We start from the raw sequence: 71,619 nt of genomic DNA on the forward strand, positions 1-71,619 counted from the left end.
AAAGCCCCTATTTCCAAGTAAGGCCACGTTCACAGGTACCCAGAACCAGGACTTCAATACAGCTTTTGGGAGGATACAGTTCAACCTACAGCTGCCTCCGGGTCCCAGGCAAAGCGGGAGGTAGGTCACCCCCCTACACTGTGAGATCCTGCAGGCGTGGGACTCCGGCCTGTGCCCCCCTTCTTTGCGGGTATCATGGCCTGAGTCCGTGGTTCTCAAACTGTGGCCCCTGGCCCAGCAGCAACAGCGGCAGCCACGGCTCTGGACACTTGTCAGACGCGAGGATGTCTGGGGTTCCACCCTGGACCCCCAGAATCGGAAGTTCTAGGGTGAGGCCCCTGCGCGTCTTACCTTCAGGTGCCTCTGAGGCCCATGTTCGAGAACCGCCGACCCGAGGTGGGGCGGCGGCCCCTGGGCCTCAGTGGCGGACGTCAAGCTGTTCCCAACATTGTACAGCTTCACGCGACGCTCCGGTTATAGGCACAGAAGAGGTCGTGCCTCGGAGTGGTTCCTGTTACGGGACAATACAAAGTCCCCGCGTCAGAGCCGAGGAGTGGAACCTTCCCAGCTGTTCCAGCTGTCCACACCGGGCTGGCCCTCCGCGTAAGGCCTTTTAGGGTAAAGTTCCGGACGTAACAACCCCACATCCCTGCCCCATACAAAAGCCAGAGATTCCGGTGTTGACTGACCCGGATTCTTTGCTCATCTACCGAGACGGGGGCTGGAAGAGGGAACACAAAGGTAAAACAGAACACTCGGAAGCCAGCTCCTCCTGCGTGGCCTCTCCCTGCGGGAGCTCTTTTGTTTCTGTAAAGTCAGATATCAAGAGGTGCAGGCCCCCACCGGGGCCCGGGGCCGTTCTCGGGTGGCAGGAAGAACTGGGTGAAAGGTCCCGATTGCTGAGGCCGTAATATTTCCAGAATCCTTTGCTATTTCCTGAGAAACTTCCTATCTCAGAAACCGAAGCCAAGGCCATTTCCTAGGCTGTACCAGAACATGGGGGCCGGAGGGGCCTTGGGAGCCCGGCTGACTCCCGTGCGCACCATCGTTCTCCTTGGAGGATGGAAACTGGGGTCCCCGCTGGGAATCTGAGGGAGCAGGCGGCCTCTCCTCAGAGCAGGACACTCTCTGCTGCAGGTGTGATGGAGACCGAGCTCTGTGGGTCCAGACAGGGACCCGCGTTTCCTTTATTAGCGCGGCGGGAGATCGAGGTGTCCTTGACACCTGGGGCCAGAGCCCGACGCGGGGCTCGAACTCACAAACCGCGAGATCGTGACCTGAGCGGAAGTCGGACGCTTAACCGAATGAGCCACCCAGGCACTCCGGCTTTTTTTTTTTTTTTTTTTAAGTTTACATATTTTGAGAGAGAGACACAGTGTGAGTGGGGGAGAGGCGGTGAGAGAGGGAGAGAAAGCATCTCGAGCAGGCTCCGCACTGTGAGTGCAGAGCCCCGTGCAGGGCTCGAACTCCTGAACTGTGAGATCATGACCTGGGCCGAAACCAAGAGTTGGATGCCTAACCAACTGAGCCACCCAGGCACCCCTAATTTTGTTTAACGTTTATTTATTTGAGAGAGAGAGAGAGGAAGAGAGAGAATCCCAAGCAGGCTCCACGCTGTCAGCACAGAGCCCGGATGCGGGGCTCGATCTCACAAACCGTGAGACGAGGACCTGAGCAGAAATCTTAACCGCCCGAGCCCCCCGGGCACCCCTCTGTCTTGCCTCTCTAGTTGTGTGACGTTGCAGGAATCCCGGAGTCATACCCACTGTGGCTGGCGACACGGGGTGGACGCTCGGGGAGCTCCAGAAACAGCGGGACCCTGGCAACAGGTAAAAGGGGGGCAGCTGACAACACTCAGGACTGTGACTTTGCCCTTGGTTGGGCTTTGGGGACAGCCGAGGTTCTCATACTTGTGGCGTGACAAGGGCCGAGGGAAGTTTTATGGATCAAGGACTCAAGACCAGGGAGTGTGGGGGCGGGGGGGGGGGCCCAGAGACACACGTTTGGAGACTCGGGACCAGGGCTGCCTCGTTCTGAGTCTTAGTCCCATCTATGCTCCACTTACTTGGGGTTCCAGTGCGAATCAGGGTGTGGTGCAAACTAATGGGCTGATTGTTGGGAGCTGTCTCTGGGCCTCGGGTCCCTCCTGTGGAAACCGATTCCCCGGGCTCAGCTTTCCGGTTGGAACTCTGGAACAGACCCTCCCCGCCCCCCTCCACACTAGGAGGTTATCAAAGGGACAGAAAGATGTAAAGATGGGGAACACAAAAGTTCTGCTTAATGCAAACCTTTCTTGCTTAACGTAAACCTTTGCCCTCTTGGGGGAGGGGGAGGAGACTTGGAACGGTTCTGGAATCTCCTGAGGAATGCTTTGGAAGGCATCCTGGTTTCCCGCTGGTACGGGGCCTTCCAGGCAGCCCCTATTAATTAATATGCACAACAGTCTTGGTCGACTGGAGTCACCCAGGCAGCCCGAGGTCCCGGGCAAGCACGCACTCCCTCCCGGAGATGCTGGGACGGGCAGTACCCGTGAGGCTGGGTCAGGGGGGCACACGGCAGTGTGCCCACTTCTCGGGCGAGGCCGCAGCCCACGGGAGCCGGAGACATTTCCCTGAGTCCAGAACTCTCCAGGAATTGTCTCTTTGCCTCCATTTACGCGATAACCTAAAAGGCCTCGGCGTATGTTCTGGGCCGTCCGACTGGCTTCTCGGTGACAGGGTACCGCCGCCATCTGCTGTGCGCACGAGCCACGGCAGAGGACACCCTCCTTCCTCGTTACGAGCCCTTAATGGGGTAGGCTCAAGAAGCGAGTAAAAGCTGTCCCAGTCCCAGTGCCCTGTGTGAATGGTGGGGGAATTCAGCCACACCGCAGCAGACGTGGGCCGAATTCAAAGGGAACTTTCTGGAAGGCAGCCCTACAGAGAGGCTCACTTACTCTTCTGTTTCCCTGCCGAGGCTCCTCGCGACGGCACAGGCCCCGCGGTAAAGGGCCTCTGAGAACCCGGTGAGGACACTGGCAAAAACCGTCCCCCCCAAATCGACTTCTCCAGAACTCTGGAAATCAACTAAAGGCTCGCAGCAACCAGGGAGTGTTTATTTAAGAAAAGCGATGGATTCTCAGCCGAGGTGAGCTCTGTGGCATTGTCACTCGCCCTCCGGCCAGCCCCGGACCCCACCTCCAAGGTGCCCTGAAAATCAGCAGCCGCAATTGGGTAAAAGCCAGCGACCTAGCGGCCCCCGGAAGGATCACGCTGGGGTTGCTGCTCTTTGGAAGCCCCACGCTCAGAAAACTCCTGGTTTGCCCATCAAGCAGTTCCCTGGAAAACTCCACCTTGCAAAGCTTGTCTTTATACTTGACCTGCCCGCTTTTCCCCACGGTATCTATCAAAAACAATCAGCGGGCATTTCGCTGACACGGGAGCAAACAGCAAGATAACAAAAAAGCTGAAAAAAGTAGAGAAAAGAAAAGAAACTGTTGGAAAATGAGATGTCCGAGGGGGACCTGAAAAGGCTCTCCTGGGAGCCCAGGGGAGCACTGTGTGTCGAGCAGCGCCGCTCACGACAGACCTCACCAAGACGGGTCGGGAAGGGCTGAGGCAGAGACTCTCCAGCTAGAACTCGACATCCTGCAAGGTCTTCCTGGAAAAATGAAGGCGATAAACAAAAACTCCCGAGAACTCGCAGCTGGCTGACGTGCCCGCAGAAAGTGCCGGAGGGAGTCTCGGGCCGGAGTGAGGTCACCAGGTAATCACAGAGCGCCAGCAAGGGGAACCGGCGGGTAATTACACAAGACAGGATAAGTGAATGTAGTTTTTGTAACTTTTTTCTTCTGTTTGATTTCAAAGATGACTTCACAGGGGCGCCCGGGGTGGCTCAGTCGGTTGAGCGTCCGACTTCGGCTCAGGTCATGATCTCGTGGTCTGTGAGTTTAAGCCCCGCGTCGGGCCCTGTGCTGACCGCTCAGAGCCTGGAGCCTGCTTCGGATTCTGCATTTCCCTCTCTCTCTGCCCCTCCCCTGCTCAAGCTCTGTCTCGCTCTGTCTCTCAAAAATAAACGTTAAAAAATTTTTTCTTAAATGTAAAAATAAAAAAATTTTTTTAAAAAAAGTTAAACTTTTTTAAAAAGAGGACCTCACAAACCAGTAACAAGTCTTGTTACTTTTAAAAACTGGTGCACCGGAACCTCTCTCTCGGCCGGCCCCGAGCTCGGAGAGGCTGGTGGGGGCGTCAAGGTCCCGGGGACAGACCTCTCACGGCCTTCGCCGCAGGCAGATTTAGTCCGCGAACATGCAGTGTGTACAAGGACCCACAATGACGGATGGTGACGGGTGCCATGCTGTTCGATAAGCCATGTGGAGGCCTGGAAGGGAAGTCTGGGGAAGGGCGTTGTCCAGGGAGGAGAGTCTGGGAACCACCGAGGCCAGAGTGACCAGAGAACAGCCTCGGTGGCCGGTGACGTTAAGCGCCAGCAGGATCGTGCTAGGCTTCAAGCGTCGGGAGTTTCGATTTTGGCACGATTGTTATTAGAGAATTGTAAGGAGGGAGTGACATGAGGCAATTAGTTTTCAACAAGCTGACTTGGTGGGAAGCGGGAAGGGTTTGGAGGGCGTGCCACCCGCCGCAGAAAGCCAGTGTGCAGCGGGGACAGACTGCCTGGGAGATGGGAGGGGAGAGGGAGAGGAGGCCCCCCCCCCCCCCCCCCACTTTCCAGCTTTAGCATCCAGCGGCCAGTGGTGTCATTTCCTGAAAAGGTCTAGGGGGAGGCCCAGGTGGAGGCTTGATCAAGTATTCAATTTGCACATAATAAATCTGAGATGCCTAGGAGGCACGGAAGCAAAGCCCAGAGGTCAGGGCAGGAGGTGTGAGCTTTGGAGCCTTCGGGAAACACGCTAGTGAAATCCGTGCCTGCAGAAACCCCACAGAAACCCGGGTAGAGGGTGCAGGCAGGGCAAGGGCCCACTGAGGTTTGGCAGAGAAGGAAATAGCAGACCCGCGCCCGCGGCGCGATGGAGGAAAACCGGGGGAACGTGGTTTTGCAGAAGCAGGGGGAGGGCTTGCAAAGTCACCGGCCGTGTACCATGCTGCTGAAAGGTCGAGAAAGAAACCAGGAACACCACTGGGTGTGGTGACAAGGGGGTGACGTGCGTGAGGTGTGGGGGAGATGTGGCTGGCGGTCTAGACAGGGTCAAGTGGCCGGGCAACCTAGGTTCAGCAAAATTCCATCACGTTCATATAAATTTGTAATGTGATTTTAGAACTGTATTTATTGTGAGCTGGAGAGTTTTGAATACTTTTATATCTGCACGTCCTGTACTTCAGTGAATCTAAAACCACATTTATGCACCAAGAAATAGGTGATCTTTCACAACGCAACGCTTGTTCACTGATCGCAAGGCTCATTTTGATTTCAGAATGTTAAAACGTGTTAAAAAAATAAAAAAGAAAAAAAAAGGCCCACAAGTGGCTGAACACGGTATTAAGTGACAAAAAATATAAGTCAAATCTGGCAGTTGCCAGAGTTTCTTCAGAAGCCCAGCTACCACATTCGCACAGAGGACACAAAACGGATTTGGTTACTGACGTTAACCAGTCGCGAACCCCTTTAAGACGGCTTCCTCCCCTAGAAGTGGGGCGGCACCCTCTTCACGCAGTGGAGCCAACCCGAACATCCGCGCAAACAGGTAACAGCAACCAACCACCCCTGCCGTCACCTGCGGGTAACCAGCTGGTGGAGCCGACGCCCCGCCTCGGGGACACATGAGGGACACGCGAGACGCTCTCTGTCCTCTGTCCAACCAGTAAGGCAATCGGCCGTCTGCGGACAGGCTCAGCGCCCTGGGGGGCGGGACCGGCCGGCCCTGTGCGAGGTCAGATGCGAGCTCTACAAGGGTGCAGATTTCCCCGCGGTGTTCGCGACACTCAGAACCGCCTCACTGTACGCGAGCTGACATTTAAACAAAACGTCGGAAAAATCAAGAACGGTAAACACCTAGCGACCAGGCGAACCGGGCCACAGAGAGGAGCACCACGCCACCTCCAGGCCCCCTGTGACAGCTGAACCTGCGTCCGGCACGAACGTGCTGCTCGAGGTTCCCGTCGTACACAGAAAGCTTGGGACGCACTGCGTCCGGATCTCGCGCTGTCCCCCACACCGAATGCCCATGTAGAACCTGAGGCCTAAGGATCAACCCTGTTAGTAACAAGCGACGATACCGTGTGGTCAAAAAAACCCCACTGCTGTGTTTCAACATTTGAGGAATCGCGCCACTCAACCCCGGCTGGACCTAGTCGACGGGGCGGCCGCTGTGCACACCGAACGCTCCTTCCTCCTCCTTGCGGCTCCCGGTGGAGCTGAAGGCGGTTCTCGAAGTCTCTCACGCGACACTCAACCGGCCGTGTTCTCCGACCCCCGCAACGACTCGGTGTGGTGGGGTCTGAATCGGATCCTGTCTGCGGGGGACGCCCAGCTTGGCATAAGGAGAAAGAGGAAGTGGTCCCAACTCCTCCTTTCCCTCAAGCAGCCCACGGGCAAGCGCGAGGGAAGTGCGGGGAAGGCTGGGCCAGGCGCACCCCCGCGTGCACCCCGCTCAAGGGGGGCGCTCTGAGGGGGGAGGGGAGGGCGGTCACTCCTGGGGACTAACTCCCTCGGACGTCGTCGGTGGAGTGCCACCCCAGCTCTTGCCAGCTGCCCGCCGGGTGGGCCCCACCAGCCACCAGTCCCCCCCCCCAACCCCTGGGTCACGGGCCCCCAGGCTCCACTCACCTCTGCCTGCGGCCACCCCCTCCACCACTTCCTGCACTCCAACCTGAGCCTTCCCCAAGGCCAAGGTTGGGAGACAAACCCCCAGGAGGCCAGGGACTCTCCTTTAGAAGCCACGCTAAGTAGCACGAGGGACTAAGGTTTGCAGCTATTTTATTTACAAGTATACATTTAACACAATGAAATAAACACTGATATATCGAAGCCTAGTTAATAGTAGTGTAACAATATGTATCATTTTGATGATTACATTATTTTAAACAACAAACTACACTGAAAAATTAATGCCGATAAAATTCTTGGTCATAATATTATTAAGAAATACAATATATAAATTGAAAATATGATTGCTTAAAATTTGAAAATGGAAGTGAACTCATTTGGACAGAGTCAGAGTTTAACATAATCTGAAAGGGGGGTGGGTGGGGCCAGAAAAAGCTCTGACCCAAACGAAATCTTTCAGGTTAACAGAAGGAAAAAGCAGCGGAGTTTCTCTCGAAGGATAACGGGCAGTCTGCTTCTGCACGCAGGACCGGCTCCCGGGGTCCTCGGGCTCCGCGGCGGGATCACATCACCGAGCAGGAAGACTTTCCTTGTGACGCGGCCCCATCGATTTTTTCTGCCTCCAAAATTATCCTTCTAAAAACGTCAACAGCGGTCTGAAATCAAAGACACAGCCAGACAGCGTTAGGTTTCACGTGGAGCCCTGGTGCCTGCCCTCACCGCAGGCAGGACTGAAGAAGGCCCGCTGCCGCCCGCCGTCCCCCACCCCTGCAGGTGGGGGTGCAGCTGCGGAGAGACCCCAGAACCGCCCAGCCCCCGACACCACCTGACCGGAGAACTGACCTCTCATCCCGCTTCTGTTCCCGTCATCAACGGTCACCGCAGGCTGCCCCTGGGTCTCCCCCGACCCCACGGCGCCCCTGGAGTTTCTGGGTCCGGTATGAGGACCCCTCACCCGTCGGCTCCTGTTCCCATCAGAACACCCCTCTCCCCTGCAGCGCGTGTACCCTTCGCGGCCCGGCTCCCACGGGCCCTAAACCAGGGCGGGGCTTTTCCTGCTCCTCGCGAACCCTCCAGACCTCTGCCTCCCACTTCCTTAAAATGCTCAGCTTCAACTCGTAGGCAGCCGTGCAATCATATAAGCCACCTTCGAGCCACGTGCAAACCCTGAGTCACCTCCCCCCTTCCTTCTGGGGCAGTGTCACTGTGTCCAACACCGCTGTCCGCCCCCGGGACCTCCTCGCCTCCCGTGACCGGGGGACCGGTCTTTCTCAGTGGTAGCCTCTCAGCCTGGTGGGCAGCGCAAGGGCCCTTCACAAGGAGTCACTGTTATCTGGAGCCGGGAATCCCCTCTCAGACGGGACACCAGCCCCCGACGATCACAAGATGCCCCTGTTCTCAAAGGCCTCGAGGGGCAGCGCCTAGACCTTGTCGATACCAACGGTCACCCCTCCAACACCCAGGGCCAAGAACCCACCGTGCCCACCTTCCTTCTCTCTCTCTCCCTCTCACTTTTCTTCAATATCCCAAACTCCACAATTCTCGGCCCCACAGGGACCAGCTTCCTCGATCCGAGGACACGTCCCTGTCCCTTACCCACTCGTCCCCCTCACTCTGTTCCCAGCACCACCGCCACCGGCTTCACCTTCTCTGCCCGCAGCCACAGCCAGCACCCACCCGGTCACTGTCTCCCTGGGACCCCGACTCCAAAGGGGGCCCTCGGCGCGCCCCTCCCGCCACGCCGATGGAGGTTCGTGCCTTGCCTTTCTCCTGGAATTTCTAGCGCCTCTCCCCGTTCTCACGCTCGGCTGCTGTGTCTTACAGTTCGCCGGGAAAACGCGCAGCGTCCAGGAGAGAACTCTGCATCCCCGTCCGCCAAGCTGACTGCCCCTCGAGCCTGGGCGCACCTGCTCTCGCTCCTTCCCTGCTGCCGCGGACGAGGTGGCCCTAACTGGGCGAGAGCTGCCCCGCCCCCACCCTCTTCTCTAAACAAGGTCGCTGGCTGCAGCAAGCTTTCCTCCTTTCCCAGGACTGTACAAACACGTCGTTTATTTCACCCTACAAAAATGCACAGAAAAAGGCCTGGAAAAACCCGTGCCAGACTCTCCCCGATTCGGTGTGCCTGGAATCTGGCGTTCTAGATAAACCTCAGAATTCTTGCTTATCTGTGTGATCTGACTCTGTCCAAGTGTGCTCTCTTTCATCACATCGCTGAAGTAGAGCCGTGGGTCGCCACAACAAACACGCCAGGACCGCCAACTCACCCCCCAGTTGAGCAAGAGAGGGTAGCGTTCTCACGGACTCCCATCGCTCTTACCATCGAGGCTTTGTTAACAAAACCCACTGAACTCTGCTTACGAGGTACGTGAGACAAGTTACAAAGAAGCTATGCTTGAAAATTTGAAAATCAATAAAACTGACTTGACTGAATTGATTTGAAAATCAATAAAACCTCTGAGCGGTTCACACAGGCTGATCTCTGATCACATGACTAACTGGTATGCACGCGTGTGTGCGTGTGTCTTTACTACACGACTTCTCTCCCCTGTTCTATTTGAATAGCAGTGAGCATCCTGGCAGGAATCTGGGTTACAATCACTCACACCTCTCATGTAAGGGATTAGAGTCCCTTTGGGCGGCGAGAGACTCACCAGGCTTCGGCTCTCCTCATCTCTTTAGCACATTGCAAGACGCTGTGGGCAGGAGTACGAGAGACGTGACAGGGAGCGGACACATCTAGACAGGCCTTTACGATAACTGACCAGGACACGGGTTTCCCAAGGACCGCGGGTCACTGTTGTATTTACCTGACTTGGGTACAAAGATCTTCTGGCCTTAAAGGACTCGCTTCCTGTCGGAGAAGGCACCTGCTGATCGGACGGCAGGGCCAGCACGGAACAGACCACAGTGAGCGGATCACTCGATCCCTGATCTTCTCTGGCTTAAGACGTTTGAGGCTGCCATGCAGGACCCTTGCCTTCTTTTACGTTTTTGGCTACTATCCGATAACTTCGCTAAATGTATCAAAGCCGCAGAGAAGGACAGTGGTGGGAATCTTTTCTTTTAAAGCCTTCGGCACAATTCCTCTTTTCTCTGGTGTTCAAAAAGCACCAGGCTACCCTCTACAGGAAACACAAAGACGAAAGAGCACACCCGTCCAGAATCACATTACGATCCTTAAGCTCCAGGGACGTACGGCGTAAACCAGAGAGGAGGCCTGCACCCCGACACCAAAGGGCCTAAGAACGCACCTCAAGCAAACCACTCGACGTCGTTCTCAAGAGGAGACGTGACCCCGAGGCAGCGGCCCTTCCTAGGCACTGCCTCTTCGTCACACTGGAGCGCAGGGCCCGCTCGGGACGGACGTGCTCGAGGGGGCCGGCAGGAAGGACACACGCGGAACGCGGCGCACGCTCCGCGCGGGGGTTACGCAAACAGTTGAACGACACTGCTGCCGATGCCAGTTTAATTATCGTGTCCGATGGGACAAGTGCTCGAGGACCCTCCGATTTGCACCCGAGAGGAAGAGTGAAGTCAGCGAACAGAACCAAGGTGGCTGGGGCCATTCGGCTGCCCTCCCCAGCTTGACGAACGTTTTTTACATGAGGTGTAACCGACACGTGACGTGGTGTTAGTTTAAGGAGCACAACTAACGATCTGACAGTCGTGGGCACTGAGAAACGATCACCCCAGTAAGTCGACGGCCACCGCCGCAAGGTTACAACCGTTGTTCTTGTGAGAACTTTTGCCAGCTACTCTCTCGGCAACTTCTTTCTTTTTTTTTTTTTTTTTTTTTTTTTTGACGTTTATTTTTGAGAGAGAGCGTGAGCAGGGAAGGGGCAGAGAGAGAGGGAGACACAGAATCCGCAGCAGGCTCCGGGCTCTGAGCCGTCAGCCTGGATCCCGACGCGCGAACCCACGAGCTGTGAGATCATGACCTGAGCTGAAGTCGGACACTTAAAGGACTGAGTCACCCAGGCGCCCATCAGCAACTTTCGAATACAAACAAAAACACCACAGTATTTGTGTAACCATCAGCCAGCCCCCCATCTAGAGTCAACAAACGTTAACGTCCTTGCTCGCTCTGTCACCCAACTGCCCCATTTGAAAGTAAGCTTCAGACGTTAGGAAACTTGGGCCCTAAATACTTTGGTTTGCATTTCCTAAGAATGTGGACATTCTCTTCATCATTGCAGTACTGCCACTGCATCCAAGGAAATGAAAGTATTTCCCTAATATATCCAGAACCTAATAAAATCTCTCCAATGGACCAAAGATGTCTTTTACATTCCAATCGAGATTGACAGACTCTGTAATCCACAGTGGCTATTCCTCCCCAAGAATGCTTTAACTTTCTCTTAATGTTTATTTGAGAGAGAGAGAGAGAGAGATACTGCGCACATGAGAAGGGAGGGGCAGTGAGAGAGAGAGAGGGACAGAGGATCCAAAGCGGGCTCTGAGCTGTCAGCACAGGGCCCGACACGGCTTGAACTCACAAACTGAGACCATGGCCTGAGCTGAAGTCCGACGCTTAACCGACGGAACCGGCAAAGCGCAACGCCCCGCCCCACCAAGAACACTGTCATCTCTATTATGCTTTGCTCACGCCAGAGTCCTTCTCCTCCTGTCCACCGGAAAGCATGGTATAGACAGAGAGGACCAAACGTGGGGTAGGTTTAAACTCTCTGAGCTCTTACATCATATATAAATAGACCTAAGAGTGATCTAAGAAAACTCATTTACATCTTTGGACCTTAAACTCCCTTCCAGAATGAGATAGTGCAACTAAATGATCTTAAGGATAGGCCAGACACCTAATAAATGTCTGACTTAGTTCCACTAGAAAATGAAGGCATCTCTTACGATCTCAACCCCTGGTAGGAGCTCTATGTGCAATCAGGAGCTGGGCAGAGTCCCACAAATCCCTTGTTAGCTGGCACTTGGGAACCAATTACACAGATTTAATATCCCCCATCATCCGAACCCAGGGACCAAGGGATCTGACGAGCCCGGGGCACCTGGCTGACCGAGCCCCTACCATACAGGCACGCTGAAGGCATCCGCTGTGCCGGGCATTAGGGAGAGCACAGTGGTAAATGACACGGCCTTGGATTCCGGAATGAACTAAGGGGGAGAAGGGAACAGAACCTTGAGCCGGGGAAAAGCGGCAGGGGTGGGAGAACGGGCGCCAGGCCCACCGTCTGCCGCCACCCTTCCCGACCTGCTGTTTCCTCACAGAAATGGAGGAAATGTTGAAAATACTTTCAGAACTGGAAAACGGCAAAAGCTATAGAACGTTGTCCGAATGTAAGCGGTTAACGAGAGAAAAGACAGGTCAGAGGGGAACACGAGTGAAGGGTGCCATTCTCAAAGTGCCCACTGTGTTCAAGGGGCTAGCGCAATAAATAAACGTTAAAAAAAAGGGGGGGGGGCGCCTGGGTGGCTCAGCTGGTCAGGCATCCAACTCTTGATTTCGGCTCTAGTCATGACCTCGCGGTTCATGAGTTCAAGCCCCGCACTGGGCTCTGCACTGCCAGTGTGGAGCTTGCTTGGGATTCTCCCTCTGTCTCTCTCTCTCTCTCCCCCCCGCCCCTTCCCTGCTCGCACGCGCTCTCTCTCAAAATCAATAAACTTACAAAAAAAAAAGGAACATCTGCAGGGCTGATATTGGGAACAGATGCCTTGAAAATGGTTCTCTGCAATTTCTACATTAGAAACAATACATATGCGTCTAGCCCCATTTCATCCGACAGAAAAAGGACGTAGGTGCGGGCACAAAATTTTTATTGCCAGAATGACGTAAGACCATCACTGCTTCTTTTCTACGTCTGGACTTATTTCTGGACCAGCCCCGAATACAGAACAAAAATAATCATAAACGTCTACAAATCAGTGCTATCAACTCCTGTTTATCCTACAAATATTCTAGGTCCCGTCATAAGCGGAATACTGCCCGCCACCCGAAGACGGACGCTGGAGAGGGCGGAAGGAAGGACACAGGGGAAGCAGGAGTGGCACAGCTGGCGGGGCCACAGGCCGACCGCGGGGACTCAGCCCGGGGCCAACGGCTGCAGCGTCGGAGGCCGTCTACGAAACACGTACCTGATTTTCTTTAGCAGAAGATTCCAAAAAAGCTGCGTTCCAAGACTCTGCTAATGCTTTCCCTTCTTCATAACTGATCACCCTGAAGGAAAAAGAAGATTCTAATTAAGGTACTTGGCTCTTTCTTTATAAAACATCCATAATTATTTATGAACCAGGCTCTACTTTTAGCGATCGTTTCCCGTGTAAAGCGGAAGACCGCTCTCTGCCCAATATTCCTACCCAGCGTGTAACATACAGCAGCATTTTAATTACGCCTGGGCCGGGGAACGGGACAGACACGGCCTTGCTGGGTTACCCGTGCTCCTGCGAGCCCTCCAAGTTCAGAGGACACGACTGCACGTTCCTGTAACACTGACGGTCTGACAGGGGCGAGGCTGCGAGCACCCGAGGACGGGGCGATTCCCAAAGGCACGGGGTGCAGGCCTCTGGCCAGCCAGTCCCCTCTCCAGACGAGGCCCCGCAGGAGTGGGGCCCTTGTCCCTGACCACCGATCTCATGCCACCTGCGTCAAGGCGGGAGGGGGGAGATTTACGCTGTGGCTGTGGCTTTGCTTCTGCTTAGCTACAATCGCTGCCACGTTTCTGAACACAGAAGATGCTACAGCTGAGAATCTTCTCGACGTGGGAACAAGAATTGCAAAAGGCACTTCCGTGGTGAGATGAGCACAGGCTTCATTTTAGAAAGCAGTTCGCCATCCGGAAGGTACGCACCTTTCCATGTGTAGATCTTTCTTATTCCCGACCAGCATAATAGGTATTCTAGGAAGGGAAGGAAAAAAAAAGCCACAGTAAACCAGGGCCAGACCTGCCTGTTCATAAGACACTACTGTCATGAGGGCATCTGACAAAAGAGAACGAAACTGTTACTACTTACTGCACTTTCCCCACCATGTCCAACAATTTGCCGTGAATAACTTTAATCACTTCAAAACTGTAAAACAAAAGCATGAAACCAGACCTCCATCTTAGTTGGTGTTTTTACATGGTTTTTTAAATGTCTGTTTATTTCTGAGAGACAGAAAGAGACAGAGCACCAGCAGGGGAGGGGCAGAGCGAGAGGGAGACACAGAATCCGAAGCAGGCTCCAGGCTCCGAGCTGTCAGCACAGAGCCCAATGCGGGGCTCGAACCCACAGACCGCGAGATCATGACCTGAGCCGAAGTCGGACGCTTAACCGACTGAGCCACCCAGGAGCCCCTCCATGTTTCTTATATAATGTTTCTCGTGGGAAAAACATGGAATGTCACTGACTCACCACTGTAATATAAAATAAAGTGAACACAAGGAATCTCATAGTTTTTTCCTATAAACGTTCTTTCACGTGAGCGTGTGACACTGAGTAACTCTTACTGAGAATATTCAAGATGACGTACGTGAGATTATTAGATGGAAAACTCTACCAGTTGGCTGACAAATCACATAAACGCGTATATTTAATCTCTGAATAAACATCTGTAGGATGTTCTGTAGCTAGAGGGCCCTCGCGGTCAGCCCGCGTTCCACGTTAACGTGGTGGAAATGCACAGACAGTAAACCGATTTATGTGGTTGTCATTCCCATTAGCAGAAAAGCTCAGATCACCTAGGCAGCTGGAGGTGAGGAATACAGTTTTCCTTCTAGCAGTGCAAGAGAACGTTCATCGGGATACTTTTCCCCCTTAACAACCTGTTTGCTCCACAAGCCAATCACTGAGACGCATTAAGCCTGGTAAGGCTGATCGTTACTACAACCAGTTCCATCATAATCCTTTAGACGGCTGAACGCTATCTATGCAGAGCAAATAAACTCGAAGCAAGCAGCAGGGGGGGAATCGTACCTTTTGATTGATGTAACAGAATACACAAGAATATAACCATTAATATCTATGGAGTATGTCTGAGGAAAGATGGAGTATTCATCCTGTGGGAGAGAAAATAATTCCATCTGAGTAAAGTCTTCATATAGCATAACAAGCAATCTTTACCCAAAGTTTTTCCCATATTACCTGGTCAAAGAAATCAAAGTCAACAAAGAAGTAGATTAAAACATTATTCTAGACACATAGCCCCACACACTGAAGACTTATTTAAGACTGGTTTGGGGCTAATTGTTTTAAGCTAATATTCAGAAACGATCCTGGCCATTCCAAGGCTTCTGGGGAGAAGGCTAATCACTTCTCTAAGTCCCGGTAGGGAGGATGAAGGAAATGTCAGGGCAACAGGTCCCGCAATCTTACGTGCAGTGAAAGGCACTAACGTTTCTTTTATGGACAAGAAGTCCAGGATCTTAGATCTCATGGGAAACTCACGAGTGCTTCTGGTTTATTCCACAAATCTGTGTTTTCATATTTAAAAGTGTTAGGTCATCACTAAACCTGTTCCCTGCACTTGAATCACAAGGGCCCGAATGCCAGTCTATGGGCCGTTAATGGGCTGCTACCAGCACTCGAGAGGGTAAGAAGAGCGGAAGAGAAGCCAAGTGCTACACGCGGGGTACCCGGACTTCCAAGGATCACAGGAGTTACTTACTGAGCAGGTTTAGGAATGAACAACAAAGGTACACGTTATGTGACAATGTATCAGCAGCTACTTTCATAAAGCCGCTTTAGGAGACTCAAATATAAAAGCATTCTAAAGGTCTAATGTCAGTGCAGTTTTCCTTAGTGCACGCCACTGTCTGGCACAAAACATTTTGTTCTCTGGTGAAATGCAACTGTCAACGCGCTGCGTATCCCGAGCAAGCGCTGTTACACAGAACATCGTGTCAAACCACCATTTTATCAAAGAACTGTCTCTGTTAACTTTGCAGGTCCACAGGATGATTGTAACTAATGTTCACGATGGCCCGCAATTATTACTATTCGCCACAGTAAAGTGTCTTTAAAAAAAACAACAAAGAGTAAGTTTTACTATCAGTTCTTGGTATCATAAATAGTAATCTTTAATTAGAAGATAGCATTTCTACATCACAGCACTCACTACATACACAAAATAAAACGTTTGTTTCATTATTACTTTCAGATTAGTTTCACTAAGTCAAGTTCATTTTAGAAAAAAAGTTTTTTTAACGTTTATTTTTGAGAGAGCACGAGCGGGGGAGGGGCAGCGTGAGAGGGAGACACAGAATCCGAAGGGGGCTCCAGGCTCCGAGCTGTCAGCACAGAGCCCGACGAGGGGCTCGAACTCAAACTGTGAGATCATGACCTCAGTCGAAGTCAGACGCTTAACCGACTGAGCCACCCAGGTGCCCCCCCCCCCCCGGTTTTTTTTTTAACATTTATTTATTTTTGAGAGACAGAGAGAGACAGACAGAGCATGAATGGGAGAGGAGCAGAGAGAAAGAGAGACAGATACAGAACCTGAAGCAGTCTCCAGGCTCCAAGCTGTCACCACAGAGCCGGATGTAGGGCTTGAACCCACAAACTGGGAGATCACGCCTTGAGCCAAGATCAAGGGTCGGGCGTTTAACAGACTGAACCACCCAGATGCACCAGTCAAGTTTATTTTAGTGTTAAATTTTGAGAACATTTTTGTCAATGGAATGATAGATCTTTTCACCCAGATTAAAAACAACATTCCAAATGATTTTAGTCACCAGTTGAGCTACAGTAGATCCAAAGTTCAAATCACCTTTTCCCTGAAGAGAAGATGTGGAAATAAAAGAGTAATCATAATCACATGGGGTGCCTGGGTGGTTCAGTCGGTTAAGCGTCCGACTTTGGCTCAGGCTGTGATCTCGCGGTTTGTGAGTTCCAGCCCCGCATTGGGCTCTGTGCTGATGGCTCAGAACCTGAGCCTGCTTTGTGTTCAATATCTCCCTCTCCCTCTCTCTCTCTCTCTCTGCCCCTCCCCCGCTCACACTCGGTCTCTCTCTGCCTCTCTCAAAAATAAACATTAAAAAAAAAAAGCTTAAAATAAGAAAAGAGTATTCACATTTCAGAGGCATGGTGCAAGGAACAACTCATTAAAAAGTATATTGGAAGGAAAGGACCTCCGGCTGTAACAGAAACCAAAAAGGACAAAATTTCTAGGAATAAACTTAGGAGAACGAAACTGTACGTTCCAACTGAAAAAGATCTGAAAATCCTCCCAAGAGATAAAACACTTCAAAAGCTGCAACAGTGCGCCGAGGTCCTCAGCGTTCACGCGCAGGTCTCCACGGTCCCGGTGGCTGATCCTGAATTAACACATGAATGTAGCATGAGCCTGATAAAAAGTGTCTTTTCCGAGAAATAGCAATTGTAGAAGCAGGTGGGTGAAAAGCACAAAGCTACTTATTTTAAACTTAAAATAAGTACAGCACTAGTTCAGGAGTGAAGCAGACAGAAATCTACAAAGACCCAGGCAGTCAGGGGGATTAGAGATGTGCTCATACCGGCCCTTCAGCTCAGTGAGGGAAAAAGTAACCTTCAACAAAACTGTGCAGGGAACAAGATCAGAAGCTTCTGGAGGTAAACGGCTGAGTCGCATCTCTAACTCACCCTTGGGCAAAAACACATTCCAGAGGAATTAAAGACTGCAAGATTAAAAATGGAAACTGCGTGCAGGGTAGACGGGAGAATTCTTTAAGAATAAAATCAGTTGAAAAGAGAACGATAAATTCAACTATGTGAGAACGAGCAAGTTCTTCACGGCTAAGAACCTTTCCAACAGAAATCATAAACTGAAAACAAAACCTTGCGGCTCAGATCACCCACCATGTGCATTTGCTTCACGTTATTAAGGGGTCTCTCAAACCCATCAGCAAAGACCATCCGCCCAATAGAAAAAGGGCAAAGTACACGGACAGGATAATTCCCAGAAAAGGAAACACACTTGCCCTCAAACAGGAGAACGTGATCACACTCCTTCGTAAGAAAAATACTCACTAAAATGATACTGGGGCACTATTTTTCACCTAGCGGACTGGCGAGTAACCAAAGACGTGAAAATGCATTGCGCTGATGGATGTGTCGGGGAACAGGCACTCGCTCCTTGCTGGTGAGAAGGTAAGCGGCCACCCTATGGCCCAGCGACCCCACAGCCACGACATGCCCTCACACACACACACACACAGTCTAAAAGGACACAAGATACGGATCGCAGCGCTGCTGGTGGCACCAAGACTGGAAATGACCCACTTGTTGGTCAACAAAGTACGCTGCGTCCAAACAACAACACGCTACGCAGCAAGTGGAGGGAAAAAAGGGCCACAGGGACCCACGTGGAATCACCTCCAAGACAGAGATGCAGGGATAGGCTACTCTCTGTGTAAAAGAGAAAAAATAAAACTACAATTGTATGTTCCAGTACAGAGTATCTGCAAAGCATCTACTAGAAACTGGTCACGGGGCTGCTCGTGGAGGGCTGGAGCTAATGCAGCCAGAGTCCCAAAGACCCAAGTGTTACTATTTACCTTTTGGGGTTATTCCAGTTCTGTAACACGGGCATTTATTACTGTTTTTTAAAAACCGGACTTAAGTACGTAATACTTGTTTTTTTAAAAAGGGGGATTTGACACTATAAATATGACTGTCACTGGGGCGCCTGGGTGGCTCGGTCAGTTAAGCGTCCGACTTCAGCTCAGGTCACGATCTCGCGGTCTGTGGCTTCGAGACCCGCGTTGGGCTCTGTGCCGACAGCTCAGAGCCTGGAGCCTGCTTCCGATTCTGAGTCTCCCTTTCTCTCTGTGCCCCTCCCCCACGCATGCTCTGTCTCTCAAAAATGAATAAATGCTAAAAAATTAAAATAAAAAAAAAAATATGACCGCCACCGATTTACCTGTCATTGAGTCTCCTTCAATTAGGCCCGAACAAAGTATTTCATGCAAACTAAAAACCATCCACTTGTCTTGAACCATGTTCATTCCCTCCCCCTGCTGGCAACAAAACCTGCTACAACATAAACTACCAAGTAGATAGTACTTGCTGCGACACTGTTCCTCTTAAAACGTGTCAACCGCAAACACGCTATAGATTCTGTTTGAAGAATCTGCCCTCGCATCACCTTCCCCTGCCATGGGCACTCTTCGCTCCAGCCCCAGCCCCAGCCCCTAGGAATCCAATTTAAGAACAGCTGTAAACGTGTCGTGTTGTCCAGCTGCCACAGAACAAGGTGTTCGCGGTTACAGAACCGCAGCAAAGCAAATGTGCGTGTCGTTAGCATCACGAATCGTAAATACGAACACAACCTTTTATTTCAGAGTCTCCCAACTGAACGTAGCCTTGAAGAACTACTAGCTGCAACGAGCACGAGTTATTCGAGGCAGCTGAATTTGGATCCGTTCTGTGCAAAAATTCTCTAACTATTCTGATCTGGCAGTAACAGGCCCAAAGGAGCGCGACAGGCAGAGCTGGTCGCGGACCTTGCTCTCGCCGCCCCTCCCACCATCCACCAGCTCCCCAAGATCTCTGATCCTTTTGGGGTGATTCTTTACTACTCTATCATTAAAACAGTTACGGGCATGTGACGCTCAGTGCCAAGCAGAATCCCAGAGGGACACATCTATTCTGATAAGGAGTCAGCATAAAGAAATTTTCTCTAGAGAGATGTTTTCAAGGACAGCGCTATTCCAAGGATAAGCGACACCCGCACTCCTCCCATTCAGGGTCATGTTAACATCAACAGAGTTGCCATGCTGGGCATCGCTCTGGTCTTAAGAGCATCAAAGATCTACAAGTCAGGACCCAAGCTTCTGGAAGCTCATCAATCTCCTCTAAACCATGCAACAATCCTGTGAAGGCGGGCACTACAGAATCATCTGTTTACAGATGAAGAATCTGAGACCAAGAAAGGTTCATTAACTTTCTCAAGGTCACCAGGCTAACAACAACAACAAAAAAAAGCCAGGGTTCAGGATTCAAATCCAGGCAGCACGACTGCAGAGACCACGTTCCAAACTATGAAACACTGGTTTCTCCTTCTGGCCTGTTATAAAATGAATTTCTATAGTAACATTACACGAAAGCGATATACTGATTTACATCCTCACCCCCATTTTCCAGAAGCTTTAACAAAAATTCTAAACGAAGACATAAACAGCAAAGCAGGATCTTGGTAAAGTCAGAGGCCCACTATGAACGAAGTGCCTGTTATTTCTTCGCCCAGGACCCTATCCGTTAACACCTGCTGTTCTAGCATAATTGTTACCAGGGCTCCCTTCACTCTTAGTTGTTTTAGGCAATAAATTGTACCAGTCACCTTAACCACGAAAGACACAAACTCTAAGAATCGAACGCAACGTCGGACCCCAGAGGCTCTTCTACAGTGACTTCTAAGATAAGCTCTGTCCTCTAGGTCACGACTCCCCTATGGAGACTCTGTTCCTCTTCTGCTTTACGCACCAAACTCCCCTTCGGTCACTGGACAGGTACCCTGCAGAGTCAAAGTCCAGGATGGCTCTGCTCTAAGACAGCCATCATGAGATCTGAGGACGGAAGCCCATTATACCCATTACCCCGTGGCCTGCGGGGTGACTGAGGGAGTCACGTGGCATACCCCTGGGACGTGCACATTTGATTTATTTTCCTTGAAGCTTCCAGAATTGAAACTCCAGGGTTCCTTTGGTGCTCAAACCAATCAATATAGCTATTGCTTCACTAGGGGGCTACACTTTGCTTCTATGTTCACTTCAGAACTTAAGGGTGGGGAGGGGGGTTCATTCCAAACTCACATGACGGGTCACATCATTCTATCTCAATCTTCCCAGGTTCCAGAAAAAAAAGCCTCCATTTAACATGGCAGATCAGGCTACGCTACACGCACTCTCCTGCTAGTCTGATCCTCTGCCGATTGTAAGAAACAAGGCAGGACTCGGACGACATCCCAGCCTCTTGAAGCTCCCACTCCAGCAAGTGTAATAGATCTGGCCCAACAGATCGGCTTCTCGTAAAAGCTGGACCAGGTGCCATGGGAATGGGTGAAGTTCAGCCGCCAGGGTTAGGAGTTTCTTTGTACTCTTTAAGTTCTCTGAACTTCTTTCTCCCGCTGCTTCTAGTCAATTCCCCTGGCCATCCTCCGCCAAGTCCCTGCTACATTAACCCGTGAAGACCTTTTTTTTTTTTTGGTTGTTTAATCTTTGGCAATTACTTACTGCCTAGCAAATCAAATCAACACTCCTTAAGCTCGTGATCATGTCATCCATCTAGAAGTCACCTCATTTCTGCCCTATACCTTTCTCATCCCTTTCCCCAGGAAAAGACTTAACTTTTGTTTTTCTAAAAAAATTGTTGTATGTTTTTATTTATTTTTGAGAGAGTGAGAGTGCGAGCAGGGGAGGGGCAGAGAGAGAGGGAGACACAGAATCCGAAGCAGGCTCCAGGCTCCGAGCTGTCAGCACAGAGCCCAATGCGGGCCTCGAACCCACAGACCGCGAGATCATGACCTGAGCCAAAATCGGACACTCAACCAACTGAGCCACCTGGGCGCCCCTACTTTTTTTCTCCTTAATGTAGAAAGGGAGGAAAAGCACTATAGGATTCTGACATAAAATGCAAGTTTAAAAAACAGAAATACGCTATCCTATGATATATACAAACCTTCCTGATGCTATGAGTGCATTTAACACAATTCTAGAGTAGAACAACAAGTTAATGATTCGGAAAAACTGCCAAAATGTCTTAGAAGACAGCCTGTTAATATTCAGGCACACATAAATCAGGAGGGGTTTTCCTGGCATCACTGTTGCGTTTAAGTATCAACGGCAGGGCCAGGACCGCTAGACAGAGGACAGCGGAAGGGGACTCTGAGACACCAGACTTACTTGTCCAGCTGTGTCAACAAGCTGAAGATGATATTCTTGTCCATTTACTGTGATCAATTTTGTGAAAGCTACAGGGAAAAAGGGAATTAAATATTAGTAAAAAGAATTGACTTTAGATCAGTTAAAGCTTGAACACTGACCACCGATTAAGAAGAGTCCCTAATCGTTTCATAAAAAGATCCCACAAAACAAAATGGAACAGATCTGAGTTTACAGAGTTCTTCCGTCTTCCATTATTTACGTACAGATACTGGCTGATGGATGAAAATCCAGCCTCGGTACACCTTGAACCTCGTTCCATGAAACTGAAATTAGGCAACAATTCATATGCTGTAAAAGTCATGTGAGTGCTCCGTGGCTTACACCTTCCTCTGTGAAAAAGAGAAATACATTACATAAAGTGTGAGGTCTAGAATGGACCCAAAGCACAAAACCTTTCATTAATTTAGAAGTCTGGTGTCAGAGCACAAACAGCTAATATTAACTGAAGTGTTAAGAACGTCCAGTACGTAAAAAAAATTATCAATTTCATCGACATAAAACGGCAACGGAACAGGTGTTCTGCATGAAAGCCATCATTCCCACTTAGCTTAAGCATCTGAGCAATTTGTGACAATCTCTCTTCCCTACCAAGGGGGGGGAAAAAACCAGACTCATAACTTCCGGAAAAGTCCATTCAGAATCCTGAGGAGACAGACTTCAAACAAATGTAGACAAAAGAGGAAAAGAACTATTAATAGTAAGAGAATATTGAAGAGTAACCATCTGGAGTCAGGGGACAGCAGAACGGAACTTATTTCTTTTGCGTCCATGGTCCCGGCCATCTTCACTTAAGACGCGTCGTTGGATCTCCTGGCTGGCCACTCGACTGGACCAGAACCGGGCCACAGAATCGGTCCCTTGCACAGCTGGGAGAGGACCCGCTGTTGCCCACTTTATCCCACAGCCAAAGGGAACGCACAGCAGACATATGAAAATTATGAGGAAACTTGGAAGTGACCAGGGGGACAGAGAAGAGATCTTCCCTGGAGGAGGAGTTCCACGGGAGCACTCCCCTACGGCCAGCAGGGGTGCTAGAATCGGGAGGAAAGACCACAGACCAGGCCATCCACACCAGTTGCCACATTTTTTCCCCCTTCATCTGCGTGCCTTAATGGAGACTACCACTTTAGAGAAGAATTTCACCAGATGAAAACCGAATCCAAATGATTTCAAGATAGGAAGTACACAACATAATGTGTTTCATCAATTTTATTGTATTTTTCTTCCACACTGGAACTTCTCTGAACGTGGGGTGCACCTGGCCTTGACTGTGCTTTTGATCACTATCAGCCAGGGGGCAGTCATGATGCTCCTGTGTGAAAACCTGCCACTGACACCTTAGTCGGGGAAGATCAAAAAGTGCATTCAAGACGATGAAATTTATGTAAGGAACCGTGATGAGCAGTAAAACAAGTAACCTTCAATTAGATTTAAGTAACTGTGGTTATGAAGTATGACATAATTATTATGACAACACTACTAAACAAAACATCACTCATTCACGCAAGAGCTCTTTCTTGAGTACCTATGATCGCCAGGAGCACTGTTCCGGGAGCTCAAAATACTGCAGCTGACCTCGCGTGCTTACAGCCCGGGGGAAGGAAGGGAGACACCGTCAGGCACGTCTTTGGGAGAAGAGCATCTGGAGGTCAAAGAGCAAGTGCCAAAGCCCGGCGAGAAGAAGCAAGATCAGCGCAGAAGCGGAGAGAGTGCTGGGGAGGTAACCAGGTTGGGGAGGAGGCAGAGGACCTTTTAGGAGATGGTAAGGACTCAGAGTTTCATTCTAATGTGCTGGGAAACCAAGGGTTCTGAGGCAGGGGAGTAACTTGGTCTGATTTATATTTTAAAGAGATCGCTCTGGCTATGCTGTGAATAAGAGAAATGGACAAGAATGGACGAAGGACATTGGTGGGGGTCCATAATATAGTGCTTACGTAGACTCGGGATCTGAAGACAACGATGGTGGTCTGGGACCAGAGAGCCATGGTGGAATTCAAAGGGAGAGCCAAAAGGATGAAAAAAAAAATTTTTTTTAAATGTTTACTTCTGAGAGAGAGAGAGAGAGAGAGAGCGCAAGAGTGCGCGAGCACAAGCGGGGAGAGCACGAGAGCGCGCGAGCACAAGCGGGGAGAGGCAGAGAGAGAGACACAGAATCCGAAGCAGGCTCCAGGCTCCGAGCTGTCGGCACAGAGCCCGATGTGTGGTTCAAACTCAGGAACCAAGAGATCATGACATGAGCCGAAGTCGGGTGCTCAACTGACTGAGCCAACCAAGCTCCCTGAGCCAAAAGGATTTCTGGCTGGAGGCAGGGTGTGAGAAAATGGAGAGGTGGGAGGACTCCAGAGTTTTTGGCTTGAGCCACGAGATGCATGAATTGCCATTTGCCAATTCGGGAAAGCCCGGGGAAGGAGCGCTGCAGATGGGGGAGGAAGCAAATGAAGACGACTACACCCAAGGGGAAGCGAGGGCAGCTGAACAGAAAAGCCCAGAGTCTGGGGGAGAGGGTGCGACTGGGGGTTTTGGGAAACAAGCAAACTTCTGGGAAGAAGGGAAGATTGCTGGCGATCAAGTACCGCGAAAGCCCTAGCCGGACTTTGGAGCCCAGGGCCCCCCGACACTGCCAGGTCAGGGAGATCGAGATTCAGCCAAGGAGACGGGAGAAATACTGGCCACGAGGGAAGAGTCAAACGGGACGACACGTAATTGTACAGAAGATAAAGGAAATGAAGCTATTGATCAATGTGTTAGTATATCCTTGCACATAAAAAGGATGTAAAATCCTCCACACAGCAGTAAAATGAAATCGAGGCCTTTCCATCTGTCATGGAAAACTGCCTCTTCTTATTACTATAGAAAAAAAGGAAGTGTAATAAGAGATCTGTCAGCTCCATAAACTAGGAACCAATTCTTCTACGCACTCCATGTCCGATCCTGCATAGCGGTGGAAAGCTGGCTTTCTCCTGGTATCGCTTTCCTCGAGCCCTCTCTCCGTCCCCCTCCCTTTTTCAATCACTGGAGAAATTAACCCACTTCCCCCAACGAAAATCCTGAAACCGCCCTAAGCAGACTAACAGTGACGTATTCGTAGAGCCTACTAATGAGGGACAGATTTCTAAGATTCGGAATGCGCCAAATAAGATCTGTGTTCCTGAAGTGTATCACAATCCCCTAATTCGTATCCTACTGAGAAGGCTACCCACCATGCAATGCTTGATAATGCTGCAAAACTCCTAATTAGAACGGTCCCGTTTTCTCAGCTTTATTAACGCATCAACAGTACTACCTGGAAACGGCAGAAGTTGTAAATCACTACTATTTTTCCTCCTCTAATCGACAACTACCCCTACTGGTTAAATTTCACCAGAGCAATTTAGTTTGTATTGAGTTGTTAGATTAACAACACGGTAGACAATCTACACTTTTGCGTAGGTAGTATTTTTGGCATAAAAACATCCCCAAGCTAGAAAAATACAGGGTTTTATTAATGATTCTCCTACATTCCATTTTCTTTATTAAAAAAAATTTTTTTTTAATGTTTATTTTTGAGAGAGAAAGACCATAAGCTGGGGAGGGGCAGAGAGAGAGGGAGACACAGAACCGGAAGCAGGCTCCAGGCTCGGAGCCGTCAGCACAGAGCCCGACGCGGGGCTTGAAATCATGACTGGGCCGAAGGGGACCTACCCGACTGAGCCACCCAGGCGCCCCCTCCTATATTCCATTTTAAAAGAAGATGACACAGTCTCAGAAGTTTGGCTTTTGTGGTAATGTCTCAGAGATGCGTCACCACTGAATGTTTGCTATGAACCACCTGTTCTATGTTCTGAAGTTAAGTGCAAAATAATTACCGGATTCTTTCCATATTTACAGAGTACTGTTTTTTTTTTTTTTTTTTCAAACCTAAAACCATCCATCGTTGGCAACAGGTTTATGATAACCTGTTCCATTTCTAATTCCCTGTCATCACTGAGCAATGTTAATTTTATTTTATTGTTAATGTTTATTTATTTTTGAGAAGAGAGAGAGAGGAGAGAGTGAGGAGAGAGATCGGAGACAGAGTAGTGAGGCGAGAGAGGAGGACGGTAGAGGAGTGGGAGAGGGGGGGCAATGAGAGAGTGAGAGAGAGAGAGAGAGAGAGAGAGAGAGAGAGAGAGAATCTGAAGTAGGTTCTAGGCTCTGAGCTGTGAGCACAGAGCCCGACTCGGGGCTCGAACCCACAAACCATTAGATCATGACCTGAGGCGAAGTTGGGACGCTCAACCAACTGAGCCACCCAGGAGCCCCTACTGAACGATGTTTCTGACCAAACAGCACAGGAAACAGTGGAGAAAGGGTTTCTTCCTGGGTTGGTCAGAAGCAGGGTGTGCATACAACTCATGAACTTTTAAGCGATTCATATACCCTGACACTCACTTTCGCTCCTGCCTAAAGACTTTAAAAATATTCCGAATTCATTTTTGAGATAAAAAATAAAAGTCTTTTTTACTGAACACTAAGTAGTAGGAAACATTAAAAATACGATTAAAGATGTTGACAGACTTCAGGTTGGGTCATTCAATTTCTGAGATGATATCAAAGTAAGGAAGCTGGACGTTCACTGGATCTTTTACTTACATATAAAGAAAATATATCTGTACACAACACCATGGCTTTCCTTCCACCTTAGTTATAAATGGCACATAAACACTCAAAAATAAGAACCACCTTTATAGGCAGGCCTAACCAAGAAAACCGTATTGTATTATTCTGTGAATAAAATGCCCAAATGAGCCTTATCTTAAGGACACACACTCTCTAAGTTGTTATGTACAGCAAATGTTAAGACCAAGAGCACGATTGCTTGTGTTCTTATTCCAATGGAGAGATAACCAAACTTGTCCACCTAGCATTCAAATTTGTTTTACATTTATTCATTTTTGAGAGCCAGAGAGAGACAGCGCACAAGCGGGGTAGGGGCAGAGAGAGAGACACACACGCAGAATCCGAAGCAGGCTCCTGGCCCCGAGCCGTCAGCACAGAGCCCGACGCGGGGCTCGAACTCACGAACGGCGAGATCATGACCCGAGCCGAAGTCGGACGCCCCACCGACTGAGCCACCCGGGCGCCCTGTCCACCTAGGATTCAAATTCATCTGCTCCTCACACCGGCGTACTGTTCTATAAGTCACGGCTAAACAGATCAGCACAGGATGTGTCCGTAGTCAGGACTCTTCCTTTCTGGACACCGGCCGAGCTTACTTTCAAACCCGGGTCTTCCCAGGGTCAGTTCCCCGACAGGTTTCCTTCCCCACTACCAGCATACTGGGACATGAGGGACAGCTGCATGTTTTAAGTCAGAGGTGGGCAAACTCTTCCTGTAAAGGACCAGATGCTACTGTAGAACAAAAGCAGCCACAGACACTATGTAAATGAATGAATATGGCTGGGTTCCGATAAAACTTTATGGACGCTAAAGCCTGAATTTCACGTAACTTTCACATGCCCCAAATATTCTTCTTCTCTTAAACCTTTTTTAATGATTAAAAAATGTAAAAACCAAAAAAAAAAAAAAAAAAAGAAGTAAAAACCATTCTTTGCTCATGGGCTGTACAAAAAGGCAGTGGGTCTTTCTGGCCTACAAGCCATAGTCTGTCAACCCCCCTGTCGTAAGCCTCTTTGGAAATCTCTCTCGCGAGCGCCGGGCAGATGAGATCTATGAATCCAGTTCACGAACCTGACCGTTAAGTCGGCTTCATGTCTAATGTGCCCATCAGGGTTTGATGAATCCCATGTTTAAATGTGTGTGTTCCTGGTGACAAATCCTGGGGAAGCCCAGGTGCCAAGAATCTCAGAAGACGAGTTCTAGGGCCTACTTAGGGTTTTAAGATCGCCCGAAACAAGAGCAGCTTCCGATAAATCAGCTTCTCTGCATGAAGTGCTTTAGATTTTCCTCCATGACTCTAGAATCAGGACCTCTCTCATGGTCCTAGAATCCTTCAAGAAGATTCTGAAACCATGGACTGAAACCGGACGAGGTAAATGAAGGCTGTGGTCGGTCCCGGTCTTTGGGGCTTTTCTCTGCGCGTGGCCGGAAATGCCAACAGGCTTCAGAACCAATTTTGTTTTCATGCTGCAACTGCTCTCTCCATCCCCGAATCGCTCACTACTCCACAGCTTGACTTTCAAGTGTTCAGGAATGGAAGGGGTTGGGGGCTGCGGGGGAGGGGGCCGGTGAGGGCTGGTGATTCAGTGTAAGAGTAAGGTACAAAGGAACTAGAGGTTTTCATCCTTCCTTTTCAAGCTTGGAGTCCTTAAAAGGGCTACTGTTGAGAAGAAGGGGGGCGGGAGGGGTGCGGAGATTGTGGTTGCTCTCTCTTCTTGTTTTCCTGAAGCAGAGTCTGGGACAGGAGGTTCACCGTAGGACTGGATTCCTATGGAACTGAATAACAATTTCTCGATGGAGGGATCTGGATACTGAGTAAAAAATCCATTCAGTGTGAAGCGGGTCAAACTTCTGGAAGCTTTTCTGGACCCCCGTTGGAAATCTATAGGTTTACCCCAATAACCCCTGCAATCAAGCCTCCAGAAGTACACAATGGCTGTTTGTATGTAGAATGCAGGCTTCTCAGTTTATAAACCCCTTGAAAACAATACTTACTGTTTTCTATGGTTGGGTCGTAGGAGTCAACAAATTGGCCTTCAACAAACTGAATCGTCAATGAGGATTTCCCTATAAAAGAGAGCAAAAGCTCAGTATGTATTTGCATATTAAGGTAAAAAAAAAAATTCTACTACTTTACAAAAAAACCCCACTCTAACAAGATGAAGAAATGGAAAGTACTGGGATCAGAACACCTTCCTTTAAGTAAGCCTTTGGGCAATTTCAAAAAGGAAATAAAATTTCAAGAATCTGCTTTCTAGGAGAGGAATTTAACCAATTAAGGTATTATGAATTAAAACACTTTTGTGACATTAACAAATATTACTGACCAGCAAACATTTCACATATTCTGTTAAAGGTAAACTCTGCAATAAGGTCTAAACTATGCTAATTTCCTCTGGTGTCCCTGAAATGTGGGTATTAATTTTAATATCGAAATTATTAAGACAGGATTTGTTTCTTTGGGCTCTTTCCTATGTGGCGGTTAGAAATGTTACCAGGTACAGCTTTTAATTTTTTCTTTTTAACGTTTATTTATTTTTGAGACAGAGACAGAGCATGAATGGGGGAGGGTCAGAGAGAGAGGGAGACAGAATCCCAAGCAGGCTCCAGGCTCTGAGCTGTCAGCACAGAGCCCGACGCGGGGCTCGAACTCACAGACCATGAGATCATGACCCGAGCTGAAGTCAGACACTTAACCGATGGAGCCACCCAGGTGCCCCTAATTTTTTTAACGTTTATTTATCTTGCCAGAGAGAGAGAGAGAAAGAGAGAGAGAGAGCGCACGCGAGCGAGCATGAGCGGGGGAGGGACAGCGATGAGAGGGAGACACAGAATCTGAGCACATTCCAGGCTCTGAGCCGTCAGCACAGAGCCTGACGCGGGGCTCGAACTCACAGACTGTGAGATCATGACCTGAGCCGAAGTCGGACGCGCAACTGACTGAGCCACCCAGGCACCCCTCCAGGTACAGCTTTTAAAGAGGGTAATGTGAGAACATGTAAAAGAAGCCTTTAAAAACGCCTGAAGGGAGAAAATCCTGAGTGAACCACTCAGTCTCAAAGCCTAGTGATGTCTGGCCCACACAAAATAATGAAGAAATGTCTTGGACTTATAATAAAATCACTTTCTCATAACTGAGCCTATGTGCTAACCAATCAAGAGCCGGAGGCTTAAGTTCTCAACTATTTGATGCCTAAAATTTCACCTGCTGGACTTCAGAACGGGGCACTCTGTAAAGATAGTGTGAGAACAGTCCAGGAAATGACGTAAGTGGTTCCCCCCACCCCCCCAACTTTCACCCCAAACACTTTCTTCTCTCGTACGTCTCCCAGAGCACTAGTGGTTTTTTGGGTAAGATTTAATTTTTTAACCAATCTCTACACCCAGTCGTGGACTTGAACCTACAACCCCGAGGTCAAGAATAGCATGCTCTTCAGACTGAGCCAGCCAGGCGCTCCCCGTTAACTTTACACGCACGCTCTACATGTTCGCCGCATCTCACCGGACTTTTATCTCAAAAGACCTTCAGGGAGAGAGGTTTGCACCAGGAGCCTTCTGCTTCTGGGGGGTTTGGGTTGGCACGTTTTCATAACACAGGCAGCACCCCCCCCATACTTAGAAATTAATGAATTAATAAACTGGTTTACAAGCGGGAGCTGCGGGGAGACAACTAGAAAACCCCCAAGTTGGCAGGACTATTTTACTCCTCACGGGCAGTTTTTTTTTTTAAATTTTTTTTTTTAACGTTTATTATTTTTGAGACAGGGAGAGACAGAGCATGAACTGGGGAGGGTCAGAGAGAGGGAGACACAGAACCCGAAGCAGGCTCCAGGGCTCTGAGCTGTCAGCACAGAGCCCGACGCGGGGCTCGAACTCACGGACCGCGAGATCATGACCTGAGCTGAAGTCGGCCGCTTAACCGACTGAGCCCCCCAGGCGCCCCAACTCCTCACGGGCAGTTAAACACACAGTTCAAAGTGTTTCTAGAATTATTAAAACCCGAAATCATTGTCTACAGAAGCAGCCTACAAGAGCTTTTGACAATTAAAAGTTACCTCCCTGCTTTAAATCCTCATTTCAATTAGAATAAATTTCCTGGGGCACCTGGGTGGCTCAGAGGTCGGTTAAGCGGCTGACTTTGGCTCAGGTCATGAGCTCACAGTTCACGAGTTCGAGCCCTGCACTGGGTTCTCTGCTGTCAGCACAGAGCCCGCTTTGGATCTTCTGTCCCCATCGCTCTCTCTGCCCCTCCCCTGCTCGCTTCCTAGCTCTCCCTCTGTCAAGAATAAAGTAAACGTTAAAAATTAAAAAAAGAGTAAGTTCCCAAATCCCAACCAGGCCGGGCCCTGCTCCGTCTACCCCCCCCCCCAACCCCCCCAACCTCTCTGCTGCCCCTCCCCAGACCCTCCCAGGCCCATTTGGCACATCCCCCTCTGTCCCTCTGTTCTAGCATTCTCTGCACACGACTCACTTTTGTCATTACTTTGGGAGCTCAATGGCCCTTCTTCAGAGACGCCTCCGCTAAGACCACCCCATCTAAGGTGGCACCCACTCCCTAAGGGTCACTCTATCACAGCCATCCTGCTTTTTCTCCGTAGTGCTTGACGTTATCGGACACTGTCTTCGCTCATTAGCCTCCGGAGACCAGTATGGTGACTGAGGGGTACAGCAGACGCTCAGGTTTTGGAACGAACGAATGAGATTAAAACTTACGTGTCCAAAGGGCACTCTCACGCATTCTGGATGTTATAAAAGATCTCAATTTTATACCCAAGGCAAGGAAAGAGTTCAACAGGAATTAAGAAACAGTTATCTAGTATTTATTTTGGTATCCAACCACGAGCGTGCCTGTGCTACGTGGAATACGGGGTCATCCAGGAGCCCAACGTCTCAAAGGGACTGTGTTCAAAAGAAAGCATGTTGTCGAAGCTAGTTCATAAAGAGCATTTAAGTTAACAGACAGCAAACCTATTTTATGTAAGGAAACAGCAAGAGAAAAAAGTCTACTAAGTCAGCCAAACTGAAAAAATTTAAAGGAGTAGGAAAATTCTTATTTATACGGAATGCTATTGCTTCAAGCAAAAGACATTTAATTGGAAAGGAAAGAGAGAAAGAAACTTCTTTAGGGCTTCTAAGGGGACTTCTGGGCCCTCCGGTGGGCACTCTGACACCCCTAGGTAGGCTAAGGGAGGGTTTTGGCTTGTAAACGGAAAGAAGGAAGGAAGCACAATGTAATTTTTTCCTAAAGATAAATGGGCAAGAGTTAACAAGGGCTTCAGAGGATTTTTACACCTTTTCCCAAGTAGAACCGGGTTAAGAACAGTGGAAGAAAGGGGTTGCCCATGACACCCATGGTGAGCCCCTCCGAGAGGAGGCAGGGAACACGGAAACACAGCTCAGAGTGGTGCCAGGCAAGCTTCAAGGGCCTCACTTGCAGGGGTGAAGGGGCAGAGAGCAGAGCCTCGGAAGTTATCCCAGGAAACTTAAGAAATTCAAGAAGACACACGTTTAACAAGACAGCATGACATTAAGTGCAACGACGGAGTATTACATAAACCAGCGGCCCACGTTTTAAAAATACAATTCCTGGCGCGCGTCCAAAGAGGAGTTTCTCACATATGTCATGAAGGGCGTGAATGATACGAAAGGCTAAATTAACACTGAACTTGAAAACACGGATAATCATTCTGGCGAAAGGCAGACAGTGGAGTCCAACGCAAATCACAGTGCGGGTTGACACAGCAAACTCTCGTCTTGGCGAGTAACTGGGACACCCGAATTTAAAACCCCGGTCTTTAGGGAGCCAACTGGCTTTCTGCATCTGCTTGGTCCTGGGAGAAGGGAACCATCCATTAGCAGAGGCAGGAGGGCTCTGGCCTCCCCTGGGGTCTCGCCTCCTCTGCACTCTCCCCTAGGGGGAGGTGATTAATTATTTAAATGAAGAAGGGACAGGAAGACCACGTTTGCTGACAGGACACAGCGGGTTTTTCTGCCGTTTCCATTAAAAAGTCGCATTATGGGGCGCCTGGGTGGCTCAGTCGGTTGGGCGTCCGCCTTCAGCTCGGGTCGTGACCTCGCAGTTGATGAGTTCGAGCCTCGCATCGGGCGGTGTGCTGGCGGCTCCGAGCCTGGAGCCTGCTTCGGATTCTGTGTCTCCCTCTCTCTGCCCCTCCCCCGCTTATGCTCTGTCTTTCTCTGTCTCAAAAATAAAGATAAACATTAAAAAAAAATTAAAAAAAAAAAACCAAAAAGTCGTATTCTTAGGCAGCCAGTGTTGAGACCTTTATGTTAATGTTAGTAAACACATCCCACTTTTCATAACGTCCTTAGCCTCGCTTCCAGCAATTTCTGGCTTTCAGGGACCTCCTCGTCCTCTAGAGCAGTTTGCAGCTACAAAAGGCATTGCTGATCCACAAATGATACTCTTTTTAAACACAAAAATTTTTTTAATGTTTATTTTTGAGAGCAAGAGCGAGAGTGCGAGAGAACGTGAGAGATAGAGCTAGAGCAAGGGAGGGGGGGAGAGAGAGGAAGACACAGAATCTGAAACAGGCCCCAAGCTCTGAGGGGTCAGCACAGAGCCCGATGTGGGGCTCGAACTCACAAACTGCGAGAGATCACGACCTAAGCCGAAGTGGGCCGCTTAACCGCCTGGCGCCACCCAGGCGCCTCCCCAAGTGATATTCTTGATCACCTTTAACATTTTCCCTTCATTATAACGTCATAAATTTACTGTGGCCTTTACATTTATCAAATTCAGATTCTGAAACACTAGTTACTTCCTGAAGACGTTTCAGCAACAATCGTGCTCTCAGTAGGCTCATAAATTTGTACGATCTGAGAAGACCCTCAAATTCCAGATCACCTCTCTGGAGAAATGTTGTATGAAAACACAGGAGCGATCTGAAAGAAAATAAAAGGCACCACATACGCAGATGTGTGTTATTAACGCACAGAGGGGGCAGATCACTCATTTTATGACATAACGTAGTAGTAAAAGGTTTGAAAACAAAATATCCCCATTTTCCACCATTAACTTCCAAATACTCTTCGGCTAGACTAAAACCCCCCTTAACTTTAAAAATCCTACAGATTTTCGTTTTTAAGTTTACTTATTTATAGAGAGAGCACGGGGGAGGGGGAAGGGCAGAGAGAGAGAGAGAGAGAGAGAGAGAGGGAGAAAGAACACCCCAAGCAGGCTCCACGCTGTCTAGCGCAGAGCCCGATGTGGGGCTCAATCCCTCGAACCGTGAGATCATGACCTGAGCCGAAATCAAGAACTGGATGTTTAAGTGACTGAGCTGCCAGGGGCCCCCGCCCCAAATCCTACAATTCATTTTTAAAAAGTTTCTTCTTGCGGTGCCCGGGTGGTTCTGTCGGTCAAGCGTCCAACGACTTCCCACATCCTTGATTCGAATTCTGTCTCCCTCTCCCTCTGACTGTCGCCCTCCCCCCCCCACGTTCTCTCTCTCAAAAATAAATGAACATTAAAAAAATTTTTTTTCTTAAGTTTCTTCTACACTTTTACCAGGTAAACCCAGCATTTATGTGTTTCTCGCCAAGGATAACGGGGCACGGTAACTTTGTTCACCCGGTATTTTCCCCACGCAAGATACACCTGCACAGTTGCTGACTGAATCTCTCACACTTGTGATTACTGCAAAATAAGCGCTGTGCACAAAACATTTTAAGAGCTTTCAGGTTAATTTTGAACTCGTTTTCATGATTGTTCTCCTAAAAAAAAAAACCCACAACAAAACCCTACTTTTGGATTACGTCCCCCTCTCCCCAGCCAGCATTCTCCGGAACAGCTGGCACATTACTTGTTCATCGGGACATAATGGGGAGGAGAAGGTTCCATCTACCAACTAGTCTGTCAAGTCGTTTGGCACAGGGTCCACGGAGAGCAGTGTGATGTATCTGGGACACAACCCATCCCCGAGGACTGCTTTCATTTTCACCTGAAATTCCTAACCTCACCTTATGCGACCTGATGTCCACGTAGATAAGCTAACACTTTAGCTTCAAAGCTTCACTGTATTGCCACCAATAATCGTCTGTGTCGCTTCAGAGAGCCACCTTGTGAGCCCAGCACCAGACCCTGGCTGGTCACCCCTCCCAGACGACTCCACTTCTAACACCTGCACCTCCCATGTACCAATCACAAGCAGGGCGTTCTCCCGGCCCTCACTCTCTGACTCCTATCGAGCACATCTCCGGAAGTAAAGTTTTCAAACCAGGGGGTTGAAACCCACCAGGTGATGAAGTCAATATACTGAACTATGACCAGACTATCTGTGGTTTTTTTTAATTAAAAAAATTTTTCTAATGTTTATTTATTTATATAAAATGTTTATGAGAGACAGAGTTCAAGTGGGGGAGGGAGAGAGAGAGAGGGAGACACAGAATCCGAAGCAGGCTCCAGGCTCTGAGCTGTCAGCACAGAGCCCGACGTGGGGCTCGAACTCACGGACTGTGAGATCATGACCTGAGCCGAAGTTGGACGCTTAATCGACTAAGCCACCCAGGCACCCCAATGTTTATTTTTGAGAGAGAGAGGTGGGGGGAGAGAGAGCAGGGGAGGGGGAGAGAAAAAAAGAGACACAGAATCCGAAGCAGGCTCCGGGCTCTGAGCTGTCAGCGCAGAGCCCGATGTGGGGCTCGAACTCCTGAACCACGAGATCATGACCTGAGCCAAAGCTGGATGCTTAACTGACTGAGGCCCCAGGCACCCCCAGATTGTTTTTTTTTTTTCAATGTTTTTTTATTTATTTTTGGGACAGAGAGAGACAGAGCATGAACGGGGGAGGGGCAGAGAGAGAGGGAGACACAGAATCAGAAACAGGGTCCAGGCTCCGAGCCATCAGCCCAGAGCCCGACGCGGGGCTCGAACTCACGGACCGCGAGATCGTGACCTGGCTGAAGTTGGACGCTTAACCGACTGCGCCACCCAGGCGCCCCAGCCCCCAGATTGTTTTTAAAGAGAGAGTACACCAGAGTGGATTGCCTGTAATAAAGTGATGAAACTTTTCTTTCAGTTATACAAACATTTATGACTGCGTCACAATGTAAACTCTTTCTTAGTGCAGGCTGTAATCGGAAAGGTCAGAAATCTACCACTCTTCGCGATCACATCCTGAATCTCCAATCTCCGCCAGGTTTCATTTCCTTGCCTATCACTTTAAGCCCCAAGATAAATCACTGTCCTCTACTTTCTTGTCAAACCCCTCCAATTTCCTTTCCCCGGGCCCCTGAAAAACCCTCTGATCTTAATCTGATCATTTGCCCTTGGTGAGCCTGTGGAGCTCAGCTGCAGAAAAATTCCGCAACCCTGTGGGTTAACGACTATTCTCAAGCCACGGTCTTTGCACCTTTCCCCTGTGCTGTCCCACAGCCCCCTTTCCTCCTGTCGAAGTGGTGAAAATGTGGTCCCGGCAGCATCCCAGGGTCACCTATTACAACGGCAAATTCTTAAGTCCCAACCAAACCTACTGGAAGTATTAACAAGCCCCGCCCCCATTCTACGGGGCACCCAAGCCTGAGAACCACTGTCGTCAGGAAACAAATTCACATCTCCTGGATCACCCTAAGTCACCTTTCTCCTGCAGCCTCTGGGATGTCCCCAAATCCTCTAGTTCCTCCCAGCAGCTCTGATCATATGCATTTAAAGGACATCTAATACGAAGCAGGTCCTGGGACACAGCTATGTGCGTGAAGTGGTGTCTAACCTCAGCGGTCACCTGCTGTGACCACCTCTTCCTCCCACGAATGCTCTCCTGGCCACTTGTGCTCTGGATCCCATTCCCTCCCAGTCTCATCCAGATCCTCCTCCTCCTGAAGCAGCTGTAAACACACTATTAGGGTCTCTACTGCTTTACTCCATGCAATGAGGTTTGTTAACGGCGCCTCGGAAACATGTCAATACGTACAAGCCAGGGAGACCGGCCTGGAACAGATCCTCGCGAGCACCTTGATTTCAGACTTCTGACCCCAGAGCTGTGACAGAATACATTTCTGTTGCCCCACCCCCAACCCACCATTTGGGGTGCTTCCTTAAAGGACACGAATACACCTGTTTTTCCTTTCGTTTTTTAAAGAACTTTATTAAGATAGAATTCACGTACTATAGAAGTCATCTCTTTAAAGAGCACGATTACATTTTTAGTACACTGACAGGGCTGGGCAGCTGTCACCACAACCAACTCTGGGACATTTTCATCCCCCCAGAAAGAACCCCCATGCCTGTGAGCCGTCACTTCCACTCCCCTGTCCCCTCCCCAGCTCCCGGTGACCTGACCGCTGAGCTACTTTCTGTGTGTATTCAAAATAACTCAAAAGGAACCCAACAGCATAGGCAAGAGACCGGAAGAGGCAAATCACAAAAGACGTATGAATTACCATACCAACAGGTAAATGGAAAGATGCTCAACATCATTAGCCACGGGGAAAATTCAAATAAAACCGCGACCCACCACCGTCGTTATTAGCAGGGCAAAAGTTACAAAGATCCACGATACCAAGCCTCGGTGAGGACGGAACTCTTAATTTGTTGCTGTTACAAGTGGGAAATGGCACAAACGGCACCGGGGAAGAGTTTGGGAGTTTCCCACAACGTTACACACTTAAGAAATACGTGGTTTGTGCAACACCATTCCTAGGTATTTACCAAAGAAAAATGACCGCATGTGCACAAAGACGCAGCAAATGCTTACCGCGGCTTTATTAGTAAATACTGGAACCAACCAACGGGTGACAGGAGAGACAGATGAGGGCACGGCCATTCAATGGGATAGTACTCAGCAATAAACCGGAACTACTTACACACATGACGACCGGATGAATCTCAAAACCATCACGCTTTCTGAGAGAAGCCAGACAAAAAGAGTATGCATTGTGGGATTCTATTTATATAAAATTTTAGAACAAAGAAAAACTAATCTGCGGTGATGGGAAGCAGATCAGTGCTTGCCTGGGAGTGGGGCTGGGGCATGAAGGAAGGTTTGGGGATGACACAAAGGTTCTGTTCTGTCTTTTGGAGTCATGGTTGCACAGGTGAATAAATCTATCAAAACTCATCTAACTTCACACTTAAAATGCGTGCTTTAATATATGCAAGTTATACATCAATAAAACTTGATTTTTAAAAAAGTATAAAAAAGGGGAAGCCACGGGGTGCCTGGGTGGCTCTGTTGGTTAAGCACCCAACTTCGGCTCACGTCATGATCCCACAGTTTGTGGGTTTGAACCCCCGCATCGGGCTCTGCGCTGACAGTCTGGAGCCTGCTCGGGATTCTCTCTTCCCACCCCTCCCCTGCACATGCACGTATTCTCTTCTCTCTCAAAAATAAATAAACTTAAAAAAAAATGTGTGTGGGGGGAAGAAATTTACTATTTTTTTACTATGCAGAATAGGATGGTGATTGTTAGCTATGTCACCGTAGGCAGTTTTCCTGAGTCCATTCGCTTATGTGTCAAATGGTTAACAGTACCTACCTTACAGATAAATGAAAATACGTGTAGAATACCTGGAATGTTAGTAAATCCTCAATAAATGTCGCTATTAGTAATAATACTATTAACTGCTAAATCAGTTAACGACTAAATCAGCTTGGGAGGAAAATCTGCTTCAGTTTCTGTATCTCCCTCTCTCCTTCTGCCCCTTCCCTGATCTGTCTCTCCATCTCTTAAAAATAAACAAACATTAAAAAAAAAACACAAGACCAGCCTCCTAAAAAAAAATCAAAATCTTAAAAAAAATAGCATGATAAAGAAATCAAGAAGTATAAAAATACACACACACCCCTAAAGCAGGAAACCCCCAACTGTTCGGTCATCCGCTGCCGTGTAACAAACCACCCCAAAATTTCGTGGCTACTGCCAGCAACCAGGTCATCTGTTCTCGGATTCCACAATCAAGGATGGGCTCGGCATCCCAGCGCAGGGCTGGTCCGGCAGTCATTCCTTGGTGGCTGGGGGCTAGACTCAGCTGGGAGAGCCGGGCCTTCCCCCTTCCACGTCCACATGTTACTTGCAGCTCCGGAGGACGCGGGAGCAGAAGGTTCTGACTTGCTAATGAGTAAAGCCTGCCACCGGCACGTCACCGTCTCTGCAGCATTTGGCTGGTTGAAGAGTGCCACAGGGACAGGACAGGGGTCTCAGGAAGGTGTTTCTCTGCGAACCACCAACAGGAGGGACATCAGCGAAAAGACGAGGTTTGCAGGCGGCAGCAAAGACCCGCAGACGCGCCTGGGGTTATAAATGGACTGCACCCTGAACCCTGAACGGGTCATTATCAAAAGGGCCAGAATAACAACGAACCGTAGGAAGATTCAGGAACGCGCTCCTTACGTGCCCCCCTGAAGTACCACACCCACTTCGGTACAAAATGTGTGGTCTGTCAACAGGCTGCTGCTGCTTTTTTGAGGGGCTGGGGTGATAGCCATGAACGTCAAGGTCACCAAGGAAGCCTTTTCAAAAACTACGCATACCTTCTGATTTTAGAAGGGGGCACGTAAAGACTTCTTCGGTGTTCGCTGTGATTCTAACAGGCACACCTACGTCCACACCTCCATCACAGACTCCCAGGAAGGCATGGGATGCAGATAATCCAAAATGTAACTGTTCACCAGAAACTACAAGCCAGACACTGTTTTAAGAATTTGTAAAACAGTCTTATGAATTATCTCCTCTGTTCCTGTGAGTTAACCGGGGCTGACACCTTCTCAGTCTTTCACACCCCCTTCCCAATTTTTTAAAAATAGATGCTAGGTGAGAAAAAAAAATGAAGGCGCAATTATTATTACGACAAAGACAAGACAGAATAACCAAGCAAAACTGGTTCATAAAATTATTACTCATTCAAATACTTCCCGGGTGCTCACTCCTGCCAAGCATGATGCTTCCAGATGCTTCCACTGCGGAGAATACAAGAAGTTTATGTGGAAACATGAACACTGGAGCTACGTACGTAAATGAAGAACTTTATTAACTGTCAGAATTATTAAACTAAAAGAAAAACAAAATTCTGCCAAGAAAGGCCATGGAGAGGGCTCCCTGAAGAGTTTTAAAATAGGAGATTCATCTCCCGTGGACTGATTTCGAGATACAGACTCGCAGGAAGGCAAGGGGATAGACCTGATAACGCTTGGCAACAAGGAAGAATGAATTTTTCCACATTTGTAGCCAAACCTGGGGAGAAGGCTGGGGTTCAGGGCGGAAAAGAGCTAGAGAAAAGCAAACAGGAGATAGATTCCCAAATTAGAACACAATTTTTAACATACCGAAGAGCACGCAGTTTTAAGATTCATCAAAACTAGCAATAACAAAAAATTAGCAAAATGAAGTAAGACGTTCATCGGTGAGCGCAAATGGTTGTTTATGAAAATTATTTCTTCGGGGTGCCTGGGTGGTTAAGCGGTTAAGCGTCTGACTCTCGATTTCAGCTCAGGTCATGATCTCTGGTTTGAAAGTTTGAGCCCCATGCAGCCTGCTTGGGGTTCTCTCTCTGCCTCTCTCCGCTCGAGCTCTGTCTCTCAAAATAAGTAAATAAAATAAACTTAAAAGAATTGTTTTTTCAAAAGTTCTTCAAGAATCTACAATGACCCGTTTATGACCACCCATCCATTCCTCGCTATATACCAGGTTGTCCAACCGCGGGGGGTCAGCAGCCCTATGTGTGGATGATGAACATCTGAAACGTGGTTAGTCCTGAGACATGTCATACACAGTGTAAAACATACAGAATTTCGAAAGCTTAGGATAAAAGGTAACAATACCAAAAATATGCAATATATATTGAAATGATATTTTGGACACATTGGGCTAATAAGTTAAACATACACTGAAATTATTTCACCTGTTTTACTTGTTTAATGTGGTTACTGGAACATTTAAAATTCCCTCTATGGCTTGCATTGTATTTCTGTCGGGCAATGCTGCTCTACGCGACGGTTTAAGGATACAGGAACATCCGGGGCACCTGGGTGGCTTAGCCGGTTGAGCGGCCGACTTCGGCTCAGGTCATGATCTCGTGGTTTGTGAGTTCGAGCCCTGCATCAGGCTCTCTGCTGTCAGCCTGTAAGTGCAGAGCCCGCTTCGGGTCCTCTGTCCCCCTCTCGCGCTCTCCCCCAAAATAAATAAATATTAAAAAAAAAAAAAAAGGATACGGGAACATCCTACTTGTATATAAACTTAGCTGCCTACCAGGAAGACTTCCACAAAGGTTTAAGAAATGGCAGATATGTCCATTTTGTATACGGTCCAGTTTTTTAAGGTAACAGTCATCCAGAAACATGGCCAGATGAAGAAAACATTTCATACCACATTTACGCATCTGGGTAGCAATTATGCAGGATGAAAAGGTCTAGAGACGGAGCGCAACTCCCCTACCCACCCCCCACCCCCAAAGCAAGGAATGTCCCTGTAGATGGACACGAATCCTCAGCACCCCTGCCTGGTGGAGCAGTGTAAGCCACGTGGGAGCCCCAAGTTGGGTCTTGCAACCTCCCGTTTCCAAGGCAGCAGGGCGACGCCGCCGCACCCCGAAGGTGTGTTGGGGCACTCCCTCGGGTGACCCGGGGATCCGGGAGCAGCAACTCCTCAGAATCCCAAATGCGGGCACAGCCACCTGTCTCTAGGATCACGGGAACTGGGTGGGTCCCTGCTAGGGCCTCCGCAGCCAGCAAACAGGGTGAGTGTGTGATCTGGCAGGTACATAAACGAATCTGGTCCATCTCCGAATCCTGGCGTACCCCTTCTCCCTTCTGCCAATGGCACCATTACGCATCCGGGCTCTCGTGGGAACCACCTGAAGGTTACCCTTAGCGTCTCCCACGCCGCAGCCTTGCCGATTCCCCCCTCATCACCTGCCAACTCTGTCTCCTCATCATCCTGCCTGTACCCCACCAGTCCCCGACATCTCGCCTGGTGACCCTGCAGGATGTGCCTGGTCTTCGCCCTTCCACCCCGACTGCCCCGTGCACCTCGCAGAGCGGGGGAAGGGATCTTCTCGAGGGCACAATACGGGAGGGTCAGCAAACTACAGACCAGGAGCCAGATGTGCCCCCCGGTGTTTCTGTACAGCCTGCGAACTACAAATGGTTTTTATATTTCCAACTGGTTGGAAAGAAAAAAAATCAATACTATTTCCCGATGTGGAAGTTAGATGAAATTCAAATGTCAGCGTCTGTAAGTGAGGTTTCACTGGCACGCGGCTACGCTCGCTTGTTTACGTACTGTCTGCAAATGTGTCTTCTTCCTTATGATTTTCCTAATGACACCTTCTTTTCCCTCACTTGCTCTACTGCGACAGTACAGCGTGCACGACACATATTTAGAGAAGACGTTAGTAGATCTTGGTGTCGAAGATCATCTTAATTGTCGCTTAACAGCCTTGACTTTTCGCTGTTTCTAGGGAAAAGTCTAAAACTTTGGACAAGGCCTGTAAGGCCGGTTCCCGACCGACAGTCCGCACGCAGATAAGTCCCGCGTGACCTCCCCGCCCGCTCACATCTCACTTTTTCCGCCTCATTCACCACGCAGGGGTCCGGCCCCACTGGGCCAGGCTCCTTCAGCCCTCAGGGGCTCTGCCCGTGGCGTTCCTTTTGACTGGAAGGCATTTGCCCTTCTTCCCCTGCCCGGCTAACTCCAGCATTATTTAATGACGGTTCTTTGGGGACAACTGTCTACCCCCACCCAGGGTCACAAGAGCTGTCCCCGGGATTATGTCTTTCAAAGCATTTATCCCGATTGTATGTGAAAATGATCTGTGAACGGGCCCAGACAGTGGTGCTGGCTCTGGAATCGCTGCTTCAATTCAAATCCTGGCTCAGCTACTTAATAAACGCGTGATCTTGGGCGACTCGTCGAACCTTTTGGTGGCTCAGTTTCCTCATCTGCAGAACAGGCATAAAAACAGGACCTACACCTCCCAGAGTTTAAGGCCCCCCTCCCCCACCCCACGCTTTGAAAACAACCACTATTGGGGCGCCTGGGTGGCGCAGTCGGTTAGGCGTCCGACTTCAGCCAGGTCACGATCTCGCGGTCCGGGAGTTCAAGCCCCGCGTCGGGCTCTGGGCTGATGGCCCAGAGCCTGGAGCCTGTTTCCGATTCTGTGTCTCCCTCTCTCTCTGCCCCTCCCCCGTTCATGCTCTGTCTCGCTCTGTCCCAAAAATAAATAAAAAACGTTGAAAAAAAAAAAATTAAAAAAAAAAAATAAAAAAAAAAAGAAAACAACCACTATTACTATGAATAGTGGCACTTACTGTGGCTCCCTCACTACGCGAAGCTCCCTGAGGGCAGGGATCAGGACTGCCTTGGCCTCTGTGACTCAGCACACAGCGTCTGGCACATGCAGGGACTTACTCGAGCATTTAATGAATGCCTATCTGAATAACATATGACACCTAATCCCCACCCTGTCCTCTTCAACCAGTCATTTTTAAAAAATGTTTATTTTTTGGGGCGCCTGGGTGGCGCAGTCGGTTAAGCGTCCGACTTCAGCCAGGTCACGATCTCGCGGTCTGTGAGTTCGAGCCCCGCGTCGGGCTCTGGGCTGATGGCTCGGAGCCTGGAGCCTGTTTCCGATTCTGTGTCTCCCTCTCTCTCTGCCCCTCGCCCATTCATGCTCTGTCTCTCTCTGTCCCAAAAATAAATAAACGTTGAAAAAAAAAAATTAAAAAAAAAAATAAATAAAAAATGTTTATTTTTTGAGAGAGAGAGAGAACGCGCGCACACAGGTGCATGTGCGCAGGGGAGGGGCGGGGGGGGGGGCGGACAGAGGATCTGAAGTCCGCTCTGCTCTGACCGTGGCCAGCCCGAGGCAGGGCTTGAACTCATGAGCCGTGAGTCATGACCTGAGCCCGAGTCAGATGCTTCACCAAATGAACCACCCAGCTGCCCCTTCAACCAGTCATTTTAGTAATTCAATCTTGGGCGGGGGCGGGGGGGGGTTGGTGGGACTGAAATCCTTTGGAGAGTGGACAGAAGCCACCTCTTTCCCCAGAAAACATGCCCACAATCCCAGGGAAAGCCCATGAATTCCAAGAACCACTACTCTAAGTTGGCAATACTCCTCAACACGCGCCACCCAGCACTGAAGAGACCGCTTTCCCTGCGGTTCAGAATGAGCGCTGGGTGGTTCAAATGTCCGGCAAATTAAAAAAAAATTTTTTTTTAAAATGTCTGATTATTTTTTTAGAGGGAGAAAGAGACAGCATGAGCGGGGGAGGGGCAGAGAGAGAGGGAGACACAGACTCTGAAGCAGGCTCCAGGCTCTGAGCTGTCAGTGCAGAGCCTGACATGGGGCTCGAACTCACAGACTAGACTGTGAGATCATGACCTGAGCTGAAGTCGATGGTTACTTAACCAACTGAGCCACCCAAGCGCCCCTGCCTGGGAAATGAACCCAGGGCCTCAACCCGTATGCACTTGGGAACCCTTTTCTGAAACCTAAACATAAGACTTTCCATCTGTGGTCATCCCTTCCCCCCATGGGCACTGCAGCGACCTTCTGGTCCCAACTCTGTGCGCCCAGCTCCTGTGTCTCCCAGTCACGCATTCCAGCCCCCTGGTGTACTCAAGGCCGTATGAGCCTGCTCAGAGATGCACCCTACTGTGGAGAGTTCTCTCCTAGCAGGCAGACTGGAGATTCCAGTGTTTTCCCACTCCCCTCCTGCCACGGAGCGCCACATTTTACCTCGGTGCGTCCCCTTTGCCAAGATCGTCTTGAGCCCTCATCCCTCTTGATGTTAGCCAGCATGGTTGAATTCTGCCACTTGTGTTTTTTAGTCATCTAAACAAGTCTTGAACAAGAATAAAGAGAAGCTACGGTTTAAAATATTCTCTTTAACATATCCTGAGTGTGATTTAGATTTGAAAACCGTGAAGTATCAGCCGGGTGCGTTTGTATCTAATACAGTCTTAGAAGAGCATTTTCATTTCATAGAACTACATTAACTGTGAGAGTCGATATTTTCATTTCCACGTACACAAGTTATTTACTATGACACTGTGGAGTTAATATTCAATTTTTAATCTTGCAAAAAGTAGGATCACGTATCTTGTTGAAACATCAATTTCTGTTTCAAAAGTCCCTGAGGAGTCTTTCTGCAAACACAACAGAAAGAGAAATGAGGGAGCGGGACCAGGGAGGTAAGGGGGGTGCCAAGCAGCCAAGGGCACGAGGGAGTTAATTTTGTGAGGATCCTCACACTGTCCAGTTTTCACTTACCCACAGAGCGTAATACAAGGCTTCTAGTACTTCCGTTCTAAATTAATCTCAATTTCGACTTCAAATTCCCATGTCCTACACAGAACTCTTTTTTATCAGATGCCCAGTATACGTTTAAGAATGTTGGGGCGCCTGGGTGGCTCCGTCGGTGAAGCGTCCGACTTCAGCTCAGGTCATGATCTCGCGGTTTGTGAGTTCGAGCCCCGCGTCGGGCTCTGGGCTGGCGGCTCGGAGCCTGGAGCCTGCTTCGAAATTCTGCGTCTCCCTCTCTCCCTGCCCCTCCCCAGCTCATGTTCTGTCTCTCAATCAAAAAAAAAAAAAAAAAAAAAGGGAAAAAAAAAGAACGTTAAAATACTAAAATGATATTCCAGGGGCACCTGGGTGGCACAGTCGGTTAAGTGTTCGACTCTGGATTTTGGCTCGGGTCATGATCTCACAGCTTGTGAGTTTGAGCCCCACACTGGCTCCACACTCATGGCATAGAGCCTGCTGGAGATTCTGTCTCTCCTTCTCTCTGCCCCTCGGCTGCTTGTGCGTGTGTCTCTCAAAATAAATAAACGTAAAAAAATTTTTAAATAATGTGCCAGGACCTCTGTGTTTGAGATATTAAATTACATTTCTAAACCAATCAAGAAATTCATGATAAAGGTACCCACCAGTTTGGATTCTGATTTAAGATGGGCTGTGAGAACTGGATTACTTTTGGCTTAGTTTGCTACTTGATGATAAACAGTTCTAGAACTAAGGATAAAGGTTCTCTCAAGGGTGATCACTGAAGATTTCAAAACGCTTTAACTTGCACAATCATGTTCGAGTGCAGCTCTGACTTATTCGCATAACTAAATACAATCCACTCACGGACAACATTAAAGTTGTTAACTCCTTATTCTAGACCTTCAACTAAGAAAAAAGTATCGTAGGGGGTGCTTGTGTGGCTCAGTCAGTTGACGGGCGTCAGACTCTTGATTTCAGCCCTGGTCACGATCCCAGGGTCGTGGGATTGAGCCCCGCGTAGGGCTCTGTGCTGACAGCACGGAGCCTGCTTGGGACTCTCTCCCCGCCCCCCAACCAAAATAAATAAATAAACTAAAAAAAAAAAAAAAAAAAAAAAAAGAAAGTGTCAGGGCGCCCGGGTGGCTCAGTCGGTTAAGCGGGGCAGACTTTCGCTCAAGTCACGATCTCACAGTTCATGGGTTCGAGCCCCGTGTCGAGCTCTGTGCTGACAGCTCAGAGCCTGGAGCCTGCTTCGGACTCTGTGTCTCCCTCTCTCTCTGCCCCCCCCCTGCTCGCTCTCTCTCCCTCTCCCTCAAAAATAAACGTTAAAAAAATTTAAAAATAAAAGTATATTTTGGACCACGTGATCACAGGTAGGGACGGTGGTTTCTCATTTTGTGGTAACACTGCTGCTTGTCCTTAAGTCCCCCTGCCCCCATTCTGCTGCTTACATTGGAAAATTGTGTTATTAGCATGTGGGTCCTGACACGCTGCCACCCGTGGCCAATTTCTACTGATCTCTGAGAGTCTCACCATTACCAAGTCAAAACACAACACTCACCCCAAACTGCATCACAATCAGAGGCCAAGTCAACTCGCGTTCAGGTGTCCTAAGTCTCCCCAGGCTCTGGTAACTCACTACTCACCGCTCAGAAGGAATGGTCCCCCGACGTTCCTGCGAGGCTGTCCCTCCTCCGGCCCCCGACCACCTCTCCAACTTCACTTCCAACTCCCACCGTATTCTCTGCTAGCCACCCCGCTTCCTTCAGTCCCCGAGCTCGCGAGCGCTTTCCCGCCTCCCCAGCCCTCTCTCCGACCAGGCGACCGACCAGGCGACCGGGCCTCTTCTGGAAGGCTCCTCGAAGACCGCGGTGACCACCCCTTTGAGCAGCATCCAGGATGCGGCCACTCTCCATTCAATTCTGTGCGACAGCAAGTAGCAGCCCAGCCAGGCTCGGCACATGCCACAGTCCAACGATCCTCAGAGAGCAGAGAAACTCTGGGGGGTCCCCTGAGACCTTTTCAGGGGGCTCAGGAGGTCAAAAACACGTTCATCACAATACCAAGACACCAGGTGCCTTTCCCACTATGTTCGTATTTACACTTCAACGCCGCAAAAGCCACGTACGGACGCACAAACGCCAGGGATCACACGCTGCAGCCTTCACAGCCATGCACCCATGGTAAGAACAATTTCTACGGAAGAGTGCCCTTGAGGCAGCAGTAAAAATGATTAACCTTATCTTGAGCCTTAAAGCAGGTCTTTTTAATATTCTGCGTGACAAAATGGTATGTCGACACATGGCGCTCCCGAATACTGAAGTACGGTGTTTGTCTCAAGGAAACGCACACGCGCAACTGTTTGGGAAGTGATCTGAAAATAGCCACTTTGCTCACGGAGCATCATTTTTACTCGCGAGAGTGACCGACCATCATTCTTTCAAATGTGACTATCTGGGCAGACATCTTCCCAAAATGAAAGAAATGAGACTGTCACTTCAAGGAAGACCGGCAGCACTCTGCCAACCATCAAATCCTTAACTCTCGGGAGGACGTGAGAATTCTGGAGAACGTGCATCTCGCACGGTGAGCTTAAAGCCTCCCAATGTTTACATTTCTTCTAAGGAGAATGAGGGTGATGTTTAAAAATGTGATTAAAAGAGTGTATGTTGGGGCGCCTGGGTGGCTCAGTGGGTTAAGCGTCCGACTTCGGCTCAGGTCATGATCTCGCGGTTCGTGAGTTCGAGCCCCGCGTCGGGCTCTGTGCTGAGAGCTCAGAGCCTGGAGCCTGTTTCGGATTCTGTGTCTCCTCCTCTCTCTGCCCTTCCCCCTCTCACACACTCTCTCAAAAATAAACATTAAAAAAATTAAAAATTAAAAAGTTCATATGTTGAAATGCATCAAAACGCAGAAAGATTTGCGGAACAGTGAACCATCCTTTTTGAAATAGCCAAGATATGATGTCACAAAACCAGTCATGGGTGGAAGATCCATTGAAAGCGAAAAATAAACCAGTGGAATTCAATGGAACAGGGTAGAAAAAATTCTTCTACAGGAGTTGGCAACGAAAGGGAATTACTGATACATGCTACAACATGGATGAATCTGGAAAATTTGCATGCGACACGAAAGATGCCCATCACAAAAGACCATGTATGTATGATTCCATTTATACGAAACGTCCAGAATGGGTAAATTCACAGACACAGGAAGGTTAGTGGATGCCTGGGGCAGGGGTGAGGGGTGGGGCAGTGTATCATTAGGTACTGTTTCTTTTGGGCCTGATGAAAGTCATTGTGGACAGATAGAACCCACAGGGACATCAAAATAACATCCGGTGCTGAAACTGTCATGATCACAAATGCAAGCTCTGATGATTCCCTTGAACAGAACAAACGAGCAGCACCGAAAGAGAAAAACAAACAAACAGAAGTTAATTTCAAGCATCAACAGAAGGTGGTCACTATAGGACTACCCCACCCACAAGCACACAACCAAATGTTATCGAGTGCCTGAACACACAACTTCACATGAGGACAGATTTCATATATGGTGAAGAATGTTTTCCTTTTATCATTTTCAATGAAATGTGTCAGAAAAGGATAGAGTAATTTAAAAAGACACTAAGTCAAAATACAGTTGGATTGCATTCTGGGGCACCTGGGTGGCTCAGTCGGTTAAGCGTCCGACTTTGGCTCAGGTCATGATCCCAAAGTTTGAGTTCTAGCCCAGCGTCGTGTCGGGCTCTGTGCTGAGAGATTGGAGCCTGCTTCGGATTCTGTGTCTCCCCATTTCTCTGCCCCTCCCTTTCCCTCAAAATAAAACAAAACATTAAAAAGATATTTTTAATTAAAAAAAGAATATAGTTGGATTGTATTCCACTGGGAACAGATTTAATGACATATTTCTCTATGAAGTATCCAACTAAAAGGTGCATCTTCTTTACTACCTAAAACATTTTGACAAGGTAATAATTTGAGTTACTTCTGAATCGTCTTTTACCAAACCACAGGGCTGTTTCATTTTCTCTCTCATGATCTTTCACATTCCTGTGATCCCCTCTCTCTTGTTAGCCTCAGAGACTTATATATGACCAAAAACCTTTCGATTATGGTCTAATGGTAAACGAGACCATCAAAGCTCTCTGCTGAAGATTCCAGGGAAGGATGTACCAGATTTTATTTGAAAACAGTGACCTGACACTATATTTTTAGCTTGATTTAGTTTAGTTACGTCCTATCATGGGACTACTTGTTGTATTAGAAACAATGGGCGTAAGGGAGCTTGAACATGTGCCACCACTAAAACAATTAATACAAAGCACTCCCAGAAAGCCAGACTGCGTTATAGGTGACGTGTCCTTAAAGGCTTAATTTAACATTGTAAATAACAGGAAAAGCACTTCAGGAAAAAGGGCTGTATAAATTACCTGCGAATTATACATTCCTCACTGGTAGTTCTATCAAGGTTTTTAAAAAAAAATGCAAAATTTGAAAGCCAAGTAAAACAATCACAGCATTTCGTTTTATCTGAAGGCGAACTCTTCAAATAAAGTCGGTAACGCGACAAAGTCACAATGACAAGTACCCTACCTGTCAAACTGGCAAAAGATAGTTAATTAAGAGAACGTTCTGAGAAAGGTGTGGGTTCTAGCTGAGCCTTTTTCTACCACCTTTTATTATTTTCTTTAAAGAGTTTATTCTTAAGCAATCTCTACATCCAACACGGGGCTGGAACTCACAATCCCGAGATCCAGAGTCACACGCTCCAGAGTCACTCAGGCGCCCCCTTTTCTACCTCTCTTTCCCTTCAGTCAATAGGACACAACAGCTCAGCCTCAAAAAATACCACAGCCTAGAAACACATATACTCAAACTTCTCTAGTAGAACCGCATTCAAGCAAACATGTCCGCGAACTAGAAGTCTGAATACTGAGTAATTCTCCAAAGAGTGGCCAATACTTCCTTTTCTGATGCTGGCAAAACAAAAGACCCACAAACCACAAAGTGCCTTGGTTCCTAACAAAGGTAAACAACTTTAAAATCAAAGGCAAAGGTTGGGGGTAATAGATGGAAGGCAAAACAGAACAGATCTGTTGGACATAAGGACTTCTTTAGCAAAAACCGCCATAGAACGCTAGACTCGCTCATTACTGAAGCCTAGAATCACCATCTGGAGAATTTCAAGCAGTGAGTCAGTATCTTTAGGACATTCTTTTAAGCTGAAAACAGGTGGCCCAGGTAGATGTCACCTGCAACTTGGTTATTCAGAGGCACTTTGTATCTGATTAGAGCTCACTCAAGAGCCAGAACAGGTCATAGTCCCACTCTTCCAAATGCAGAGGAAGTAAAGAGAAGAGAGAAAGAAGCAAGGGCTGGGTGACTCAGGCTGCCAATAAAGGTCAGATTCCACACGGGCACTTGGGGAGTGGGCTGCTGGTGGTTTTTCAATGCCTCGATTTGCTGCAGGGTTACTTGCGAGCGGCAGCCACCAAGACCCTCTCACCCATTCCACCGATGGGTAAATAAATACCTATGATTTCCCACTGCATACCAGAGTTATCCCTAGGGCTCTTGGCACCCCCTATCTCTACACAAGCATCTCTCAGCCTTTGGTTTCCCCCCCCCATTCTCAGGACTCCCCCACCCCCCAGCACTTCGACGAGAGAGATGATAAAAGGATGAGTAAGCATGCCGTAGCTGATCTTGGTCAAAGAGCACAGACCCTGGCACCGGCGGTGGAAAATGGGGGTGAGGAAGCAGCACAGAAAGCGGAGTCGGGGAGTTCATCCAATGGGTAGCCGGCAGTTACAAGCTTTCCGAAGGCAGTTATTGTTGCCTCCTTCTGCAATCCCGGTAGACTCCAAACCTTCGCTTTCACCTCCCTATCCACCACCCCCACCCCCCCCGCCCGCCACCACGATCAAGTGCACGTTTTCCTTAGACAGTTACTTCTTAAAAACAACACCGAAAAATAAACGTAATTTCTCCAGGCTTCCGGTTGTCAAAGACAATAAAGCCTCGCCCTGAAGCATGGTTAAGTTCAACGGTTCTGTTTCCTCACTCGTTTTCCGGCACCCCCTCCACCCCCACCCCACCCCAGACCACCTCAGCGACGCAGAAAGGCGACTGCCGGGAACAGTTTCAAATATATGTCAACCTTTGGGAGGGGGGGGAAAAAAACCCCAACAAACTTCTGAATCACTTCGACAGCCCGGTTACAAGTACCTGACCTTATTATTTTTTTTTTCCCCGTAGAAAAATAGGACACCGAGAGATCGGAAATCTCGTTTTCTCTGCCTTCCTACATCGGTCGTGGCAACATCTAGGGGGCTTTCGAAGAGGGGTCTTTTGGGTTTCTTGGGGGGGAAACTTGCCCTCGGGAGCCAAACGTCCTAAATTTAGGTCCCTGGTTTTCTTTAAAATGCTGAACTTCACCACGGACGGAAAAAAAACCCCAAGGTGCCGTTCCCTTTGTTAAAATCCCACGGACTTTATTGAATTTGGGGCGGAAAGGCCGCTGGCAAGATCAGGACAACCAGCCGCAAGAAGGTGGAGAGACAGGTGCGATTTCCCCCCGCGGCGGTTCCGGCCGGGAGCACACCCCTCCTCCGGCTCGGCGGCCCCAGACCACCCCGGACCTCCCCGTCCGCCCGCGGCCTCCCCACGCGCGGCCTCCCGAGCCCGGGCCGCCCCCCGCCGCCGCCGCCGCCGCCCCGCGGGGCCCGGCCTCGCCGCCTCCGCTCAAAATGGAGGTGGCGGCGGCGGGCGGCTGGTTACGAAACGCGCGGCCGCCACATGGCCGCGCCGACCCCAAACTTGGCCGGGCCGCCGCGTCCCGGCGCGCAGGCGAAGCTGGGCCCCGGCGCGGAGGCCGCGCGGCGCCCGCCACTCACCCACAGACCGGTAGCCCAGGATCGCGATCTTCCGGGACTTGGACTGCGGCATCTTGGCGGCCTCCTCAGCCCCGGGCCAACCACATCAACCGCGGCGGCGGCGGCGGCTGCTGTGCTGCGATCGGCGGCGGCCGCGCCGGGGCAGAGCGGCATCCAGGGGCGGGGCGGGCGGGCGCGGGCAGGCGCGGCTGCCTGGGCTCCTCGCTCGCGCGCCCAACCGCCCGGAACCGCCGCGCGGCCCCGCCCCCAAACACGCCCACGTGACCACCGCCGGCGGGGAGGGGGGCCTCCCCCGCTCCGCGGCTCGCGTCAGCACCGCCCTCCCCGCCGCGGCGGCCACCCCCGCCCCCGAAACGCACGGGGGTGCGTCGGGCGACGTTTTACTTTAAGGGGAAATAGAGGGGACGCCAAGATGCCCCCGGAAAAGTCACGACTGAAACTCGCTGCGTCATGACCCTCCCACCCTCTTCCGCCGCCTTTTCCTTACGCCAGTTCTCTCTGGGCGCTGATTGGATAGCTCCCGCCCGCCCGCGCGATGACGGGACGGTAACTCCGTCTCCGATTGGGGGCGGCTAGGAGGCGGAGCCGAGGGCGGGGCTGCTGGCCCAGAGCTAAAAATAAATTCCGGCTGCGACCCCGCGGTAGCGCGCGAGTGAAGTTTGAAGGATTCGAACGTCTCACGGGGTGGGAGTGGGCAAGAGGGGCGGAGAGACGCTTACTCCCCAGTGATTGGTTAGTGCAGGGCGGGGGGCGGGGCAAACTGTGAGGAGTGCAGTGATTGGCGGGACCTTGAGCGGTTGGTGGACTCGCGCCCACTGGGCCCTTAAAAGGCGCGAGGCACGTAGCTCTTGCTGGCTGGGCTGTGGGTTAGGTGGGGTTTCCCGGCGAGGGTTTTTGTTTTTTGCTTTTAACTCCTTCACTTGTGGGCTTAGCGAGTCTGGCTTTAAGGGTGTAGCTTGTTACTCGGCGTCACCCAGGGATGAAGGACGGATATGCGATCATTCAAAATGTTACACATTTCACTAAAAATGTGTGTGCCTCCCCAGTTCGGGTCTCAACCCTGCCACGGGCGAACCCGGCACACCTCGCAGGAAATGAAGAGCGCGAGTCAACACCTCTTTACCTGTCAACGCCTGCATGGCTCATTCCGTAGGCAAACTTAAGCAACAGCTGTGGTTGGCTGGGAACGCTCCAGAACCAACCTTCCAGGCGGGGAGTCAAGTCTATTGGGCTTGCCCACCTGTGTGAGCTGGTCGCTCCTTTAAGGGCACATCGCCGCGTTTCCCACCAAAGGCACATGGGCGACCCCTTTTTCCAGCAGTGCCGGTGAAGGGCGGTTGGGTCGGCACCACTGTTGGCAGTAGGGGAAGGGAGGCCAGCGCTGGAGGCCTCAGTCACCGAAAGTGAAATTGAAGGCCAGGCCCGAGAGTTGAGGATGCGATTGGGACCTTTCCAGCCAGGGAGACTTCCATCATGCTTGATCTTCTTGCCCTTGGTGGTTGCTAAAGAAGCAGCTATTCCGGCTACTCCTACGAATGTCCCCTACTGTCCTCAGGCTGTTTGACGGTGTTGGGACAACCGCCTGCTGGTCACAGCCCTTTGGAGCACAGAGGAGGAACCCCCCCGCCCCCGCTGGGAAGCTGAGTGGCAGGACCGGATTCCTAGGTATGAAGATTTAGAGGTGACTGTCCCATAAATAGGCCTTGTTGAGTTAGAACACTGGCCTTTGGGCAAAATCCTTCCACCGTCCGCTGAAGTACTTCTAAGAGAGGGCATCCTAGGGGCGCTCCGGATCGAAGCCCCAGACAACCAGCTGGAAGTGAAAAATATCTTTGAATTTCTGTGTTTTATTGTAATGGCTTTTGCATTCTACTCTATATTTAGTTGAAATATTTAAAAACTTTAGGTCTTTAAAAAAAATTTTTTTTAATGTTTATTTATTTTTGAGAGAGACAGAGACGGAATGCGAGTGGGTTAGGGGCAGAGAGAGAGGGAGACACAGATTCGGAAGCAGGCTCCAGGCTCTGAGCTGTCAGCACGGAGCGCTATGCGGGGCTCAAACTCAGGAGCCCTGAGATCATGACCTGAGCCGAAGTCCGACACTCAACCAACTGAGCCACCCGGGCGCCCTTAGAAGCTTCAGGTCTTAAAATGGAATCTCCAGGAAAATGTATCACTTTTATCCTGTGAATTTGGATGCCGCTTACCACAGTATCTTGAACCAATCCTACTAGACTCCTGGTTGGTTGTGAAATCAGACATGTAGGTGTTTTTGCCTTTTATTTTCTTAAATAGAAGAACCGAACAGAAAATAGGTTGCTCGTATTGGTAAGTATTGTTTCGTATTGTCTCGTGATACTTGGGTTGTATGTATCTATATTTGTAGATGTGTTATATATGTTTTGCATACTGGGTTCCATTGTAGAGTGTATTTCCTACCGTGGGTTGCCTCACAAGGTTTGAAAGTGTTGCCCTAGTCTTGGAATATTAGGAGTCCAGACTGAGCAGTGCTGTTGTAAAGGACAAAGTCGTTAAATGTCCCAGTCGTCTTACAGCCTTTAAGGTCAGACCAGGCATTTTAAAGATTCCATTATTCCAGAATGGGGAGAATGCGTTTGGTCTAAGAAATGACTCAGGTTCCCTAAAATATTTGGGATTGATGGTGTGAATTCACATAGAAGGAACTGACTCCAGCCAGCCCTCATGGGAACATGGTGGGGAGAAGTGCGCTTGCTTCTGAATTCAAAGTGGTTCTACTGATTGAGGTCCCATGTTAACTGTTTAAGCAGCTGGAACTTCCGCCACGAATCAAATCAATTTCTCCTCCGTAGGTTCTGCTTATTCCAGACCGTTCTGTCTTGTGGTCTCTGCATGCTGCCTTCCCTCGGTGTCCTTCCACTCTATTTCATTTCCCTGGAAATTAAGAATTCTGTCTCTTCCATTTGAATTACAGGGAGAGGGGCACCTGGGCGGCCCCAGTCGATTGAGCATCCGACACTTGATTTCGGCTCAGGTCATGACCTCACGGTTCATGAGTTCGAGCCCCGCGTCGGGCTCTGCGCTGATGGCGAGGAACCTGCTTGGGATTCTCTCTCTCTGCCTCTACCCTCCTCTCTCAAAAATAAGTAAAACACTAAAAAAACTAAATTCCAGGCAGAGAACGTGATTGGTTCAGCTAATTACCACTATCCCTTGAATGAGGAGCTGATACTGAGCCTGTAGATTTGCCAGTTAAGCCTCCACTGGTCTAAACGTCTGGTGTTGCAAATAATGGCAGTTATTTGAAGTGTGAACTGTTCGCTATTGAGGGATTATTATTGTTCTGCAAACATCTCCAAGTCCAGTGACCTCTTATTTGTAACTTCAACATTTTATTTTTATTTTTTATTTTTTCCTAATGTTTATTTTTGAGAGAGAGAGAGACAGAGCGTGAGCAGGGGGAGGGGCAGAGAGGGAGACACAGACTCCGAAGCAGGCTGCAGGCTCCGAGCCGACAGCACAGAGCCCGAAACGGGGCTCGAACTCGCGAACCGTGAGAACATGACCTGAGCCGAAGACGGACGCTTAATCGACTAAGCCACCCAGGCGCCCCTGTAGCTTCAACATTTAAAAAAAATTCCCCGAGTTTTTATTAAGTTTTATAACTTATTTTTATCTCCCATTAGGTTAGACTAAGCGAGTAAAACTGATGTGCTTGTTTTTACTCAAAGGACATTTATGGGGGCACCTGGGTGGCTCCGTCGGTTAAGCGTCCGACTCTTGATTTTGCCCAGGTCACGATCCCAGGTTCATGAGATCAAGCCCCACAGCAGGCTCTGCGTTGGGTGTGGAGCCTGCTGAAGATTCTCTTTCTCTCATGGCACCTGGTGGCTCAGTTGGTTGAGCATCTGACTCCAGATCAGGTCATAATCTCATGCTTCGTGCGTTTGAGCCCCGCATCGGGCTAGCTGCTGTCAGTGCAGAGCCCATTTCTATCCTCTGTCTCCCCACCCTGCTCCTCCCCCACATACTCTTTGCCTTTCCCCCACGTGCTCCCTCTCTCAAAAATAAACATTAAAGGGGCGCCTGGGTGGCTCACTTGGTTGAGCGTCCGACTTCGGCTCAGGTCATGATCTTGTGGTTTGTGAGTTCGAGCCCCGCGTCGGGCTCTGTGCTGACAGCTCAGAGCCTGGAGCCTGTTTCAGATTCTGTGTCTCCCTCTCTCTCTGCCCCTCCCCCACTCATGCTCTGTCTCTCTCTGTCTCAGAAATAAATAAAAACATTAAAACAAATTTTTTTAAATAAAAAAAATTCTCAAAAAAAATTTGTGAAATTAGTTTACCTTTTTAAAGTTTATTTATTTATTTATTTATTTATTTATTTTTAATTTATTTTTTTTAACGTTTATTTATTTTTGAGACAGAGAGAGACAGAGCATGAATGGGGGAGGGTCAGAGAGAGGGAGACACAGAATCTGAAACAGGCTCCAGGCTCTGAGCCGTCAGCACAGAGCCCGACACGGGGCTCGAACTCACGGACAGTGAGATCATGACCCGAGCCGAAGTCGGCCGCTTAACCGACTGAGCCACCCAGGCGCCCCTATTTATTTATTTTTGAGAGAGAGAGAGGGCATACGGGGGACAGAGAGAGAGAGAGGGAGAGAGAGAATCCCAAACAGGCTCCTCACTGTCCGTGCAGGGCCAGTCACGGGGCTCGAACTCCCAAACTGTGGGATCATGACCTGGGCTGAAATCCAAAGTCAGACGCTTAACTGACTGAGCCACCCAGGCGCCCCTATTTTACCTTTTTACATGTGAAAGGGTGACCCCAAGTGAAAGTGGACATGAAGGCATTTTGTTGTTGTTTTGCTTTCAAATATTTGGTGAAGGAAGGGCTGAAAAAGAACTAAACTGGTCTTAATCTTGGCATAAGCCAAATCAGACCGATCTGTTGTGTCTCCTGTAGGGTATTATTCAAATCAAACGGTGCAGAGTTGAGGAAACACGCCGAGGTCGTTTCATTGTGTGGTCTTGTGGATGAGAGAGTGGTTTTCTGAGCAGGACCTTGGTAGGGCTGTCCTCAGCAGAGGGGCAAGAGACCGTCCTAGGCAAGGCAAGTCCCTGACCTGCACTGGGCCGAAAGAAGGTCCCCTTCTCTCTGGTGCCAGTGATCAGGCTGGCTCAAACCCTGAGGTGTGGAGTTGCATGGAGGGCCCCCAGAAGAGGGAACGGGAGCAAGCCACTTAGGTCTTAGGTCCACGGAGGTAGGCCACGTGTGAGAGAGGAAGTTGGCTCAGCAAGGAACTCTGAGGACAGCTTTAGGCCCGTGCAGTGGTTGTAAATTGTTCTCAGCTGTCAGAGGTTGATGGTGTCCCTCAAAAAGACGGACTGAAGTCTCCGCCGTCTCAGAATGTGATCTTATTTGGAAGTAGAGCTGTTGCAGATATAATTAAAGATGAGGTTGTATTGGGAGTAGGGCCTACCTGCTCCCAATACGACTGGTGTCCTCGTAAGAGAAGAGACACAGACACAGGGCACGCGGCCATGTGCGGACAGAGGCAGAGGCTGGTGCGATGCGGCCACAAGCCGAGGAACACCCGGGACTCCCGGAGGCTGGGAGAGACCAGGGAGGAACCTCCCTCCTAGAGACTTCAGAGAGAGTAGCACCTTGATTTTGGGCTTCTGGCCTCCAGAACTGTGAGGGAAGAAATCTATACTATTCTAAGCTACCTAGTTTGTGGCATTTGGTTACGGCCTTAGAAAACCAAATCCGTCGATTATCCTCAAATCGTCAATAAAGTTTCATTCAGAGTTTGAGTCCGGTTTCTGCCGGGCCCTGAATGAAATCGGCATTTCTCCCTAACCCCGGAAGCCAGAGTGCACCTAGTAGGCGCTTTTGCCAGCAGAGGGCTGCCGTGCCCAGTAGAGTTAAGTTTTCTGAGGGTGCCTGGTAGGGAAGATGCCGGGGCGGTGGCTGGAGCAGAGCACCTGTTCCCGAGAGCGTGTGCGACAGCACCTGGGGGGGAGCCGGGGGACAGCCAGAAGGCTGGTGCTGTGCAATAAAACAGGTGACGGCTTGTGCCAGCTGGGCTTGGATTACGTAAGCTCCTCAAATGTGTTTCAGATGTGGAATCTGGCCACGGAGTTCACAAGCCACCCAAAGTTATAATTACTGTTTGAGGAACGTGTTCACTGTTGGATCCTCCGGTATGAAGACATCTCAGTGTTGGGTTTTATCCAGCATGTAGGCATCCAGGGAGTTTCTTTCATTGTTGTGCGGGAAGAACCAACCAACCAAACAAAAAAACCCCAACCACCCCCCTCCGAAACCAGAACTTGTATTTTTTAAACATGTTTATTTTAAAAATAAAAATAATTGAGCTTTGCTGGTATGTAACATACAGATTGACCAGGGCACCCTCATGGCCCGTGTGACAGATGGTAGCATGTTGTGACAGGTTCCAGAGGTAACCCGGTGGGACTAACCCAGCAGGGAGTCTTTGGCAGTCTTGCCCTCACTGTTGGGTGTTCAGAATATTGTCAGCGTATCGCTTTTCATGCGTGTGGTTTTGGGGAATTGTGGAATGTGTTACCTAAATTCTGCCAAACTAAATCTCACAAAATGGCCCCGGATCGGAAGAGATTTCTCGCAAAGAAACCGTCAGTTAGCGATGAGCATAAAAATGCAATGGAAGCGTACGCTCCGAAAAACGGCTGAGCTGATACCCCTTCCTTGGGTGAGCTCTCTGCCAGCGACATTAAAGGTAAACCTGATAACCAAATCATATCTTGTAAGAAAATGACCAAAAAACTTTTTACGAAGAAGTCAAAGTTGGCCAGAGGAGCGTTTGAAATATTGGGGCACCCGAGTGGCTCAGTTGAGCGTCGGACTCTTGGTTTCCGCTCAGGTGATGATCTCATGGCTTCGTGGGTTTGAGCCCTGCATCAGGCTCTGTGCTGACAGCATCCGCTGCCCTCCCCCACCCCCCCATGCTCTGTCTCTCTCTCAAAATAAACTTAAAAAATTTATAAAATATAGATTCACATCTCCATCATTAATGATGACTAAGTATAATTACACCTTGACAGTAGCTAATGATGCAGTGAGTATCCCTTAACAAACAGCAAGATGTTTCAAAACGAAGCGTCCAAAACACTATGGCAGACTTTATCAAATTTTTCTGCAACTTGTCTTTTTTTGGAAAATGTCAAGCACATGTCTAAAACTAGAGTGATTAGGACAATGAGCCCTGGGCCTATTACCTATTCAATATATACTGAGTCGTGGACAATCCTGTGTCATCTATACAATACCCACTTCTCCCACCCACCCATGGACATCAATCCCATTCCATTCATAACTACGTTAATATTTTCCCTGAAAGATGACTCTCTTTAAAAAAATAAACTATGCCGGAGCGCCTGGGTGGCTCAGTCAGTTAAGTGTCTGACTCTTGATTTTGACCCAGGTCATGATCTTATGGTTCCTGAGTTCAAGCCCTGAGTCGGTGTCAGTGCGGAGCCTGCTTGGGATTTTCTGTCTCTCTCTCTCTCTCTCTCTGCGCCTCCCCTGTGCGTTTTCTCTCTCTCTCTCTCTCTCTCTCTCTCTCTCTCTCTCTCTCTCTATTTTTGGCGTTCAGAGTCTATGATGTGTTTGTATTTAGTTTTCTTTGCTTTTGTGCTGTGTAAGGTTTATGAGTTTCTTAGATTTGCGAGTTACTGTTTTTGATCGGATTTGGAAAACTTCCCAGTCAATATTTCTTCAATTACTTTTCTTCAAGTACTTTTTCTGTTTCATACTCTGACCTTTTATTCTGAGACTCTAATTTCACACATATTAGACACTTCAGGGGCTTTCTACCAGTCACTGAGGCTCCGTTTATCCTTTTCCCTATTTTTCCTAATTTAGTGATTTAAAAACAAATTGGAAACATTTTTCAGTTGTAAGATTTCCGTTTGGTTCTCTTTTATAGTTTCCTTTTTCTCCTGAGATTATCCTCTCTCTACCCAACATACATATGTGTTCTCTAGGTTGTTTAACATACTTTTATTTTTAAGTCTTTGCTAATTATAATATCTGGATCCTTCATAGGTCTGCTTTTATTGAGTGGTTTTTTTCTTGATTAAAGGTCATTTTTTTTTTTTACCTTTTTTTTTTAAATGTTTATTTATTTTTGAGACAGAGACAGAGTGTGAGCAGGGGAGGGGCAGAGAGAGAGGGAGACACAGAATCCGAAACAGGTTCCAGGCTCTGAGCTGTCAGCACAGAGCCCGACGTGGGGCTCGAACCCACGAACTGTGAGATCATGACCTGAGCCAAAGTCAGATGCTTAACTGACTGAGCCAGCCAGGTGTCCCATGTCATTTTTTGTTTTTACATATAGTAACTTTTGTAGTGGACGTTAAGGATGATGCATTATAAAAATTCTGGGTTCTTAATATTATTGAGCTTTGTTTTGAGTTAATATTTGTATGTGATAAAATGTATGGAGCAAAGTTTTCTATTTTTTTTTTTTTTTTGCACATGAATATCCGATTGGTCCAGCACCGTTTGTTGAAAAGACTGCCCGTTCTCCACTGAATTGCCTTTATATCTCTATCAAAATTCAGTTGCCTATACATGTGTGAGGCTCTTTCTGGACAGTCTTTTGTTCCATTGATGTGTTATTCTGTCTTTACATCAACCCAAAGCTATCTCGATTACTGTAACTTTACAATAAATCTTGCAATCTGGTCATTTTATCCTTTCCAACCTTGTACTTCTTTTTCAAAGTTGATATGACTAATCTAAGTTCTTTGCATTTTCATATGAATTTTAGAATCCATGTGTCAGTTTCTACAAAAATCCTGCTGGGATTTTGACTGGCATTGTTTTGAATCTATAAATCAATTTTGGGAGGAATTATATTTTAGCAATATTGAGTCTTCTGACCCATGAGCAAGTGTGGGATAGAAATACACACATCCTCGTTCCTGGCACAGAACTCCTAAAACCCTTGTAGGTTACTAGGTGATAAGAACATTAGGAGCACATCTCTTGTTCGGGGTGCCTGGGTGGCTTACTAAGCGTCCAACTCTTGGTTTTGACTCAGGTCATGATATCACGGTTTCATGAGTTTGGGCCCTGCATCAGGCTCTGTGCTGTCAGTGCCCTCTCTCTCTCTCTCTCTCTCTCTCTCTCTCTGCCCCTCTCCCACTCACGTTGTCTCTCTCAAAATAAATGAACTCTAATAAATAATTAAAAGACCATCTCTTGTTCTAATATTTGTCTTTGACCCCATCCATGAGACAGGGCTCCTAAAACCCTTATAAATTTCTAAGTGATAAGAACACCTTTTGTTCTAAATGGGGTGACTATGGGTGGGCTCCCGGGTGGGAGCTCCTCACCAGAAAGACCAGTCCCTGATTAGAAGCTTGGAATTTTCAGGGGGCCCCTGGGTGGTGCAGCCGGGTAAGCGTCCAACTCTGGATTCCGGCTCAGGTCGTGATCTCACAGGTTGTAAGATTGAGCCCCGCGTGGGGCTCTCTGCCCCTCTCTCTGCCCCCCTGCAAATAAACAAAAAAAGCTTGGAATTTTCAGCTCCTCCCACCCCTCTTCTCCTGAGGGGGAGAGGCACTGGAAATGGAGTTACTAATTGATCGTGCCTATGTGGGGAAGTCTCCATAAAATCCCAGTAGGACTGGGGCAGAGACCTTCTGTGTTGGTGAGCATGTAGAGGTGCTGGGAGAATGGTACCCCTTCCCTCATAGGTGCCCTATGCACCTTGTCTGTTGGGATGTTCATATGTATTCTTTATTTTAATTAAAAAAAATTTTTTTTAATGTTTATTTTTGAGGGAGAGAGACACAGCACGAGCAGGGCCGGGGCAGAGAGAGAGGGAGACACAGAGACAGAATCTGAAGCAGGCTCCAGGCTCTGAGCCGTCAACACAGAGCCTGACACGGGGCTTGAATTCACGAACCACGAGATCGTGACCTGAGCTGAGACCGGACGCTTAACCAACTGAGCCACCCAGGTACCCCTCAATCTGTATCCTTTAAATATCCCTTAATAAACTGGTCAGTGTGTTTCCCTGAGTTCTGTGAGCTGCTCTAGCAAATTAATGGAACCCAAAGAGGTGGTTGTGGGAATACTCCGATTTATAGCTAGTTGGCCAGAGGCACAGGTCACGACATGGACTTGAAATTGGCATCTGAAGCGAGGGTGGGGGCCGTCCTGTAGGACCGAGCCCTTAACCTGTGGGATCTGATGCTCTCTCCAGGTAGATAGTGTCAGAATTGAGTTGAATTCTTGGACACGCCAGCAAGAGTTGCTTGTTGGTGTTGGGGAGAAACCTCACACATCCGGTGACTAGAAATGTCGGAAGTGAAGAGTTCTGAGAAACATAGTAGAGAAGAACTGGATTTTTCCCTACTCACACGGGAAAAATCTGAGTTTTTCCATTACAGCAAGGACATCACTCTGCGTATTTAAGTCTTCATTAAATTTCTCCAGCAATATTTAGTAGTTTTCAGTGTATAGGCTATAAATACTGTTTCTCAAATTTACTCTAAGTATTTCTTATTTTGATGCTATTAATGGGATTAAAGCATTTTCAATTTTTGATTGCTGCTAGTATATAGAAATACAATGATTTTTGATTACTGATCTCTTGTCCTAAGAACATGCTCTACTGTGTAAGCTACATCACCTTCCTTAATTTCTTATCCTAAAACTTTGCTGAACTTACTAGTTTCAGTATATCTTTCATAGAGTCTCTTGGCTTTTCTACATAGATAATCATGTAGTTTTTCCTGGTCACATTTCATTTTGGGTGCTTTGAATGTAATTTTCTTGCCTTGTTACACCATGACGTTGAATAGGAGTGGTGAGAGCGGACGTTCTTATCCTTGATTTAGGGAGTGAGCCCAAATTTCTCCATTAAGTGTTGTGTTTATTTGCCGGAGGATGAGATACAATTGGGTCAGAGTCTCAGATTTTAGCAAGAGATATTGGTGTCTTGGGGCGCCTGGGTGGTTCAGTTGGTTGAGCATCCGACTTCAGCTCAGGTCATGATCTCACGGTCTGTGAGTTCGAGCCCCGCGTCGGGCTTCGTGCTGACAACTCAGAGCCTGGAACCTGCTTCGGATTCTGTGTCTCCCTCTCTCTCTGCCCCTCCCCTGCTCATGCTCTGTCTCTGTCTCAAAAATAAATAAACATTAAAAAAAAATAAAAAAGAGATATTGGTGTCTTAAATCATTACGAGAAGAGAAACATTGGCTGGTATGCCATTTCTGGAGAAATGCCTGTCATCAAGGGAAGGACTGCCATTTCGAATAAATACCCTGTTTTAATTCCTGTTCCACATTCTGAAATCTCTATAGCCTTGGAGAAGCTACCCTACCTTTCTGTGCCTCCCAGACCTGCTGTGATCTACCACGGGGAAGGCTTGGCTTGTCATCTTGTCCCTTTCCCTCACCTGCCCTCTTTTCTGGGATTGGATTAAATGCTTCCTTCTCTCCTCAGTGTGACATACAGTGTAGGATAGGTCACTGAATATGAAGTTTCCTCTTAATCTTATTTTCAAATTATTCTGTGATACTGACTTTTCCCTGAATTCTTTCATCAATAGTTCATTTCTTGTTACTTGTCCTTAATATGTGGTTTCTATTGAAGATTTCATTTCTAAGGAAAGGCCAACTTTCCTTTGATTCTGATGGAGGAAAGATCAACAGGATAAATCTTTTGAAATTAAAGCAACTGAACCAAAACACAAACATAAGAGGGGTATCAAATGCTTCTCTGAACTCGAAGGGCTCCCGTTCCAGAACCAGTAAAGTTGGGAGGGCTCTTACTGCTCGACCTTGAAGGAGGTAGCCCAGAAGAAAAGGAAATCAACTGCAGTTAAGAGGAAAGAGGAACAGCCAACTGGAGAGGAACCAATGAAAACCCTTGGAGGCAGTTCTTGGCTGGAGGAAGAAAGCGGTCTGATCTCAGCGTGTGGCACACAGGTCTTCCCTGAACTGGCAAAGTCAGGCTTCGTTCCTAAGTCTGCTTTGTCAGTCGGATGTCAGCATGACCAAGGTCAGGGTCAAACAGGAAACTTACAGAATGGGTTAGATGTTAAAAAAAAAAAAAATGGGGATGTGCCCCGATAAACTACAGGAAAGAAACCAGCTTGAATTTATTATGCAGAAGAAAATTTGGCCGTTAACTTCTTTCCGATCTTAATTTCCAATCCAATCTTACAAATTTTAAGATCGTTGCAAGCATAAAATTAGTCAACTGTCAATGGTTCAAGAAAATGTGTCGTTCAGTATGTTATATTCTAAATGGCAAAAGTATTTAAACCGGATAATTTGGGGGAATCAGCCTTGTGCCCTGGTTGAACAGTACATTACCTGACGGAACTTAGCTTAGCAATACGTCAGTTCCAAACTGAAATATGCCACGCTTATTTGGAGTATAGCTTTATCTCGGTGTTTGCAGAGACGTAGAAGTTCATCGGTCGCTTTGCCAGCTGATATTAGGTCAAGGTCGCTACATCAGTACGTTGTGTCCGTATGGATAGTTTCATTTCCAGCTCTGCTGAGCGGATCAGGGCAGGTGCTCCCTGGTTAATTACACAACTGTGTTCTAGGGAGACTTTGGAAGGCTCTTCACGCCCATAGGACTGTCCTGGGGGTTTCCTCCTGCATGGGTTGGCGTGTTCTGTGCAGTGTGACTTTGCTGTCGGGGTCAGGATGGGAACCTGACCCAAGGAGAGCCAGTTTATAAGTTGACCTGTGGCCCGCTCACAGTTCTGCTCAAAAGGGTCATCCATGTTGCGTGGCACTTGGTGCTGTCAGTCTGATCCTCCTGGAGTCTGAATGTAAAATGTGAAAAGTTGGCAGTTAGAAGCAGCAGCGGCGGAAGAACGTGCAGGGGAAAAGGGGCCACGAGCAGCAGAAGGCACCGAGCAGAGAAGGGCGCAGGATGCAAACGGCGGGTGCTGCTGCTGTCCGTGGGGTGACAGCTGAACCAGAGTGGGAGAGCAGCCCTGTGCCAAGACGCTCCGAGAGGCCAGCTGTGCATCTGTCTGCCTCACCTTTCAATATAACAGCCTTAGGACACCCGCCTGTAGCTTCTTTCCAGGACCCAGGACACCAGGGGCTTTGCTTATTTAACCGACCTATTCCCAGCACAGGCACACCTCAGAGACGCTGCGGGCTGGGCCTTTGCGCTAAAGTGAACACCAGGGTAAAGCGAGTGGAAGGAAGGTGTTGGTTTCCTGGTGCACGCAGGGCACGTTTGCACCACACGTTTGCGGCGTGTGACGTGTGCCCCAGCACCGCGGCCAAAACGACAGTAGTGGAAACACCTCTGTGAAAAGCGACTTTATTGCTGAAACGTGCTAACCACCGTCTGAGCTTCCAGTGGGTCCTAATCCTCTTGCTGGAGGGGGTCCTGTCCCACGGTGACGGCTGCTGACCGGGCGGGGTGGTGGGCACTGAAGGCCGGGGTGGCTGTGCAGCGTCTGAAAATAAGACAGCGGGACGTTGGCCGCACCGGGTGGCTCTTCCCGTCACGAACGATTTCTCTGTGGCGGGCGGTGCCGTTTGATGGCATTTTACCCAGAGGAGAACTTTCCCCGAACCGGGGTCTGTCCTCTCAGCCCCTGCCGCCGCCTCGCCGACCAGGCTTCCGGAACGTTCCAAATCCCTTGTGACCGTGTCTTCGCGGCACCTCCACCGGGAGGAGATGCCACCTCAGGAAGCCGCTTTCTGTGCCCCTCCTCGTCCGTCCAGGTTTCATCCTGAGATGGTGGCGACCCCGTCCCCTCTTCAGGCTCCACTTCTGATCCCAGTTCTCTTGCTGTTTCTACCGCGTCCGCAGTGACTTCCTCCACTGAGGTCCTGAACCCTCCACGTCCTCTCCAGGAGGGTTGGAATCACCTTCTTCCAAACTCTGGATTATGTTGATAATCTGATCTCTTCCTGTAATCACGAACGTTCTTAATGGCTTCTAGAACGGTGAATCCTTCCCAGAAGGTTTTCGGTCACCTTCAAGTGCATCTGAGGAGTCCCAGGCGTGGCAGCTGTTGCCTTATGACACGTATTTCTTAAATACTAGACTAATTTCAATACTGATGTGTCTCAGGAACTAGGGAGGCCTGAGGAGAGGGAGGGATGGGGGGAACGGACAGTTGGGGGAGCGGTCAGAACACGTGCATCATTTACTTATTAAGGTCGCCATCTTATATGGGTGTGATTTGTGCATCTACGATTACAGGAGTCACATCAAACATCCCTGATCACCATAGCAAATATAATAATGAAAACAAACATTTGAAATACTGTGAGAATTACCAAAAGGCAACCCAGAGACACAAAGTGAGCAAATGCTGTTGAAAAAAATGGCGCCAGTAGGCTTGTGGGATTCAGGGTTGCTGCAAACCTTACGTTTATAAAAACCAAACCAAAACAAAACAAAACAAAACAAAACAAAACAAAACAAAACAAAACAAAACATGCAGTATCTGTGAAGTGCCACAAAGTGAAGCACAATGAAAGGAAGTAGTTTCATTGCCTATAGTGGCTCTTGGTATCACTGAGTGAGCCGGCCACAGTGCTGACCTTGACTGTGGTCAGTATTCAGCCAGAATACATACAAAGGGAGAGATGGGAGGGCCAGTGAGTAATACAGGCAAGAAAAATATTAGGGGAGCAGGATAACCAAAATCTGTAAAATTGAAGGATTTATCTTAGAATTTATGATAATATTAGTGTTCCAATTTTGGATCGTGTACATAGATTCCATTCAATAAGAACTGTTGATGATAATAGTCAACATTTCATAATTTCAGTTTGGCAGTTGTTTTCACCCATGAGTCCCTTTCCCCATTTAAGTACTTTTGCTGCAAATAGAGTAAGGGGCAGAGGTAGCCAAACTTCCTCACCTTTGGAATGGAAGTTGATACGGCCGCCATGGGAAACAATATGGAGTTTTCTCAAAAACTGAAATATAGACATACTATGTGATTCAATTGTTCCACTGCGGAGTATGTGCCCAAGGAAAATGAGAACACTAATTCAAAAAAATATACGTACCCCTATGTTTAATGCCGCATTATTTACAATAGCAAAGGACGAGATTGTGCCATTTGAGGTGACGTGCCTGGACCTAAGTGAAATGAGTCAGGCTGAGAGAGACAATTATCATAAGATTCCACTCATAAGGGGAGAAGGAGACACAGCCTCCAGTTATGGAATGAATAAGTCTCCAGAATAAAAGGCACAGCACAGGGAGTACGGTTAATGATATTGTCATAGCGACCTAACAGGACAGATGGTAACTACTCTCACGGTGAACGCAGCATAATGTATACACTTGTCAAATCACTGAGTCGTACACTAGAAACTAATGTAATCTTGTGTGTCAACCATTCTCAAAAGAAAGAAAAAAATTGCTCACCATTATTAGGTAGATCCATACCACCAAAGGCTCACCTTAGATTCACGCTTCTTCACCTTTAGATTCACGCTTCTTCTTAAGGGCACCGTGTCTTCGCCTGTTTGTCATAACAAAGTGCCGTAGACAGGGTGGCGTGACAAAACAGAGATTTATATCTCCCGGTTCTGGAGCCTGGAAGTCGGAGATCAGGATACCAGCATGGTTGGCTGGGACCCTCTTCTGGGTTGCAGGTTTCTTATCGTATACTCATGTGGTAAAAGAAATAACACTAAAACTCTTGAAAATCCATCATCCAGAGGTAATCACTATTAGTACTTTGGCGTAACGTGTTCCTAGACTTTTTTCTAATCACACGTCTATATGCTTATAGCCTGAAAAATACTGTCCGGTTCGTTTGCAGCCATCTACATCGTAGCTCTGTCTACGTAGTATTCCAGTACGACTGACCGTATCGTCATCTATGATAATAGCAATTTATGGGGCTCTTGCTTGGTTCCAACAGTGTTATATGGTCTCAACCAATCCTCCCACCCCCTCCGTGAGGATAGGTACGATTCGGTGTCTTTCCGTAACGAGCAGAGAACTGAGGCTTAGGGCTGTCGGCCTGATAGATCGCACATCCGTCAAGTAGAGAGGCTGGAGCGCCAGGAGTCTGACCCCAGCACCCACACTTCTAACAGTCGTGCTCTTGTGCCTCCATCTTTGGGCACTTCGGTGGCTTCCAGAAAGGCACACGCCGATAATTATTTTGGCGTAGCTAGGAGTTATTCAATGAGACGCACGTTGAAATTTCACGGAAAAGTTTTTAAAGTCAGAGCAATATGATTGCATGCCTTTGCCGCTGACATTTAATAACCTCAAGTTACGATCTAGGCTAGTTCTATTCTGGGTGAGATGGCTGCGTTCGTTCTCTCCGCTCCCCTCCTGTAGTCCAACCTTCCCAGATTTGGGAAACCATGTGGTTCTGAGGCAGCTCTGCTTCACAGAGGCCTCAGGCTGGCAGTGTTTCCTCCTCTCCAGGCTTAGCCTAGAGAGGAAATGCCACCTAGGAGGCAAGGACGCGGTGCTTTTCTGCTCCAGACCCTCCTCTGGGACCTCTGCGCCACCCCATCCCATCCACTCTCCCGCCGGCTGAGAACTTATAAATCTGTGTGAGACGCAGCCGCCTCTGTCTCCCGAGTCGGAAAGCTGACATTCCCACGTACAGAACACAGCACCTCCCCTTGCAAAGGTTATTTCTAGCAACTGCTAGCTAGGTGTAACTTGAACCCAATACGATACTTCCGGAAGCCGAGTGAGCTCACAAGCTGGTGAAGCTGACCTCCCACATTGTTAGACTGTGATGCTAAATGAGGTTGACAGCTCTTTTCCCATTTGACTCAGATTCTCTCTGAGAAATGGCCAACTTAATCCAGATTTCTGAAGATGATTCTCTAATGGCACTGTCATTTGGGCTTCTAAATGCGTTGTGCCAGCTGGTAGAAACCTAGGAAAGGTACTGAGAGGGGGGGACTGGTTGATTCGAGTCCCCCCCCCCCCACCTGCCCGAGGGATCAGTATACACTTAAAAATTCGAAGTGTTCAAACAAGAGCACAGGTAACCCTTGGAGGGTGCAGAAGCTTTCCAAGAGACACACAAGAATGGATAGCTTAAAGAGAATCAAATTCGAGATTTCCAACTTTAATGTATACGATTTCCTAGATGGGGCTGCCTGGGAATATACCTGAGTTCATCACAGCTCCTTTCCTACTTTACAAAAATAAGGCGGACTCTTCACCAGGACGTGCTGTCCCAGGTGGACAAAACCCTGGATCACTGGGTGAAGGGAAAAACTCCTTTAGTAATTCATGGAAACATCACGAACCCTTAGAACTTGGTAGATTCTTTTTTTTTTTTTTCCTTCTTAGTTTATTTATTTTGAGAGAGACAGACAGTGGGAATGGGGTAGGGGGAGAGAGAGAGAGAGAGAGAGAGAGAGAGAGAGAGAGAGAGAGAGAGAGAATATGAATATCCCAAACAGGCTCCATGCGGGGCTTGAACTCATGAAACCACGAGATCATGACCTGAGCTGAAACCAAGACTCAAACGCTTAACCAGCAGAGTCACCCAGGCGCCCCTGTCTGTTCTTTTTTTCTTATACACGTTCATGTTCAGGCTGAAGCCTAGTGTTAGAAGTGAGGTATTTTGGCCTGAGTTGAGATATTCAGAAATAATATAGGGAGGGGTGATAAGAACGATGATTTTCATTTATTTCCCTTTGCCGTCCCTGGACTGTTGTTAATATATATCCATTCTGAGGGAGAGTTTTATGGGAGCAAAGCAATGAGAGCATTGCTAAGAAATAATGTGCATAAAAACCAGCTGTGAAAAAAAAAACTTATCTGAACATAATTCTTTTCGTTTCTCTCAGTATTCATCTCTCAGCTATTTCATTAACTAGAAAGAACTTTCAATGACCAAAGAAATATGATAGTTAAGCTGATTCTATTAAAGATAGCCGAAAAAGTTTCTTAAACCACCAAAATTTTTCAACACACATTGGATAAAGGCCAAGGATGAAACTTTTTGTTGTAAAATTTTTTTTAATGTTTATTTATTTTTGAGACAGAGACAGACAGAGCATGAACGGGGGAGGGTCAGAGAGAGGGAGACACAGAATCCGAAGCAGGCTTCAGGCTCTGAGCTGTCAGCACAGAGCCCAATGTGGGTCTCAAACTCACGAACCGCGAGATCATGACCTGAGCCGAAGTCGGGCGCTCAACCGACCGAGCCACCCAGACGCCCCTCATTCTTTTTATAGCTGAATAATATTCTATTGTATATATACATGACTTCTTCTTTATCCATTTATCTACTGATGGACACTTGGACTGCTTTCCTAATTTGGCCATCATAAATAATGCTGCAATAGGCATAGAGGTGCATGTATCCTTTTGGGTTAGTCTTTTCATATTCTTTGGGTAAATACCCAGCAGTGTGATTACTGGTTCATATGGTGGCTCCCCTTTTAACTTTTTGAGGAACCTCCCTGTTTTCCACAGTGGCCGCACCAGTTTGCCTTCCCACTAACCATGCAGAAGGGTTCCTTTTTCTCCCCAACACCTGTTGTTTCTTGTGTTTTTGATTTTAGCCATTCTGACAGGCGTCCAGTGATATCTCAGTGTGGGTTTGATTTTGCATTTCCCTGATGATGAGTGATGCTAAGCATCTCTTCGTGCGTCTGTTGGCCAACTGGGTGTCATCTCTGGAGACAGGGCTGTTTGTGTCTGATGTACGTTTTTAAATTGGATTATTCGTTTTTGGGGTGTTGAGTTTTAGAAGTTCTTTATATATTTCGGGTGCCAACCCTTTCTCAGATATATCATTCGCAAATATCGTCTCCCATTCTGTCAGTTGCCTTTTAGTTTTGTTGATTGTCGCCTTTGCTGGGCAGAAGCTTTTTATTTTGATGAAGTCTTCACTGTTTATTTTTGCTTTTTGTTTCCGTTGCCTCGGGAGACCTATCTAGAAACACATTGCTATGGCCAGTGTCAGAGAAATTACTGCTTGTGCTTTCTTTTAGGATTTTTATGGTTTCAGGTCTTACGTTTGGGTCTGTAATCCATTTTGAGTTTACGTTTAGTGTGGTGTAGGAAAGTGGTCCAGTTTCATTCTCTTTGCCTGTAGCTGTGGCCAGTTTTCTAAACACTGTTTGTTGGAAAGATGCTTTTTTTCCCCCATTGCATATTCTTTCCCCCTTTGGTGAAGATTCATTGACTATATAATTGTGGGTTTATTTCTGTGTTTTCTTTTCTATTCTGTTGATCTATGTGTCTGTTTTGTGCCAGTACCATACTGTTTTGATGACTACAGCTTTGTAGTGTAACCTGTAATACCTCCAGCTTGGTTTTTCTTTCTCAAGATTGCTTTCGCTGTTTGGAGCCTTTTGTGGTTCCATACAAATTTTAGGATCGTTTGTCATCGTTCTGTGAAAAATGCTGTTGATATTTTGATAGGGATTGCATGAAATCTGTAGACTGCTTTGGATAGTATGGACATTTCAGTTTTTTTTTTAATGTTTTATTTATTTTTGAGAGAGAGAGACAGAACATGAGCAGGAGAGGGGCAGAGAGAGGGAGGACACAGAATCCAAAGCAGGCTCCAGGCTCCAAGGTGTCAGCACAGAACCCGACACAGGGCTCAAACCCACGAACTGTGAGATCATGACCTGAGCCAAAATTGGTTGCTTAACCAACTGAGCCACCTAGGTGCCCTGGGTAGTATGGACATTTTAATAATATTTGTTCTTCCAATTCACGAGTGTGGGATATCTTTCCATTTGTGCTGTCTTCAGTGTCTTTCATCATTGTTTTATAGTTTTCAGAGTACACGTCTTTCACCTCCGTGGTTAGGTTCACTCCTAGGTATTCTTTTTGATGCAGTTGTAAATGGATTTATTTATTTATTTGTAAATTTACTTATTTATTTTGAGATTTGAGAGAGAGAAAGGGGGAGGGGCAGAGAGAGAGGGAGAGAGAGAATCCCAAGCAGGCTCTGCACTGTCAGCGCGGAGCCCGATGTAGGGCTCAATCTCAGGAATGGGGAGATCAGGACCTGAGTCAAAATTAAGATTTGGACACAACTGACCGAGCCACCAGGCACCCTGGAATTGTTTTCTTAATTTCTCTTTCTGCTGCTTCATTGTTAACATATAGAAATGCAACAGATTTCTGTACATTGATCTTGTATCCTGTGGCCTTACTGAATTCATTTATCAGCTCTAGTAGCTTTTTGGTGGAGTGTTTAGAGGATTTTCTATATGTTGTATTATGTCATCAGCAGATAG

General features: G+C 48.4%; 1 protein-coding gene across 1 annotated transcript; it reads right to left on the reverse strand.

Annotated features, from left to right (window-relative positions):
- Positions 1-6,895: 6,895 nt before the first annotated feature.
- Positions 6,896-51,539, reverse strand: RHEB (Ras homolog, mTORC1 binding). Its single transcript, XM_030308852.1, has 8 exons — positions 51,383-51,539; positions 28,260-28,331; positions 21,585-21,652; positions 14,683-14,765; positions 13,741-13,797; positions 13,578-13,625; positions 12,865-12,946; positions 6,896-7,418 (listed from the first exon to the last, which is right to left on the reverse strand). Exons 1-8 carry the CDS (start codon positions 51,432-51,434, stop codon positions 7,326-7,328), a joined length of 555 nt encoding a protein of 184 aa, XP_030164712.1. The 5' UTR covers positions 51,435-51,539; the 3' UTR covers positions 6,896-7,325.
- Between the last annotated feature and the right edge of the window lie 20,080 nt (positions 51,540-71,619).

Source organism: Lynx canadensis, chromosome A2, assembly GCF_007474595.2.
Source record: "Lynx canadensis isolate LIC74 chromosome A2, mLynCan4.pri.v2, whole genome shotgun sequence".
Classification (NCBI taxonomy): domain Eukaryota; kingdom Metazoa; phylum Chordata; class Mammalia; order Carnivora; family Felidae; genus Lynx; species Lynx canadensis.

Bases quoted from the DNA above. Each gene is read 5' to 3' on its own strand.
- RHEB (XM_030308852.1), bottom strand. From the start codon at position 51,434: ATGCCGCAGTCCAAGTCCCGGAAGATCGCGATCCTGGGCTACCGGTCT. The intron at 14,766-21,584 runs GTAAGTCTGGTG...TCTCTCCCACAG, and splicing joins TTGTTGACACAGCTGGACAA to GATGAATACTCCATCTTTCC. The intron at 7,419-12,864 runs GTACGTGTTTCG...CTTTGATTTCAG, and splicing joins CTTCTGCTAAAGAAAATCAG to ACCGCTGTTGACGTTTTTAG.